The sequence below is a fragment of the Seriola dumerili genome, unplaced genomic scaffold (genome assembly GCF_002260705.1).
Source record: "Seriola dumerili isolate Sdu_G_001 unplaced genomic scaffold, Sdu_1.0 BDQW01000149.1, whole genome shotgun sequence".
Lineage (NCBI taxonomy): Eukaryota > Metazoa > Chordata > Actinopteri > Carangiformes > Carangidae > Seriola > Seriola dumerili.
Window position 1 is genome coordinate 21,801,207 of NW_019174404.1, and position 72,089 is coordinate 21,873,295.

The 72,089-nt window shown below is 41.1% G+C and overlaps 2 protein-coding genes across 2 annotated transcripts; both read left to right on the forward strand.

Moving 5' to 3' along the window:
* Positions 1–5,710: 5,710 nt before the first annotated feature.
* On the forward strand, positions 5,711–30,597 carry daam1 (dishevelled associated activator of morphogenesis 1). The gene is made up of 26 exons (XM_022750227.1): positions 5,711–5,758; positions 14,627–14,841; positions 14,929–15,018; positions 15,172–15,243; positions 15,535–15,629; positions 15,709–15,928; positions 16,716–16,829; positions 17,182–17,292; positions 18,550–18,653; positions 18,803–18,869; positions 19,728–19,845; positions 19,932–20,070; positions 21,687–21,745; positions 21,981–22,183; positions 22,308–22,574; positions 23,157–23,264; positions 23,634–23,731; positions 25,015–25,099; positions 25,481–25,587; positions 26,312–26,400; positions 26,620–26,788; positions 27,010–27,117; positions 28,236–28,296; positions 28,382–28,516; positions 29,758–29,928; positions 30,033–30,597. Exons 2-26 carry the CDS (start codon positions 14,656–14,658, stop codon positions 30,234–30,236), a joined length of 3,180 nt encoding a protein of 1,059 aa, XP_022605948.1. The 5' UTR covers positions 5,711–5,758; positions 14,627–14,655; the 3' UTR covers positions 30,237–30,597.
* Positions 30,598–34,237: 3,640 nt separating this feature from the next.
* Positions 34,238–47,295, forward strand: LOC111226008 (mitogen-activated protein kinase kinase kinase 7-like). Its single transcript, XM_022751082.1, has 14 exons — positions 34,238–34,437; positions 36,614–36,724; positions 38,981–39,046; positions 40,572–40,617; positions 40,912–41,050; positions 41,282–41,406; positions 42,006–42,134; positions 42,346–42,476; positions 43,181–43,265; positions 43,372–43,502; positions 43,622–43,760; positions 44,243–44,298; positions 45,066–45,181; positions 45,485–47,295. The coding sequence occupies exons 1-14, from the start codon at positions 34,372–34,374 to the stop codon at positions 45,654–45,656; spliced, it is 1,512 nt and encodes a 503-aa protein (XP_022606803.1). The 5' UTR covers positions 34,238–34,371; the 3' UTR covers positions 45,657–47,295.
* Positions 47,296–72,089: the final 24,794 nt, after the last annotated feature.

Here is a 72,089-nt window from a genome sequence, read left to right on the forward strand (position 1 = left end):
TGAATGTCTTTTCCATGTCTCATTTTTACCATTGAAAAAAGGTAACACTTTATTTAATTAAGACACAAAAAAAACAGGAAAAAAGGAAAAAAAAGATTTTTGTTTAGTCAGTGCAGCAACATGTAAAATGTAAAAAATTGACTACACACAAACAAACGTATATGAATAAATAGATAACATAATTTTTTTAAAGAGCAGTCCTTTGAAAACAGCTGGATGTAAACTCAAAACTAACTTTGTCTTTATTTTCCTGGTAATTGGTACTAAACTAATTATATAATTCTTATGAAAACAAGGGTGGCCCCCCAAATAAGTAGTAGTTTGAGCTTCAAATTTAAATGGATGACAATCAGTTCACACATATATAATAACAGACCTGCAGTTTTAAGTAATAATGAAAAGGGGACAGTGTTTTTATTTCTTTGTGGTCCTGTGTCATAACGTGTATTTTATAAGCCCACATCCTGGACTGAAGCCTAAAGGTCACCTGTCTTTGAAGAGCGTCACTGTAGAGGGTCTTTAAAGACCAACACAACCAGGACAGGAGATCTGAGAGAGGACAGGAAACACAGCTGGTCCTTTAGCGGAGGGGAACATGTGGGTGTTAAATCCTGTAAATTTATCAGCGCTTAGATGATTTAACTATTTTGATATTTCACCCCTCAGAAATTACCAGAAAATTCAAATTCCTGCCTTATCTGATTTATTTGTTCTTCACATTCATGTTTATTTCTTTTTGTCATTAGAGACTTTAAAAAAAAAAAAACTAAACTAAACTAAAGTTAAACTCTCAGCCTCTTAGTTTTGTAACTATAAGGAACATTTCTTTCATTTAATATAATTTATATAATACAATGTAAAAACACTTTGTCACAAGTAAAAGTCCTGCACTGAAAATGGCACTTAAGTAGAAACATACATGTCTGTACATGTACAGACCATAAATATGGAGGTGTGTTTGCTGGGCAGACTGACCACTGGGAACCTCTGAGCTCTCCTGGTCCACTCTGTGGAGGAACCATGAAGAATGAGTTCACATTATGTCTGTCCACACAGAGACAGAGACGGACACAAGCTAAAGGTCCACGAAGTGATGTTTGGATGTGACCAGTGAATCAGACGACTCCCTCTAGTGGTAAAGGTTATTGGTCCTGCTGATCCCACTGAGAATCAACAGCTCAGTCTGCAGCTGTTTGTAGCTTTCAGCTCAATGTTTGGCTTCATCAGTCAGTTTGGTTTAGTCCCAACAGCTCTCATCAACCCTTCACATAGCTCTCCCTCCCTCACTGAACACTGCTGAAGTGCCCTGAAGCAAGGCACCTGGAACCTCCAGCTGCTCCAGTGGAGCTGCTCACTGTCTGCCTCAATCAGACTGGTTGTACTGGACAGCTCCCAGTATGAACAATGAACCAGTTAAGTTTCACTGAGTAAATGACAGTTCAAACATGAATCAGGAACATTTTCATTTCACTCCATCAGAGGTGTTTGTCAGATGGTTGAATGGCATCTGAAACACCCACCTCCATCTGTGATTGGTCAGCTGTGTGCAGCTGAGAAAGTGGGCGGGGTTTGAAATTCTCTCTCAGCTCTTTTTTCATTCTTCACACAAACTATTACTGTCTCTTTCAACTACTGGGGTCAACTCAATGAACGTCTTCCAGGAGAGACTGTCTGAACATGGGAGACGTTGTCTCCATATTTAAGCCACATCACAACCATTCAGTCTGGTCTGGTCTCTGCTGCTGGATCCTGAAACAAAAACAGAACTGATAAATGTGCATGTTGGATGAAAACTCATGAAAAACTTGTTCAACCTTGTAATAAACACAACAATTAACTTAGTTAGATCCTCATCTTACCTCTGAGCTCTGGTCTGGCTCTCATGTTCCCCACACAGAGTGGTTTTAGAGGGAGGGGCTCCCTCCTCTCTGTCCTCACACTGATCCATGCTGCTGAGTTCACAACAGCTCACACGTTCTACCTTCATGTGGAGAGAAACACAAATCATTCATCTGCACATCAACTGATAATTTCTCCTGTTAAAATATCAGCTTGCTCCTCCACTGATTCTTCTTCTCTGTTTCATATCAGTATCAGTTAAATGCAGTCAGACAGCAGTGTGAGGCAGAGGAAGCGGCCATCAGCTGCTGTACTTCCACTATTAGTCCACTAGATGGCGACATGAAGCTGCTGTGAAGTGAAGAGCAGCCCAGCACACACACACACGAAAGCACTTGTTGAATTCAAGAGGAATATCCTTGCTGCATTAACTGCTGCATTTAAAACCAAAAAATATACCTTCAATCATAACTTTCATATTTCTGTCTTCTTTAGGCAGTGATGAAGTTTGGTCATGATCAACACAAGGAATCTTTCTTTATTTCTAAAATTTCTAAACATTGCTAGTAGACAAAAATGCAAATGCTAGAAATGTAGTTGAGTCAAAATAAAATATTTGTCTTTTAAGTGTAGAGAGTAAAAGTCGTAAGTAAAAAAAAAATACTCCAGTAAAATGATTATATGATTATTAATAATATCACTATTATCTATCTATCTATCTATCGTGTCTGCTCTGTCTGTCTGTCTGTCTGTCGTGTCTGTCTGTCTGTCTGTCTGTCTGTCTGTCTGTCTGTCTGTTCTGCAGATGCATGTTCTGCAGAATTTTTGCTCTTTTAAGAATCTAGCCCATCAGCCCCGGACAGTGTAACCTACTGCCTGCAGTGTATTATCTGCATGGCTGCACATGAAGCTAACTGTTGATGTGACAGGTGCAGAGATAATGGTTTATCCAAGGTAAGCTAACATTAAGACAAAGGGACACCTGACTCTGCTCAGGAGCAGCCAGGTGAGTGTTGGAATGTTCCCTGGCTTCATAACACACACACGCACATGCACGCGCACACGCACACGCACAGAGACATCAACTCTCACTCTGATGATGTAAGGGTGAGATAACAGGAACACGTTCTCCATGGTTCCCAGGCCGATGGTTCTTACAGGATGAAGATTTTCCTCTGTCTGCCTCAGCACCAACATCTAATAATGCGTTGATCCCAACAGTGGAGGAGGAAGTGTTCAGAGAGACATTTTACAGGAAGTAAAAATACTCATTATGCAGAATAGCCCAATTATATTATATATGTATAATATTATTACTGACACATAAATGTCAGTAATTTCTAACTCCTTTACAGTGTTTAATCTATAACTGTGCATTTTATCAGCTGATCCTCATGTCTTATATTATGATCTTCAAACCAAATCAGATCAATAAGATCATATAACAAAGTCGTCAAATATCAATATCCAAAACTTGTGAAACTCACTTGAGACAAAAATGCGAGTCATGATTCAGTCAGAGCTGAACACAGACATGAGAACACCACTGCAAATAAACATGGCTAAACCCGCTAATAACACTGCCAGTCCAGTTTGTCTCTCTGTTCGGACTGAGGACACACAACCATAAGGAGTGATGTCATCACATGCAGTAACAGAGCACACACAAAGACACAGGAGAGAGAGAGTGAGCTGTTCGCTGCCGTGATTCAGTTTTATCTGGAGCAGATTTAATGAGTGAAGTTGTGTTGCTTAAAGTTTAATCTATACATCCATGGTTTGTACAGACTCTATTCTCTGGACCTTTGGGTGACCTCCACCTGTGGGAGACCGCTGATCTAGAACGAGTCTAAACTCTGCAGTTTGACTGACTGGTAAAAGTCCACGTGGATGAAGGAACGCCACCTTCGACTCAACCTCTCTAAAACTGAATCTCAGTCATTCTGTCAGTCAGACCTTACCTGAACCAACCACCCAGCTGCTAGTCCAGGTTATGATGATCTCTCTCATCTCCTTACACCTCTAACACCCGGACATGTCTAACGAGCACTCGTGTGTAATCAGAATAATGAACGAATCATAAACTTTGGCTACTTTTTATTGCTCCTCGAGTCGATCATGTTCTGTCAGTCACACATTACACTATCTATCTGTCTAATGGTGTAATTACCATCAGTCATCAGGCGTTATGTGTTTCTCTTTAAACTTGTTACTTAATTATGCCTACACGTTATGGAACACTATGCATCTTCAGTAATTGCTGTCTTCTTCAAAATGTTGAGGATGTTAGTCACGTGTGAGCCGGGCTCGTTAGCCTAATGGAAAGCTAAGTCTCTATGGGAAGAAGAATAATTAGCAGAATGTAAAGCAGCCATCGTTGTTCCTGCTGGAGCCTGGAGGGTGGAGGTGAGGTTTCTCCTCTCTGTTTTTCTGGTGTTGCCTTACTGAATTACTGAATTAGCTCATTGTAGATCACCTTTAAAGTAGCTTGTAAAATTGTTTACTTCTGTTTTTGTCTATGTCCCTCTTTCTGTAGACTCTGCACCCACACTGTGTCAACATCTGCTGCAACCTTTGCCCTCAGAATACAGCAGTACATCTCTATGTATGTGTGTTTGTTGCACTGTGGAATTTTATAGTAATAAAGAAACATCAAAGACATTTTTTAACTGATACAATTTCATAAAAATGCTACTATCTGTAATCCAAAAGAAATCAATCATCCCACCGTTTAGACTCACAGTCTGTAACTTCTGCCTCTGGTTTCTCTGGTTGGAGAATTGATGGAAACATTTGGGATAATGTAGGAACATAAGTAGAACATAGGTCTAGGTGTTTTAAGACATTTTAATGTGGGAAAGTTACAGATTATAACTTTAAAAACTGCCCCCACACGGTTCGGATCCAAAAGCAAAGTTGATCATTTCCTCACTGATCCTCTGTCGTGGCTCAGATCTCCTGCATGTGTCTGATGATTACAGAGTGTGATTCTGTGAGAGCAGGCTGAGGTAACAGCACTAATGATCGAGGTTCAAGTCAGTCAAACTGGTTCTGAAGAACCGAAAAAAATTTAAATGTGTTATTGTCTATAATCTGTTGATCTACACCCTGATGGTCAGATGTGAAGAGGAGCTGCACGGATGTTTATTCCATTTTAACTAATTAGATATTTTCTCATTTTTTTTAATTTCAAATTATATTTTCTTTAACACTTTGTTCCCCTGACACAAGCTTCCTATATTGACTGTTACCTGCCTCTCTCTCTTTCTCTCTCTCTGTCTCTCTCTCTCTATCTCTCTCTCACTCACTACACACACACACACACACACAAACACACACACACACACACACACACACAATGCAGTGGGTGAGGTCTGGGCGTGACCGCCTCCACCAAGAATGCAGTAGTGTGTGTTTTGCAGACTGATCTGTCAGTGTCTCTGTCAGAGACACAGGGACAGACGTTGCGTGGACGTGTGAAACAAACGTTAAGAGGATTTATATTTTCACGGACACCTGCAGGTGTCCTCCAGACTTTGAGGAACTCTTGGTGACGTTTCTCTGTCTGGCGGATTCTGTATTTAACTCAACAAACGTCCTGTGGATTATGACTGTGGAACATTTTGATTCGACAGGCTGATTTCACTTTCCGACTTTTATCTCTTTCATTTTAAAAAGTGAAATCGTGTCTCTTTCCTTGGCTTCTATAAAACACGTGCACAGGTCTTCTCAGCAGGAACTCAGAGTGACCGCCAGCTGCTGGAAGTGTCGGAGTCGTTGGGAGTTTGAGCCGCAGTGACAACAGCAGAGTGAACGCTCTCTGTTTTCGAGATGTTCGTCTGACACCTGACTGATGCTACACCCGCAGCTGGAGCCGAACATGGCGCCTCACTGCACCACATAGACCAGGATCCCACAGGTAAGAAGCCCACACACTGCATGTAGAGCAGGGGTCTCCAACACGTGGCTTGTGAGCTACCAGGAGCCCACCTAAGCCCCCCACCCCCGCCCACTTCAGTCAGGTATCAGTCAAATAAGTTACTGTCAGTTTGTTCACATCAGATCTGCTGTATAGGTGGTGACATGACAGTGATAGCAACTCTTCTGATAACTTTTCTAATAAACAGGAACTATGTTGCCATGGATACAGTGAGTTTAGCTGTGGGCTTCAATGAAGTGAAGTGAATGATCTATGTTAACTTCCTGTTTGTTATGTACCATTGAACTGACAACGATCACTGATCACTGACTTCCTCTCTGGTTTCTAATCAGATTTATGGAGGTTTATTTATAGTGGTGTTATGACTGTGTGTTCAGGTCTGATTGAATCATGACTCAGATTTTTTGTCTGATGTGACTTTCAACTGTTTTTTGGTACAAAATGTGAGTTGTGGATATTGATATTAAGAACTTATTCTTCATCTACCTGTCAGTCATCTGATGTGGTTTGGAGATCAGTTTGAGTGTGTCGATACGACGTGTATAAATGTAACTAGTAATATAAGACATGACGAGCTCTCAGCCCCTTTTATTTTGACAAAGTAGCTCTCAGTGAAAAAGGTTGGAGACTCCAAACAGAGTCATGTGATGTGTGATGTAACCAGGTATCAATAACATAGTTTCCCGTTCCTGTTCATGCAGTGGAGGAAAACAAGACTATAGAGTATCATTGCACATTTATTAAGTACAGTTGTGTAAGTTTGGAGAAATGGTGTCAACATCAGTGGTGCAGTGGCATAGCACGCACAGAGCCACCTGTCTGCTTGTAGACTACGTTTAGGTTTCCCACGCACGCACATACAGTATGTCCACTCAACGAGTCAAACGAGTGAGTGAGCAAGAGAGAAAGAGAGGGATTGATTCAGTTACAACGCCACCATAACACTCTGATTAGGCTGAAAAACAACAGCAGCAGCTGAATAACATGATACAATATACTATTACATTATATTGAATATCCCAGAGAAACGTGCAGTGAAAGTAAAAGTCGACATTAAGCAACAGATTCCCTCATTAGCATCATCATCATCATGAGAGCAACTGTCTAACTAACTACTAATGATAGTAATAACAACATGCAACATCAAGACCAAACCAAGCTGCTACAATAAACCACGAGACAATAAAATAAAATAGTATTCCTGCATAATCGAATTTTATTCTGCCTCTGAACGTTACATCAAACTGTTGCAGAACGACCTCAGCGTCAATTCCAATATCATGATGGATCAAAGCACCAAACTCCACCTTTATCTCCTGCTCTCCTCTTCAATCTAGACTCAAAATAAGACGGGACATCCTGTTGTCGCAATTCTATTTTCAAGATAGGATGTTAAAAAAACAAACAAAATCATTTTCTAAAAAAAAAAAGTACACACAGTACGTACAGTATTACGGCTGCCGGCGCCACTGGTCAACATCACTGATATTCTGCTAATAAGGAACAGAGGCTGTGAGGCTGAATCAGCTCCTGTATGTGTAGGGGGTCTGGTCTTCAGTCCCCTGTACTGTAAGTTAGTCATTGTCTCCATAAATTAACACTGCTGTGCTCCAGCAGAGGTGATTGAGCCATATTTTATATGTAATATATTTTATATATTCTTTAACAGGCTTCCATCTGAGTTTTCTCCAAAGCCTGTGTTATTACCTGACTGCATCCCCACAGGTTTGATACGTCATAACCATGAAACACATTAAACCGTCATGGCTTTAGAATATCAGTGTTGTCAGCTTTTTGTTGCGTGTGTTTGTTTTCCAGTCCGGTATCTCCAGCGCCGTACAGGACTCAGTATTTACACTGAGAGAACAGTTTATTTCTCCTTCAGTTTCCCTCTGCTTCCTCACAGTCTTGTTTTCTTCCACTGTGCCTGAACTACCCAGGAGGAATCACAGTCACTTTTCTATTGGTTCCTGATTCATAACAAAAACGCACAGTAAGTCACAGAATGTATCACAAGGTGTGGAGAAACAATGTTAAAAATCACGACAGTAAGTGAGTGCTGCCTTTGTAAATCCCTGGTGAACCGATGTCACAGGAACTAAATGGACTCTGCTCGACCTTGATGCTGATGTTTTTCTGGCCTTTGTGTGAGGAAACTATGTGGCGTTCAAATGTACACAGGCAGTTTCAGTTTGTAGTGTGACTGTTTGGTCACTGGCTGCAGGTTGGTTATTATTGATCTGATTCAGTAGAAAGGATTAAATTCATTTTACTTTTTCTTATTTTATCAAAGACAAGAAGGTGATATGACATAACAGCATGATGGCATACACTACTAGTGTGACAAAACAAGTTTTTGTTATTATTATATTTTGAGGTACTGAGAGGGAGAGAGAAAAGAAGAAGAAAAACAAGGAAAAGAAAAAAGAGAAAAAACAAACAAAAAAATAAAACATATATTTTCTTTTTTCTCTCCTGCCCTTCTTAGTGTCTAGGTAGAAAAGAGAAAACAGGTACTTGGGATAGGGGATGAGGGAGTTGGGCACAAGCGATGCAGATTATCTGAACTGCGTGTTACTCACGACTCAAAATCGTTTCTAGTGACAGTATCTCGTTATATCAGGATAATGAGCTTTGTTATCTTGAGAGAATGGGATAAAACTAATTTGTGAGACTGGCCTCTGAAAAAAAAACTTTTCCTCTTAAAAATATGAGATGAAAAGCAGTAAATTATTATATATTAATACTAATCAACACAGCTGACTGACACTGTGCAGCTGACTGAAAGATAGTGTGTCAACATTTTATTTGTATAATGATTTCGTTACAGTTTTCTCAGTGATGGTCAGTTATTACTATTTCAGTCATGATCAGTCCGTGATCGACAAACGGTTTTAACAGTTCCATTTGACGATGAATTATTTACCATCACGTCAGTCCTTATAGAAAACAATGATTACAGCCTAAACTATCAGGATTATAAGTAACTGGAGACAAAACTTTTATTTTTACTCCACATAGATCATAAACCTTCAATATAAAAATAACTCATTGAGAAATAGAAATGTTATGGTCCAATATGGTCGCGACGTTAATGTATCAGTGGGCTGATGCGACCAATAAGGTGTCTTATGTATGTATGTGTATGGATTATGCACCACATGGTGATGTACATGGTGATGTGCCCCTGTTAGAACTAAACCAGATTCATGATACCAGACAACCTCAGATAAGCCCAAAGGTATCTGGTTAACCCACTAACCTCACTTCTGATGACCAGCTTCGCGTTAGTGGTTATTCAGGACGACCCATGTCAGGCTACCTGAAGGTAACCCATTGGCCCGCCCCTGGTCAGACTAGTTTTCAGGTGCAGATTCACCTCAGGCTGAACTGGTGTAAAAATCTGACATATTCTCCAAGGTTCCTCCCTGCTGCAGTGTGGACATCAGTCTGTCTGAAGTAAATGTGTCACACTTTACTGTGGGCTGCTCTTATTGTAAAGTACCTGCACAATATTCCAGTCACATATGTGCTTTTAAAGGCACTGGGAATAAGACAAACCTGTGGAACCAAAGTAAGAAACATTCTCCACATTTGTTCTCTTTTTAAATGTAAATTAAATAAGAAAAAAACAGGTTGACAGCCAAACCAAGGTCTGATGGTCTGAGGTGTTTAAAACCAAGGAGCCAGAGTTTTCATGTCAAAGTATTGTACACATGTTATCTTTATTGACCCATAAGATATTTAATTTGTTAGCTTAATTGTAACAAACGGGTTTGTTGATATATTTCAGTGTAGAAAAAGAATATGGAATCTTGCATGAGTCCACGCCCTTTTCCCATGTTACCCACTAGTTATAGTGAGTAATCGTGGCTGTTGTGATGGAACATACCTGTGTTTTCATAATAAATATTGTGTATTTCATAAATACCATTGGATCCCTTTGTTTCCTTGGTTGGACTTGGATCAGACCTGGAGCCTCAAAGCAAGTGTGAATCACAGGATTGACTTCACAATAATCCAACTGAGATAAATTTATTTTCTAGAAAATGTTAATTATTTATTTTCTTGCTATAAAAAACTTGGATGCAGTCCTATAGGGAACTTTGAAGTTATTTAAATGTCACTCTTTCATCCCACACATGTTGTAAATTCATTTTCAGCACATACAATATGAAGATTATTCACAGTGCTCACATGTGACTTAAATCCACAATGTATTAGCAGAGCACTGCAGCACAGCAACGAGTTCAGTTAGTTTCTACATGTGATAACTTCTTACAGATAACAGTGAGCGGGGCTTAATATGTGTTGGATCCAGGACCTCCCAGATTGGGATCAGCTTGTATTTGATTGGATCTGGCACTTCCTTAGTTCGGTTTGTTAGCCTGCTGCTTTTCATGGTTGTAAACAGAACTTTTGGCCTTAATTCCATTTCCCCTTGATTGTAGTAATCCCCAGAGAGAGAGCTGTCATAAACAGCTGTTTCCACACCTACCCCTGTTGATTGTGAATGATTATTGTGAATGCTCTGATTAATAAATGTAAGTAAATAATGTTATTCATGATATAACAGCTAGCATCAACATGTTGTTCAATGTTCTCCAGCCAGAGTCGGTCTGGTCATCAGGAGCTACAGGACAAATTCTGGTGGGCTGCTGCATTGGACTGTCAGATAGTTTTAACCAGCCCTGTCAAATCTCTTTAGTGGTCCACTCTGTGTGCCTGTCATTCAGGGTCCACATGAGAGCGTGCTGTGTTTTTGTAGTTTTCGTAGACCGAGAAGTCTGAAATGAGACGGTCTGGTCTACGGAGGATTTCTGCTTTGTGTCATCAACTGTTCCTGCCTTTACTACTGCGTTGCAAAGTGTGGCTCCTGTCACCTAGAAACCTTGACAACATGTAACTTTTTTCCTCCAGAAAACTTGAGGTTTTAACAGTTGTACAGTTAGCTTTTGAACTGAGCTGAAACCCAATATTTACATTTAACAGTGTAATCCTCAGGCTCTGTGTCAATGCTGTTATCTTATATTCATTACCAGCACGCAATGAGTCTTGGGATAGGTTGGACCACGAAAATGATGAAGGGGCCTTAATTGGACAGTCTACAAGAGGACAGATGTTCAGCAGCTGCATCAACAACACAAGCTCTGATAAACATTCACTGACTGAACTGTCCTTGAGTGAGACAGTGAATCCCCTACAGCACTGACCTTTGACCCCTGTGTGAAAGAGGGGCTAGAGAAAACACACTCCAGAGATCAATGAAGTATTGATTAAACCCTGCAAACTCTCATCTGAGTGGTTGATCAGGATGAATTATAACAGTCATCAATACACACACACACACACACACACACACACACACACACACACACACACACACACACACAAACACACACAAACACACACACACACACACTCACACACACAGTGCCAATCATTATTTAGTCCTGCAGCAGCAGCCACTGACATGTTGTTATGTAAAAAACATTTACATGACTGAGACAAGGACACGGCGTCACACACATCAACACACACATGGAGCTCCAGGTCTGTATATGTTGTTTGTAGGGCTGAAGTGTGGCAGTGTGAGCTCCAGACTTTAAGTCATGTGATAAAAACTGAACCAACTTAATAACAATAAGCTAACTCCATCTGCTGATGAAAACAGAGAAATGCTGTTGAAATCTCCAGAAAGAAGTTTGTAGGTGGATGTTAAGTTCTGATTATTTTGTCAAATTACTGTCCCCAAGTTCATGAGTGAACTCTTTACAGCTGTCCTGATCATTTCTCAGGTCACATGGACACCTGTGACTGTCTCAGTGTCACTGTTAGTAATATTAGATGAGAGCTGTGATGCACAAATCTATCACTAAGATTAAATGTCATCTGAGAATTACTAACAATAACTACTGTTGATGCATCATGAATAATGTTAGATCATTTTTTCTTACTTCATGGGCTATTTAAGATTTTTTCTGGAATAGAAATGTAGCATTTGAGCACTGATTTGGATTTCCATTACCATGGCAACAGTCGAAGACTGAGCATTTCCACTGCCAAAACTCATATGAAGTTTTTCAAATTTTTCAAAAGCTAAAATGTAAAATATGACAGTGAACAGTGATCAGCAATCAACACGTAAAGCTGCTATAATCAATATTGTCATATTAGCAATGGATCAAATGACTGATTCTGTAAGTTAAACTGTTTTATGTTATCTTAAATGAGAGCCATAGAATCTAATAATACAAAAGCCCATGATGTATTTAATTTTAAAGGGTGAGTCCTATACCTGCCCACTTACCTATAGAACCTGAGGTGCCTAAAATCAGTGACTGCATCTTAAAGGAACATTTTGACTGTAATGGAAGATTGTTAATGTGTTTGTGCTGCTACTAGGATCTGAATTTCTCTAAACAGGCAGTTCACCATGAAGATTATGATCCACATTCACGGTCCCTAAAAGTCCATTGAAGTTCTGATGTGATCTCTGATATCAACCACAGAGCAAATGATCAACTCTACAGAACATACTGACAGTCCATCAGTCCAACCTGCAACACTGACATTCTCATTTCAAAGTATCGAAACTGCTTCTGGATCTGGATCTGGACCTGGATCCGGACCTGGATAACCTCTCACTGAGCGTCACTGTCCTGATCAGCTGAGCTTCCTCCAGCTGAGGGTGTGTCTCTGCCTACCTGTCTGTCAGCTGTCATGCCTCACATAACCGTTGAGCTACTCCTCACCTGTCGGCCCAGTCTGGCCTCAACCCTGTTATGTAATGTTGGCACTGGTGCCAACTCTGACTTCCTACCAGGGAGCCAATCAGTAATCAGTGTTCTTTCTGTGCGCCTTGAAGGAACGTCTTCAAATTTAGCACAAACTTTCATTTGGACTCAAGGACAAACTGATTCAGAATTTGGGGTCAAAGGTCAAAGGTGAAAGTCATGGTGACCTCACAAAACACTTTTTAGCCATTACTCAAGACTTCACAGCAATTAAAATTTCACACAGATGGTTGATATTTTCTATGACTCTGGATAAACAGGGATGTAAGCTGAAACTAGTCTGAGTGGAGGAGGGATACAACCATGACGAGGTGATTCTAGTTCTGTATTAAACCAGACCAGGATCTTTCCCTGACCTGAACTAAGAGCTGTCAGTTCCCGAATAGAAACATGAAACAGTTTTATAAAGCTGGAGTCATCACAGGTGGAAGTTGTACTGCAAGTCCCTAAAAACTAAATGGCCACTTAGACAGTTTGTCCCGGCGCACAGGAACGTACACAAAGCAACCTTTGTCGTCATGGTAATAATAATAAAAGTAAAAGTCTTGTTTTCTGTCAACCTGTCCATCCGTTACGCTTCCTACAGAACATATTTACTGTTGCAGTTCTGTTGTGTATAAACATCATTTCCAGGATACAGAGTTCAGTGTCGAGTCTCACCACAAACAAACTCACACAACCACAATCTACCACAAAACACACCATGACGTGTAGCAATAACACTATGTGATAACATCATATTCTTTGAATGTGATTTCAGGGCCTGAGTAAGTACCTGCTACCTACAGCTACACTGAAACTACCGTCTTTCTGCAACATACCACAGCTCTGTTTCTATCATAAATCAAACCCTTAAATAAATCACCAGACACATCTGTGATGTAAGAGCGCAGGGCCACACCTCATGACTCAGTCGTTCAGTTGTGGTTTGTTAATCACACCCAGATGAGTCCATTTGTGTCGAGCAACAACTCCTCCAACCTGAACAACCATCAAACCTCTGATACGACCATAGCAGTGTCTCCTGAAATAGTGCCCATACGGTTGTCATGCATACCGGACCTCAGTTGTGATGGTAACCATAATAAACGCGCGCACTTTCGTAGCCGTGGTTACTATCGTAACGGTCATGGCTTGGTTAGGTGTAGGAAAAGATCATGGGTTAAAATAAGTACTTCCTCAACAATAGATTATCTTTGTTGTCATGGTTACAACGTGGATAATAGAAACAAAATAAACTGCTACTGTCACATGGGAATCGAACACTGCTCTCCTATGTCATACAACCTCCTTGTGACGTGGACTTTGTCGCTCTTTATACTACGTCACCACACCTTTCCCTTTGCTCCTGTCATAATTACTACGACCACTAGATGTCGCCTAGCAACCAAACTTAACTATCCGTCATTATAACCTGCGTCTTGAGCTGTGTTGGTTTTGGTTGGAGTTTTAGAGACGTAGATGTGTGTGTGTGTGAGCCGATAAACATTTATGAACATTTTGTAAATTGATTTTTAAAAGATTTATAACAGAGTTTGTGTGTGTGTGTGTGTGTGTGTGTGTGTGTGTGTGTGTGTGTGTGTGTGATTGTTATTATTACTGTTAGCATTAGTTATTTAATCCTGCAGCACCAGCAGTTCTAAAACATTTTAACAGTTTAACTGACAACAACACTGAAATGCACTGTTTATCCTGAAGGTGGCACCAAACATGAGGCCAATCCAGGATCTAAATGCTTGGGGCCCCCAAGGGAAAAAGGGGCCCCTGGTGGCCCCTCATATTGACAAATTTTGCAATGACAACTATAAACCCCTTAAACCTCCATTAAAGACACGGTACAGTGCACTGCTGTGGCCCCAAAACACCCCTATAGGTGGGTCCCCTGATGATGACATGTACTGTAGCTAGTGTCTACTGAGTCTGCATGTGAGGTGTTTAGGGGACATTTGTAAATTGTTGCGTATAGCATGTATTGATACATGATATCCATAAAATGAATATCACCGGGGAATAATTAACAACATTTTTTTTATTTTTAATCTTCATCCAGCCAACACTGGTGAGGTCGCTGCTGTAACCATGGCAGTCCAGGTGAAGCAGCCTGAGGGGCGTGGCCTGTCCTCTCTGTTCTCCTGTTGCTTCAATGGAAGTGACCAACCGGAGATCACCTACTGCCACGACAATATCAACGGTATGGCTGCACTGGAGCCCTCCCTGCCCATGCCGCCCCCTCAGGAGCTGGACTCCATGTTCACTGAGCTGGTGGTGAGTGTTTCTACACACCTTCAAACCAATCATAATAGCTTTCCTCTTGTCCTCTTCATCCTCACTTCCTGTCTCTTTCTATTCCAGGATGAGCTGGACCTCACAGAGGAGCACAGAACCGCCATGTTTTCTTTACCAGCAGAGAAAAAGTGGCAGATCTACTGTAGCAAGAAAATGGTAAGAAACTATAACTTCAGCAGAGTGGATCTCTTGCTGCTTTTTGTGGTAAATAGTTTTCATTTTCTCTGTTGATAAAAAGGCTGATGACACATGGATTTAAGTGCAGTATCTCCATAACCGTGACCTGTGTGTCACATGTGTGTTTTTCAGGAGGCAGAGGAGAATAAAGGAGCGACCAGCTGGCCAGATTTTTATATTGACCAGCTCAGGTCCATGGCTGCTGTGAGTAACACACCAAAGTCTGTTTTCATCCTGATTATTGTCCCAGTTTATTCACAGATTAAAATTTATAGATTTTGCTTTGTTGACAATTTTCTTTACAGAATTAGATTATTAATCAAAAATTTCACTAAATTCCTGACATCCTTGTGTTGTATTAAAAAGCATTTCATCAGAGTAATTTTACACATAGGGCTTTTTCTATTTTTGTAATAATATATATTGTCATGTATATTACATACATTTACTAGGGAGCGTATGTCCAGTCTCTGAGTTTAACCACTCTGTTTCCAGAGGAAGACTCTGCTGGCACTGGAGGATGATGAAGAGCAGGGAGGACATAAGATGGTGGATGGTCTGAAAACAGCACTGAGGACACAGCCCATGAGGTTACACACACATCGCTCTGTCTCTTTTCCTCCTGTGCTCCACTGAGCTGCAGAATAACCTCTGACTGATCTCCCTCAGGTTCGTGACGCGGTTCATTGAGCTGGATGGCCTCTCATGTATCCTGAACTTCCTCAAGTCCATGGACTATGAGACCACTGAGTCTCAGATCCACACTTCCCTGATTGGCTGCATCAAGGCTCTGATGAACAACTCTCAGGGCAGATCTCATGTCCTGGGTCACTGTGAGAGCATCAACATCATCGCTCAGAGTCTCACCACTGAAAACATCAAAACCAAGGTGGGTGCAACCTAAGAGCATGTAGGTTCACTCTGTGGCTTCCTGTCAGTCTGAATTCATAAAGACATATATTTAGAAGCTGAGGGAGCAGGTGAGTGCAGGTACTCCATGGTTATGCTAATTTCTACATCAGGATCACTGACTGGGCCTCTGTTTGAAATGACTATTCACAATATTGGCTGGACCGCAACAGCCAGTCCTATAATCTAGGATGTCCCTGACTCCCTGACTAACTGATTGACTGACTGACTGACTGATGATATTTCCACCACTGGTCAGTCTACTGAGCTGCTCTGGTTTCCTGGCTGCTTGGGAACTGCAGGGAAGGAGAGGAGTGCTTCCAATACACAGAGCCTCGCCTCCATTACAGCAAATAAACTACTTTGATTCCATGTATCATTATTAGTAAGGAGGCAGAGGAATAACTAAACATAAGACTCACTGAGCAGAGTGAGCCAGAGAGATGGAGGGAGAGAGAGAAGTCAACGAACAAGGCTTCGTACTGCTTCAACCGAGTGTGCTTGTGTACATGTATTTGTGCCTTTATACAGGATTCATACAAAACAGGCACACACTCATAAAATACTGGTCCATAGTGCTACTTGTGGTGAAAAACAGGGTTTCCATGTGAAGGGAAGCTGGTGATATATTGTATTCATACAATTGGTACGGTTTGTTTCTGGTCACAGTTTTAAAAAACTGTATACTTCCTGTAAACTCAACATGTACAAGAGTGATCATGAATGTTTCTTCTCCTTTGTAACTGACCGTCGTTCTCTCCTCTTAGGTTGCAGTGTTAGAGATTCTTGGTGCAGTTTGTTTGGTGCCAGGAGGTCATAAGAAAGTCCTTGAAGCCATGCTGCACTACCAGAGATTCGCCTCCGAGAGAACTCGCTTTCAGGTCTGCTTTTATTTTCTAAATTTGTCTGTGCTTCATTTCAATTCCTGCAGAGGAAGATGTGAAAGGACGAAAGAGGTGAATCTGATTTATTGATGAATGATGATGAATCAAAGCTTAAAGGTTCTACCTCTAAGTTTTCTCTGCTGGCTGAATGTGGTTTTTTGTCAGCACCACCTTGTGATGGAGGCAGGTCCATCTCCTTCTGCATATATCTGGAATCTGCAGACAGACCACCAGGGAAATAATGTGAAAGAAAGAATTTTGAAGCCAAACTGGCATCAAACAAAAATATTTACCCGTACAGACATGATTTATGATGGTAAAACCTGAGTATTTCCTGTTTTGTGTGCAGACCCTGGTCACGGACTTGGATCGTTCTACAGGCCGCTACAGAGACGAAGTTAACCTGAAGACGGCCATCATGTCCTTCATCAATGCTGTTCTCAGCCAGGGAGCAGGAGAGGTAAGGAATCATCATCATCATTATTACGTTAAATGTCTTCTAGGAGTTAGTTTGTAATGCAGTGTGACTTCTTTCTTCCCTTCAATTTTCACTTATCAGCTGCTTGAAGTTGATGAACAATATTTTTGATTCACCAGAAACACAGAACTGAAACTACAGTAGATTAGGAGGGGAACATTTCATCTTGGTCTTACTCGATGTAAGCACTGCCTTTGATCATACCATCCTCATTAGTCAACCATAGTCACTGGTTTCTCAGGGGAGAGCGAGAGACTGAATCATATTAGACTAATAGATATTTGTTGGTTTCAGTGGGTCACTATGTGTCCCGTTATCTGGAGTGGGGTTAATCCTCTGTCCCATTCTGTTCTCTGTGTATATGCTTTCCCTGGGCCAGACATTGGTTGTATATCTAATCGCTGTTACGCAGACGACAGTCCGCTCTGTGTTTTAGTAAAACCAGATGGCTTCAGTATCCTTGACACTCTCCACAACTGTTCAGCTGCTTTAAAGGACTGGAAGTCACTTCACTTCTGATAAAACTGAGCTCTCATTCTTGGCCCTGAAAATACTACAAATAGCTGCTCCTTCTCCAGTGTATTGACGTCAAATCATATTCTAGGAATCTTGTCATCATGTTTGACCCTCAAATGAAATTCGAACGAGTCAATAACTTGGCTCAATCCTGTTTTTTTTCATCTGGCAAACATTGTAAAATCATTATTATCTCCTTTGATTTTATAACATATCATTCACACCTCCATTTTTCCTCGTCTTGCAGCCCTTTTCACTTGCCGTAGTCAAACTGCCTTGACACTGCAAACTAACAACTTCGCTGCACTGGCTCCAAGTGCAGTTCAAGATTGACTTCTTTTAATCACTTCTAAAACTCTACATGGATTATCTCCTGCTTTTTCATAGTTAGTAAACCTTTATGTGGCTGTTCCTCGTGCCGAAAGAAAAACCAAAGGCCACTGTTTGTCTGTATTTTTGAGTACTTCTATCTTGTATGCACTTTTCGATTAGCTTTCTGATGTACAGCGCCTTTTTCAACACAGCACTAAACCTGTGTTGAAAAAAGGTGCTATTCAAATAAAGTTTTACTTACTTATCTACCAACAGTAACTACTTTCTCATATTTATTTCATCTTTGATCATTTTTGTCCTGTCTTTTTACATTGTGTAAGAAAAATGATGAAAATAATATGACAATGCTGTGTGCATGTGTGCATGTGTGCATGTGTGTGTCTTCCACAGACCAGTCTGGAGTTCCGTATCCATCTGCGTTATGAGTTTCTGATGCTGGGCATCCAGCCGGTCATCGACAAGCTACGTTCCCATGAAAACGCCACGCTGGACAGGTACATCAGATGCACCATGAGGTGCAAGAATTTTCAAACTTACTGTAACATGGATCTAAAAGATAAGTGACAGGTCAGGGGAAGTTAATGGTGCCTTAACACATGATGAATTTTTCTGAGTTCAGTTGTTGGACGTTGTTGTCTTCCAGACACCTGGACTTCTTTGAGATGTTGAGGAATGAAGATGAGCTGGTGATGTCCAAACGCTTTGATGGTGTAAGTCATTCAGACAAAACTTTGTACTGTTTTGTTCTTCCATGTCAGCAACAGTCAGAGCCGGAAGCATATTGTTTTCTGGTTGTCCATCCATCCGTCAGTCCATACGTACATCTTGTGAATGTACGTCTGTCCATCTCATTCTAGTGGACGTGATATCTCAGTAACGTCTTGAGGGATTTTCTTCAAATTTGGCACAAACATTCACTTAGACTCAAGTCTGAATTGAATAGATTTTGGTGGTCAAAGGGTAAAATTCAAGGTCATCAAATCTCACATTTTTGTGAATGTAATATATCAGGAATGCCCAGAGGGAATTTCATTACTCACACTGTGTGACCTCACAAAACACATTTTTGGCCAAACCTCACAAATTCATTCACTAATTATGACATCATCTACCTCAAATGTCTATAAGGATAAAATGAAGTGATGACATTTTATATCCAAAGGTGAAAGGTAAACTTCACTGTAACTTCACATCATAATGTTCTGGCCATTATTGAATGCTGTAACACAGGAAGGAGAGACTATGACCACACTTCCTGTAACTTGGCTGGTTGGTGGAAGAAACAACCATGAGGCGGTAATTTTAGTCGTTATCCGTTAGGTCCAGTCACCGTCTGAACTTAATTTCTGATTTTTAACACCAAACATAATATCCTTAGTTCTGGTACACACTACACATTTAAGGGGAAATTTGGGGATTTTTGGAAATCAAAATAACGTATTAACACATGCTGCAAGTTTAAAAATTATACACAGCTGAAGGAGGGCGTTACATTTCTTTTTGACGTCAAATAAAATATGAAGATGTAAATCACACGTGTCTGTGATAAATGTCTTTTGATGTGCCAGGTCCATATAGAGACTAAAAGTGCGAGCCAGATGTTTGAGCTGATCAAGAAGAAGCTGAACCACACTGAAGCTTACCCTCACCTGCTGTCTGCACTGCACCACTGCCTCATGATGCCATGTAAGAAAGGCCGTCTCTCTGCTCACCTACAGTTTTACTCGCAGCAGTTTTTCTCTGTGTTGACTCCTTCCTCTGTCTGTTTGCAGACAAGCAGAACAGCACCACCCTACAGTACTGGGTGCTGTTGGACCGGATAGTTCAGCAGCTGGTTCTGCAGACGGACAAAGGTGAAAACCCTGACGTTGCTCCACTGGAAGACTTCAACATTAAAAATGTTATACGCATGTAAGTTTACAGGGTTCCTCACGTTGGGGCATCAGCATCAGTGCTGCAAAGGTTTTAATAATGATGACAGATTAGATTCAAACTGCACCAATGACGGATTTCAGATAATATCAGATTCAGCCAAGATTGTTTAATAATCTGAATAGTAATCTTTACAGGTCTAATATTACTTTCACAAAATCTTGATGAATGAGAGAAATATAGTCTCACATTTGACCAACTCCACATTGATTTAAATAATTAACCATAAACTTACATCAGTCTAACACCGTTCACCTCTGTTGCTATGGTGACATCAAATAACTGCATCAAGGAAACATTTTTACCAACTATTCATTTTGATAAAATGTTACAAAAGTACATGTAACTGAGCGAGCACTTTATTAGAAACACCTGCACACCTGCTCATTCACGGAGTTATCCACTCAGCCAATCATGTGTCAGCAGTGCATAAACTCCTGCAGATCCAGGTGAGGAGATTCAGTTAATGAGGAAACATGTGACCTCAGTGACTTTGAGCTTCATGATTGTTGGTCTGAGTGTTTCTCAAACTGCTGATCTCCTGGAGTTTCACTCACAACAGTCTCTAGAGTTTTTACTCAGAATGGAGCAACAACAAAAGCATCCAGTGAGCAGCAGCTCTGTGTTGATGAGAGAGGTCAGAGGTCAGAGGAGAATGGACAGACTGGTTAGAGCTGACAGAAAGGCTACGGTCACTCAGATAACCACTCTTTACAACTGTGCTGAGCAGAGAAGCTTCAGAGTGAACAACACGTCCAACCTACAACAGCAGAGACCACGTCAGGTTCCACTTCCTGTCACCAAGACCAGAAACTGAGGCTGCAGTGGACACAGACTCATATGTTTTAAAAGCTGTACTGTAACACAACAAGTGTGTGGAGTCCTGCAGGGCCCAACAGATTCCTTCTACAAAGATCACCCAGCTCTTGGTCCGGACCATGGTTCTCTCTCACCTGGACTGCTGCAGTGATCTTCTGGTGGACGTCCCTTCACGCACAGTGAAACTCTTACAGATGGTCCAGAATGCAGCAGATCGTCTGGTCTTTGATCAGTCATTGACCTACACTGGTTACCCATGAATGCCTGAATTAAATTCAAGTCATTAATGCCGCCTTCAGAGTGACTTATCTGCTCCATCTGCTTGAACTCAGTCATTCAGCTTTATGCTCCTTTTCAGCCACTGTGTTTCTCCAAGCAATGTGGTCCAGCACACAAGACAGTCTCAGTCCAGTCTGTTCTGGTCTGTGGTTCCCTGATGGTGGAACAAGCTACTAAAGTCTATCAGAGCAGAGCGTCCCTCTCTGTCTTCAAGAATCTGCTGAAGACTCCTCTCTTCAGAGAGCAACTCCTCTAACACCTCTAACACCCTCACATGTCTAACGAGCTCTTACTGTGAAGCCTCACTGCACCTCTTTACCTCATCTCCTTCACTCATTAAACAGATGAAGCCCTTAGTTCTTACACCAAGGTCTCTACTGCACAGAAGCTTCAGTGATGTCCCTCAGTGGAAGCTGCTTTGGATAAAAACATCTGACAAACGAGTGAACGTAAATATACATATAGTCATGTGTGTGTGTGTGTGTCTTTGCCGACAGGCTCGTCAAGGAGAATGAGGTCAAACAGTGGAAGGAACAAGCTGATAAAATGAGGAAAGGTAAATATACACTCAATACATTCATCATTCCCTTTTTTATTTTAATTAATTCATCTACAAGAAGCACCCAACACAAAACCAAACTCATATATAAATAAGTCAAACCAGTGCTGGATTATTGTCTGTCACTCGTCATCTGTCGCAGCAGCTCTGCCTTCAAGAGTCCCGCTTTGAATAACACGGTTTGCAGAGTGAACATGCTGCTATGAGCTGTCTGACCGTCTCCTCTCTCCAGACCATCACAACCTCCAGCAGCGCTTCGAAAAGAAGGAGAGGGAGTGTGAGGCCAAGAACAAGGAGAAAGAAGAGATGATGGCCATGCTGAACAAGATGAAGGACAAGCTGGAGCGAGAGAGCAACGACCACAAACAAGCTAAACTACAAGTGGCCGAGCTGTCTGCTCAGCTGCAGCAGCTCAGCTCTGTACGTTCACCAACAGCAGAAACATTTCAACATGTATCTGTGATCACTTTCTGTGTATTTACATTTACTGTATGTAATATTGAGATTCACAAGATCCCGTCATCACAACCATCATTTGTGTGTCGGTCCTCTGTCTCAGGCCTCCACTGTTCCAGGAGGACCTCCTGTCACCTCCGGAGGTTTAGCTCCCCCTGGTGTTGTCCCGTCCGTCCCCTCTCCTCCTCCTCCTCCCCCTCCTCCTCCACCGCCTCCTCCTCCAGGAGGCCCACCAGCTTTTGGCACGGCTCCATTTGCTCCACCTCCTCCTCCTCCCCTTCCAGGAGCTCCACTAGGAAGTGTCCAGAAAAAAAACATCCCTCAGCCACCGAACCCAATGAAGTCCTTCAACTGGAGCAAACTGCCTGAGGTACAGTACACTGGTCACTGGTGCTAGTGTCACTGCAGCTAGTCCATCTGCTGCAGCTCCTACCAGGCCTGTTACTGCTGCTGCTCCTCTTCCAGCTGTTACTACTAATGTTCTCCTCACCTACCAGAACAAGGCCTCTAGTTACATCCAAGTAAATGCATTCATACGGAGCAGTGGTCAGGTTTGCAGTGTAATGGCTTCACCACATCATAATGTCACAGACTGTCTTGTTAAGTGTTCTGTACGCGGCGCACATTCTGTAGCATCATCCAACAGCTCCAGATGTTTTAACTGGTCCAGCTGATGTTCAGACACATTCAGTCATCCTCAAACAATCCCAACCAGTCATTACTGAAAGACAATATTTTATTGAACAAAATGAAAAAACTGTAATCAAGAAACAATACACTGATGCTTTCTGGGAAATAGTGTAAATCCAGTTTCCACTGAGGTGCTGCTGTACGTTAAAGTCTGGTGCTCTGTACTTTTCCTCTTGTGCAGAGGGAAACCAGCAACGACTGTGTATTAACTGGAGAGTAACTGACGATGATGTTCACAAAACTACTCTGCTGTTTGTTTCAGAACAAGACAGAAGGAACCATCTGGAAAAACATCGACGATCTCAAGGTCTTCAGAGTCCTGGATCTGGAGGAGTTCCAGAGGACCTTCTCAGCTTACCAGAAGCCACAAGTAAACACACTGCACACAACACACAACAGATTTGAACATTTGATTTCTTCAGTGTCACAGTTCCTGAGTCTCTGATGCTAAATGAAGCCACGCTGCTTACGTTCATTTCTTTTAATTATACCTATTCTAATAAGTCCAGGCAATGCACTGCGATATGAGACTCTCTTCAAAAGATAAAAGCAGATGTAGTTGCCAGTAAATTTTAAGATTTGTTTCTGAAGTTTCTTTTTCTCATTTCTTGGCAATAATCAACCAACCTCATGAATAAACTCGCTGGCTATCTGCATCAGTTTGTTGTATTAATGTTAATCATTTAAATCAGTTATCTTAAGATAATGACATCATCATGACGTTCCTGTGTGTCAACAGAAGGACGCTGAGGACGACCACAGTTTTATTAAGAAAGTGAAGGAGCTGTCAGTGATCGACGGTCGCCGAGCACAGAACTGTAACATCCTGCTCTCACGGTCAGTGTGTGTGTGTGTGTGTGTGTGTGCGTGCGTGCGTGAATCAAAGTGTTATTATGTTAATGATGGAATCGGAGGGTTATTTCTTCACATTATAACCTGGTACATTCTTCATAAACCTGAGTGTCATGAACTCACCACAGGTTACTGTCAGTATTTACCTCTTGCTGGATGTTGTGGTCTGCACCTTTACACGTGGTGTGTGTGAGAGAAACACACATTGGTCTGTGTGTTTTTAGCGTTTTGCTTATTTCATCTAATGGACTTGAGCAAAATACTGATCTACAAAATGATTTTTAGGATTGCGTGTGTAAGTTAGTAAGTTTTCCTAACTACAGCAGCGGATGTTATTCTCATTTAACAAAAAAACAACAACAAAAAACATCCACACCCACAATAAAAAGGGACCTGCTTGATTTATGATTAAGACTTTAGTAAGACTTTATTTGTATTGCACTTTTAAATACAAATGACAAAGTGCTTCACATGAGTCAAATATAAAACATCCAAACAAATCAAAGTAAAATGTAAATGATATTAAAAAGACATATCACAATAAAAGCTTTTTTCATAAAAATGGCGTCATAAGAAGTGATGAAACAAAAACTGATGAATTAAAGTATTGTTGTTGACAAAATGTTATGGTCATATAGGTCAAATAAATCATTATTTATCTGTAGATTTATTAGACTTCTGTTCATGTGGAGACATGGCCATATTTATCAGGATTTATATGAGTCTTGTATTTACAGTCGATTTGTAAAGATTCTGATGCATACAACAAAGTGGAAGCTGCAGGTTTTAGAGGACTAAATATTTTTGATGAAAGGCCAGATTTCGGCCCATGGACCACTATTGTCTGTCTTTATGTGTCATATTCGATACCACCACTGGGAGTCGCCAAAGAATTTCACATCCTACACCGCACAGAGGGGTTTAACTTCTTGTTTCCATATTTCAGTCTGTACATCCTTCAGCAGAAAACAGAGAGGACTTTTGTTTTTCAGCTGGTTATCACAGGTGCTAATGATCTGTCATCGGAACATTATAAAACACCCACATCAGAGAGACCTCAGTCTGTTGCATTAACACAGACTGAACCACTTTCTTAATGTTAAACTAGAGGCCCGGACAAAAGTAGAAACTACATCCTCCGCAGTTTAATGAACCTTTTTCTCTTACAGCCTCAGCAGGAAAAGCTAATTTCACCAAGAGAAAAATGATTAAATGCAGATTAAAATGAAGTATGAAATGTAAAAGTGTAATGTAAATTTGTGTTACAGGCTGAAGCTGACCAATGAGGAGATGCGCCATGCCATCCTGACCATGGATGAACAGGAGGACTTACCTAAAGACATGTTGGAGCAGGTGGCAAAACGCACACACACAAAGAAACACACAACACAGTCTGAAGACACACAAGCTCCATGTTCATTACATCACATAGTGTTGTCAGAAAGACATTAACAGAGTGGGAGGGGTGATGACAGTTGTCCAGAGTTTTAGGTGATGTTTTGGAAGATGCACTACATTCTAATATATAATCGTATTATTAAATAAAACTACGTGTTCAGTAAGAGAAGATTTTACCAGCTTTATTCACTTTTATATTTTGAGATAATTCTTGATCCATGTTTCTAATGGAACCATGGAAACATCTTATTAATATGTTCTACTAATCATATATCGGATAATCTTTTACATGAGGAGCTTTTCAAATTAAGAGTTTGTGCATCTCTGTCTGTGAAGCTGCTGAAGTTTGTTCCTGAGAAGAGCGACATCGAGCTGTTAGAAGAACACAAGCACGAGCTGGACCGTATGGCCAAACCAGACCGCTTCCTGTATGACATGAGCAGGTACACACCACAAAACACACCCTCTGTGGGGGTGACAATCTACTACAGGTCTTACTTTGTCCTGTTCTTACCTCAGATTGTGTTTCATCACTCTCCTCCAATTCAGTTATTCTCTGAACTACAGTGCTGTAATTAGTCTCCTCCTCCTCCTCCTCTCTCAGTGGTCTTCTCCTTGAGCTCCATCAGTGTCTTTACTCTTCCTCTTGGTGGCTTCCTCTTCTCTGTTGTCTCCATGCTAAATTCTTTCTCTGTGCTCTGTCTCCTCCACTTAACCAGATAGCCTGCAGTATACACCCGGTTCTCCGGCCCGAATCTGGCCCATGTACAGCATTGTTGTCAGATGTTACTTCCACATCTGGACCAATTCTGGCACACACAGAGAAAATCTTCCAGCTGTCAGCCAACACTGGAGGATAACTGGGGGATATGAGGAAAAATATGGGCCAGACTCGGGCTGAGGAATCAGGCATATGTTGGGCCAGAAGTTTCATTTTGCTATCCAAAAAAAAAATCAAACTTCTCTTAGGGAGGGCCGGGCACTGTAGATGGTATGGGCGTATGCACAGCATAGGTCTGGTGTAGGTCTGGTGTAGGTACGGCATAGGTACGGCATAGGTACGGCATAGGTACGGAGTTGCTGTGTAACCTGCCGGTCCAGTTGTCAGTGACTCTTTCAGAGATTTTGATTCCACTCAGAATTTTTCTATTTTTTGTGCAAACCCAGAATCAACCACTATCAGCAGAGACTCCAGGCTCTCTACTTTAAGAAGAAGTTTGCTGAGAGAGTGGATGACGTCAAACCTAAAATCAAAGGTACCTGTTCTGTCCCAGAGGGTCGTGAGTTTACACTGAATGAATGAATGAGGGTGAATGTTTGAGAGTTAAATTTGAACCTAAGGTGTGGGTTATTATGAATGAATTTCTCTCTTAAAGTTTCTGTTTTGTGTCCTCTGCTGAAGATATGATATCGAACATTACAGTCTTGACGTGATTGCTGTGTGTGAACTTCCCTCCTCCTCTCTGTGCTCTCAGCTCTGTGTGTTGCGTCCAGGGAGGTGGTTCAGAGCGGGACTCTGCGTCAGCTCCTTGAGGTGGTCCTGGCCTTCGGGAACTACATGAACAAAGGACAACGAGGAAACGCCTACGGATTTAAAGTGTCCAGTCTCAACAAGATCGCTGACACCAAGTCCAGCATAGACAAGTACACTTCTCTACAAAGCTTTTTGACATGTGGGAGTGGGGGCTGAAGTTTGTCTGAGTCCTGGTATTGTTCCTGCTGGTTCTATTCAAAAGAACAGAGCCATTTTCAATGCTATTAGTAACACCTGTGCTTTTGCTGCCTGCCCTGTTCACTAGTTAAACAGTTTCACAGCCACACTAATGGATGATTGATGGTTAAATATATGTGGTGTGTGTTATTAGAAACATCACTCTGCTCCACTACATGATCACTGTCCTGGAGAAGAAGTACCCGAAGGTGGCAGCGTTCAGTGAAGAGCTGCAGAATGTGCCCGAAGCTGCTAAAGTCAAGTAAGAATGAACAAACGCACTGTTGAAGTAACACATGCAGAATCAAGTTTATCTAGATAGCTGTGTTTTAAATGTATTTAGCCAGGTTTAGTCATGTGTGTAAGAGGAAAACCAACACACAGCATCATGTCATTTTAAACGAGTTGGCTACATTTACTTATGTTCGACAAAACATTAATAAAATCATGTCGTTATTGTTTCACACCCATACAAAGAATAATTGTTGTTTTATAATTATGATTCTTTGTTTTATATTTTAATTAATCTTATACAGTACCAGTCAAAAGTTTGACTTTACTACAGGACATGTGTCTAAACTTTTGACTGGTACTATATACGTATACACAGTATATAATGCAGGGCACACATACAGGAAAGCCAGGACTGAGAAGCTACTGAGGGAGTTCAATGGGAAACAGTTTGTGATGTCATTCTCTGCGGGTGAAACAAGAGGAAGTTGAAACATGACACAGTTAGCTATAAAGTCTATTTCAGTCTTTAGCAGCTGGCTTTGTTAATAAAATGTGCGTTCGAGATTGACTTCAGCTGAAAACAAGGGTCACCATGTTGTCAGAAGGTGAAAAGAAATGAAATCTAAAGAATAAAAAATATGACCTATAAGGACTTTACTACTTTTACAGTAAGAAACTAAATTGTTTTACTGCTTTCTGATGGAAATGAAAACCATAGTGTTGGTGTCTATGTGAATAAAAGAGCTGTCAGAAGGAGGAGATCAAATAAACTGTATCCCCATGAGCAGAGAGAAACATAACAGAGGATCTGAAGTTCTTAGAATAAAAAACATCATGCGTGTCAGTGAAGCCTTCAGCCAATCATGACGTCATCATGAAAACTGAAGGCGCCTTGCTCCTGCGAGGTTTGAAAGTCATGTGACATGGTGACGTTGTGCAGCGCCGGTGAAAGTTGGACAAAATGTCTAACCAGTATGCAGTGTGTTAAGTCCAGCATGCATCATATCAAGTTGGCACTGTGCAGCGCCACATAAAGTCAAACGCACCTAAACTTGTCCAAGACTTCAGGTGGAGGTAAACAGTCACTGCACCAAGAAATAGTTCCAGGTCCATCTGAGCCTAACACCCTGGCATGTGTCTCTCCAGTATGACAGAGTTGGAGAAGGACATTGGGAACCTGAGATCTGGTCTGAAGAGCGTTGAGGCGGTGAGTGAGCTCTGCAGAGCGCTTGAAAATCTTTTCGGTATTAATGCCTTGTCTCTTTGTCTGATGTATTGTGGTCCCTCTGCAGGAGCTGAAGCACCAGCAGGCTCAGGCCTCTCACAGTCCTGCGGATAAGTTTGTCCCTGTGGTCAGTCAGTTCATCACCGTGGCCTCATTCAGCTTCTCTGAGGTCGAGGAGTCTCTCACTGAGGCCAAAGAACTGGTAAGAACAGATAACAACAGATGACTTATTCACTCAGTTAGACTCCTTCTCTGATTTCTTCTGCCTTTACAAAAACGTATATCATCATCATTACAACAAACAGTGTGAAGGCGTCGACTACAGACACTGAGGAACCAGAAATCCAACTCAGCATCTGTGGGAGATGTTGGAGCGATGTGTTCTCTTGACCACCTCCATGAGGCTAGCAGTTTCCCACTGCTTCAGGTGTTCATGCTAAGCTAAGCTAGCCATGTCTGTACTTCACACATAGACATAAGACTGATATCTAAACACCTCGTTCTAATGAAATAGCAAAGAGGCATATTTCCCCAAAATGAAAAGATGTGTTAATGAGTTGCTGCCTCCACATACAGACCTGCAGGATGATGTATTTTTACAGACCAACCCTGATGTTAGCATCACCCTGGTTCCCTCCACAAGAAGTGGACTTGTAGTTTGATTTGGCTGTGACCTCTTCTACAAAAGCCTTTCCTCTGACACAGTTAGTGACAGTTTGTATAAACACAACGAGGTTGTAAAGGTGGACTGGTGAGTAGATCTGTTTTCATGTTCAACGTGATGACGTTTAACGTCCCCGACAACCTCTGTAGTCTCATGTAGACGCCAGTTAGCAACCAGCCTTTTTTTAACAGACATGACAGATTAAAGAAATCAGGACTGGGATATTTACTGGTGTATTTTATGTTGTACAATAAAACGTGAAAATGTCTTGAGCTTGTGTTAAACAAGGACCGTATTCCATCCAGCCAAAAACACATTAAATGAACCAGAGACTTCAGGACCAGGGAACAGGAGGTCATAACATGCAACAACTTTCCAGGTTTTGGGACTCATTCACTGTAATACGTTTCCCTCCAGTATGTAGACCAGACCAAGTCATAAGGACTATGGTGGGCGGGCCTATGGATGGCGATATTTCCCTAGCGGCTAAAAGAGTTCCATTGATTTGCTGGTCCAGTCAGAGAGACTGAGGGGAAATGATCCAAACTTGAAGTTTTCTATGAAGTACATGAAGTTTTATATTATTATAAACTTTATAAAAGATTCAGGGCTTATGGGAAAACAAGTGAGGCTTGTTTATCCCCATGTCTAACAAAACAAGCAAACTTTGCAACTTCAATGTGCGTTTTTTTTTTGTTTTTTTTCTCTCCAAAGCTTCAACATACCATAGAAAGTTATTATTAAATTAGCAGCTTGATCCTTTGTGGCTCTTGTTGCAGTTTGTAAAGGCACTGAGACACTTCGGAGAGGACTCATCCAACCTGCAGCCGGACGAGTTCTTTGGGATCTTCGACACTTTCCTCGGATCGTTCTCAGAGGCTAAACAAGACAACCAGAACATGGCCAGACGCAAGGAGGAGGAGGAGAAACGGGCTCTCATGGAGGCACAGGTCAGCAGCGATATCAGATCGTTTTCTCACTAACCTCTGAGAGCCGACATCAGTAACACCGCCTTTCACCTACACTGACTCTGTCTCTCTCTCTTGGTCTGTAGCTGAAGAGAGAGCGGGAGCAGAAGCTGAAGAAGGCCAAAGCAGATGAAGAGGAGGGCGGCGGGGAGTTTGACGACTTGGTGTCCGCTCTGCGCTCTGGGGAGGTGTTCGATAAGGACTTGTCCAAAATGAACCGCAGAAAACAGCGGAGACACAACATGTTCGACAGCAGCAGAGAGAGACCGGCAGCAAAACTCAACCAGTGACAGGAAGCAGCGACACCTCCCTGAGACTGATGGAGGCTTAATCCACTCTGATGGGTCATGGTTGTATATACAGTAGCTATAGATACAGACAGTGTATGTATAGAGTACAAAAACTGAAGTGTTAAAGCAATAAGTTGTGCTTTTACAGGAGGTTATGGACAAGACTAAAGCTGTGTCCCAATTAAGGGGTTCGGAGGAAGTGGTCTACGTAGCTGTTGTAGACCCTGAAGGCCAAACCGGAATGAGACGGTCTGGTCTAAGGAGGATTTTCTCTTGGCATCACCAGCTATGTTCGCCCTTACCGTCGTGCCATAAAGCGCTGCTCCTGTTGCCTAGCAACCTTGACAACATGTAACTTTTTTTTTTTTTGGAGGTTTTTTTTAAAGCCTGTGGTTTTAACAGTAAACGTTAGGTGTTGAAATGAGCTGAAATTCAATACTTACATTTAAAAGTGTAATCCTCAGGCTTTATATTATACACATATTCAATACATTTTCAATACTTCGTGTTCATGTTTTATTTTGCTGCCTTGTGTAAAGCACTTTGTAACGTGGGTTCAGAAGAGTGCTTTATAAATAAGATTATGTTGGGTTAGGTTGGGCCTACGTACTCACATTTCAACAGCCTTTCGACTAGCCTGTTGAAATGTGACAGCCTAATCGCGCCGCTGAATTGCGACACAGCTTATCCTTTTGCCGACCTCAGTGACTCATTGGTTGGTTGCCTGGCAATGTCATCGTGATGATTGTCCACTTGCTCACTCACTCACCCACAATATAGAGTTTTCTACACAGAAGACTGACTAGGGGATACGTGCAGACAGCAGCTGACACATTTCAGACTCTGCTTAAATTGCTAAATAATTATTATCTCTACACGTAAAGACACACTAGAGCATCTGCATCACGAGGTGAAATACATTCAAATACATGCATCTTACAAGACGTGCAATCTTTACACATCTTTCATGTATTATGTTTGTTTTAGTGTGTCTACACAGCAACCTGAAGTCTGTTTTGGTCAGTTTTTACTGCTGTTATCAGTTTGTGTTATTGTAAGTGTTTCATACTGTATTAATTACACTACTGTCCAAAGCAAATTTTAAGTATAGTATACATTTATCTTATTTTTTTTTTTAATGACATTGTTTTTAAAGCAACAGTAGGCCCCCTGTTGTTAGAGCTCACAAGTATTGTTATTTAGAGATGTTATTTATTTATCGCTAATATACATTTATAAGAATATGAAATCACTTTTAACTAGCAGCTAACATTAGCACCTAGCATGTTAGTGAGATGGCTTCTGCTGCACTTTCACAAGACAGGCTGCAATGCATGATGGTTTAACTGGAGCAATAAAGTGTACAGCTTCTGTACACTGCATTTGATGTGCCTCGTGACACGTGACAGCGTGTAGTTGACAGAAACCACAAAGTAGTTTCAAATTCAACTTACACTGACTCTAGTTTTAATGTAAAAAAAAAAAGAGAGAGAGTGTGTGTTGTGTGTGTGTGTGTGTGTGTGTGTGTGTGTGTGTGTGTGTGTGTGTGTGTGTGTGTGTGTGTGTGTGTGCTATAAGTGTGAGTCTGGGGATGAACTGATGTATCTGTACAGGATGTTTTGTACAATGTAACATAATATATAAGGGACCATGAGTGATATAGAGTTATAATATTGGATTGACTGGATGTGGATGATTGTGTTTGGAGTCTCACAGTGTCTTCAAAGACAGTTTAGTTTAGTTGAGTTTCTGTAACTTCATGTATGTGCCTGAATGTAGTGACGTGAAGCAGAAGTCTGGCTTGTGTTATTAGTTATAATTGAAATAACACCTTAGAGTGTTTTTATGTTTTTTTAATGGCACATTTTTGTAAGAGAGAAAGTAACAAAAACACACATTCATCCTGAGATCAAATATATTTTACCTACATTGTTTATGAATTTGCACAGCTCTGGTTTATTGCAGTTCTGAAAGAAAAACATCTGTCTGTTCATCCTCTAAAACATTTATTGATCAATGTGAAATTTATAAAAAAAACCCAAAATGCATCATTTAGTAACTGTCAATATTGTTGTTCTGTTTTGTTTTTGTAAAGTGTTCAGGTGTTTGTTGCTGGTTGTAACACCTCCCCATTTATTCATTCCGTCATTTTACACAACAGTATGTGAATATCTGCACAGGTAATATTTGTATTCATGAAGTTGTTGTTTCATTTTAATATTTACAATATGAACAAATTATGAACACAACACTTCAGTTTCATTCCTTACAGATAGATAATTAAAATGGTACTTAATTGAGAATCAGTATTATCAGTTAATGTGGGTATATGTTGTGATATAAGTGTGATATAGATGAAATCACAGGTGTTATTATTTAAAAGAATCACAGTCCAGTAACAAAGATTATTGATCAGCTGCTCCTGTAACTCGTCTTCGTGTCCTCTGATGGCTTTAAATGGGTTTGGTAGAAAAACTGAGGAAAGATTGTTCCTGGTTGATTTGGATCAAAAGTCTCCTGTGTCAGTTATTGTACTTTAGTGCCAGGTGTATCTGTTGGACTCAGCAGCCTTTACTTATGTATAGAGAATCTAAAAAAATGAACAGGGTCTTTAGAACTGACACTTAGCAAAATGTTCACTGATCTGGAACCATTTACAACATCACATTTCTATTCAAAAACCTCAGAGGATCAAGATGTATCCCTCTGATTAGTGAAAATTTGTCACATCTATTCAAAATCTTATTTCCTGTGTGGAGGGTTTCCAGCTCTGTGGGATATCTGGACTCTTTAATTTACTGTAAATCACATATAGTGATCTTCTGTCTGTTGAAGAGGTTGTTCTGTGCTGCCACAATGTATGTCAAGCTCACTAAATGTCACTAAGTAAAAGTGGGAATAACAATATTGTGTTTTTGTTTCAGTTTCTTTTATTTTTTAAGAACTGAAGAATGAGCTGAATTGGAGTGGTAATTTACAGAAAATAATACTGAACAATAACGCAATTTAATCTCTCAGTTGAAATGTGGAAGGCCCCTATCACTGTGGAACTGGGTTCTTGAAAGTTATTCATAAATGTACTGAATCTCATTTTTCCAGAAACCCTTTGATGGGAAAGTCACAGCAACAAACTGTGTCCACCTGTATGAACTGTGTGTACACATGAACTGTGGTTTATTTGTTTATTTATCACATGAGAGGGAGTGATGTACTATATCGTATTGATATCGCCATATTAGTTAACAGCAACAACAGATTATTTGTTACATACTTCAATTCAAACGTTATTTCTGGAAATATATACATCTTTGCTATTCAAAATTTGTTACACTCTAAGACAGATAACGACCGTTAATGTAACGCTAATTAACAGTTAATAGAACACCTGTAAAGCGGAGTGATACATTTAGTTAAAAGTCCCAGTGCTGTTATACTCTATATCCGCAGAATGACTCTCGCCTAATCACTTTGTCGCAACTAACTCTTGTATAAAACGGTCTAACTAAAGCGAGACTTTCAGCTGTAAAAATGAAGCTGCTACGATTCAACAGAATTTAAATGACGCAGGACACAGAATAATGCAGCTGCTGTATGTTGATACGAAAATGTTAATTTGTGTGTATGTGTGTCAGTACAGTGTATTAGCTATGGAAACGGTGTATCGCCCCTTGTGGAGAGTCTGCAGAAACAAAACAAAGCTGCATTCAAGACCGTCGATCAGTCGGCAGAACCACTGTATGATAAGGTCATTCACCTCACGGTAAAATGAAGACTAGATTTCCCCACCGGTCACATGTTTCAGATGAGACCTGCTAGGTACAGTTCAGACACCGCGCCAGAAACACTCTGTGTCGTCTCCTGGGACCACAGACTGTACATACGGAGGGTGGGACGTTCAAGAGCGCACAGCCCACACTGCGTAATTAGACAACAGTGCTGCTGCTGCTGCGGCTGCTGCTGGTGGTGGTGCTGCTGGTTCCTACTTCCTGAATTCACAGCAACAGATGAAAAACGGTGTTTGGAGCCCACAAACATCGAAGCGGACCGTTCGCCCCGATAACCACAGGCTAAACTTTGGCTTTCAGAACCTGCATCTTCAGCCCTTCGCGTTGAGGAGAGTCGCCGCTCCGCTGCGATGGTGGAGGCTCCAGCTGGCTGTCTGTTTGAAGACATCCAGTACGAGGACATTCAAGTTGAAGCGGTAAACTTACTGACCAACAACAGAGGCTCTAACGTTAGCTCTGTGTTTTCTGGGGGAACATGTTCCTGTGGGAGTTTAAATGCTGCTGCGTTTTCTCTGTTGAGGAGCGACTCTCAGATAGAAGGTATAAGTGAGCAGTTTACTGTCCTGTGACGAGAAACACAGGGAGAGTTTAATACACCGAGGCCTGAACAAACCATTAAACATGACAGCGTTTACTATTGAAAACCCTGAAGGCATTTTAACAAGCAGAACAAGGCCCCAGTTTTTAAAAGGGCAGACTGGTCGTTAAACGTACACTAGTAAAACTCAGTTGTGGGATTGTGATTGTAAACTCTTTTTAAGGGCATAGTAAATATACAGTTTGCATTTTAAACCCCTCTTCTGATACTGAGGGGGGTATGTACTGTTTACCATGGCCACATTAAACTACTTGGGGGGTCGTGGGCTAAAATGAGTGGGTGGACCCCTGTTAACTCCCAGTTCCCCCTCTCTGTGCACTGTGTCCTGTGCAGGAGAGTTGTGTTTCTCTTCTGTGTCAGCGACACTTAACAAAGTGGATCTGTCCCCTCACGCTGTGCAAAGGTTGAGATATGAACAAAGGCACGTGTGTGATGTGTAGGCTACCGGCTGTGAATACCACATGCAGCCCACCTGTGGCCTTTTTGATCTTCTCGCGGTAAGCATGACGTTCTTCAAAGTTAATTGCCCTGTAGACCCATGTTTCATATTGTGCTCTCACAATCTGTCACTCACCAACTAGACCAACTGTCTTAAACAGTTTGTTGTGGTTTTCCTAGCCTAGCCTGATAAGTTACATGTATATATATAGATATACCCGAGGCTAAAGACAAGTTGTAAAGAGAAGAAAATGAGAAGAAAAGAGAGAAAATGCAGAAGTTAATGGAACAACAGCTGCTAGCAAAGACAACAAGGTCAGTAACACCGCTGGTAGTCAAGGTTGATAAGACCCAATCAGGGAGCGACTGTGGGTGTCTACGTCATTGTTTCTAAAGGTCTCCGTTCATGTCTGAGTTTTCAAACTAAAACAGGGTCAGCAGCGCTTCCAAAAGTCCCAATTTTTGGGACTTGAAAACTCTGGATTAGTGTGGACGGCAGGAGGAAACGTAGGAAAAGAGGTGAGTTTTAAAACGTGTGGACGTAGCCTGTTTGTTTGTCTGGTTGCATTTACATATAAGTCTGGTGGAAGTTCCAGTAGTGTTCTGTGGCCAGCCGCAGTTCTCGCTTGGATTACCTACTATGGACCCCAATTATGCTACAAGCATAATGAAGGGGAACAGGCTAGCAGCGGGTTGGATTAGCCTGACTGGCTAGCTACTACATTTAAGTTTTAAACCCATCTCTTTTGCTACATGTATGGCTGCTGTCCACACTACTCCGAAGTTTCCAGGCTTCTGATAGGGACATTTTTGGAAACGCTGCTGGGCCCATTGGCTGTTAGTTTGAAAACTGCATTGTAGTCTCGACGGGGAAAAACATAACTTAACTGTAAATAAAGATGGACGTAGCCTCCATGACATCACCCACAGGTTTCTGAAGAGCGGTTTTGAATCTCAGAGTGAGCTGCTCACCATCTTGCCAGTACCTGACTCCGCCCCTAAGTCGCAGCTAATACAAAAATGGTCAAAGAGGAGGGGCATCTGTGGAGCTTAGAGGTTCATGACAGTTTGTGGCAAGCATACGTTCACCCACCTGCCATTCAAAGAGGCCATGCCCTCAATTATACATAACTTTAAGTGGTGAATACAACAAGATAATGAATTACAAGTGTTACTGACTGTTGTCTTTGCTGACTGTTCTAGGGTTAATATCTGCATTTGAACACTACAGCTTTCTTTGCTGTTGCACATTTATTGGAGGTTCTGTCGCCCCAATGTGGATTCTGGATCCACGCTAGCATTGGCAATTCTGCCATTGACTTCTACAAGTTGACCAGTAGGTGGATATCGGTTCTGCGTGACACTATGTTTCACTTTGTTTACTGCGTGGTATTTGTTCCTGGGACGTGCAGGTAGCCTACACGTCACATATATCACTTTGTATAAGACTTTGATCTACTTGGAGACAAATCCACTTTGTTTCATCCAGGAGATGATGATTTACAAAACCATAATCACCTCCGTAACGTCCATTATGTTGTCTTGTCTTTCTTCAGGCTGTCGGCAGAGGGACATTTGGAGTTGTCTTCAAGGCCATATGGAAAGGAAAGGATGTAGCAATCAAGACCATTGAGAGTGAAAATGAAAGGAATGCTTTCCTTGTTGAGGTACGGTGATCACCTTCTGTTGTTCTGCTGAGAGTGTTCCTGCAGCTTACTGGGTTTCAGGTGTAGCCATTTAACAGGGACTGTTTAGATGGCACTGTTTAGATCTGCAATAATAATAAATGTAACCAGCTTAATATTTATATTTATATTATTATATTACCTTATATTCTTACTAAAGCTGTGTATCATTACCAATAGCAAAACAATACTTTATTTGCAATTGCTGAATTCACAAGCAGCTGGACAAGAAGTTTGTCTTTACAAAATATAGTTAGAATAAACTCATTTTGGGTTTAACTCAGGAACTGATCAAAGATTCAGTAAAAGAGATAATGAATCTGAACAAACATTCAACGACACACCTGGACAAACTACATAATACGCACTTATTTTTAAAGTGAAAAACAGTAAATACCACCTCTTCAGCAAACAGACATTAAAACTTAGGCTAAGTTCAAATGTTAATGCACTGATAATGTTCATTTCATGAATGTAAAAAAAAAATTGAAAAAAACGAAACAGTGGTTGTGGCACCTGTAAAGGTTTGTGCACCCTTCTCAGTCAGGACTCCGTGTGGCAGATATCACCTTTGTTGATTCAGGAATCTTCAGCCTCTCTTCCTGCAGGTCACTTCAGGTTCTGACAGACACTTATAAGCCGCCCAGCACACAGCATGTTTAATTATCTTAATATTTATATGGGAATCCAACCAAAGATGTTCAGTGTTGTTCAGGTCAGGAGGCTGTAAAAGATTCAGCTGGTGTTTCTTGAAGAGGTTCATGGTGGATTTTGAGATTTGCTTCACTGTCCTGTTGTAGAAGCCAGCCTCTTTTCACTTTCACTTTCCTGACTGATCCAGAATCTGTTGATATTTAATGGAATCCACTAAAGTAACTGTTGTCAAGGCGTTCAAGTTTTTTTTTCTCCAGACAAACCTTCAGTGATTGTGGCCGAAGAGCTCAAACTTCAACCGTCCACAGAACTTGTTTCCAAAATGACTCTGGCTGATCCAGATGTTGCTTTACAGACTGCACATGTTGACTTTGTGATAAGGTCATAGGTCAGGTTTCCCTCTGATGACTGTGCACCAGCTCTCCTGTGTCAGGTGAACCTTCATGCGGGGGTTTTGCTTTGTCTCTCTGACCAGCAGACGAACAGTTTTATCTGAATGTTTTCTTGGTCTTCCAGATGTGGTTTCGACTTCAGTTCCTCTTCTGCCAGCTCTTAATGACACTTCAGACAGTGGGAGTTTCAAGCTGAGGTGCTTTGATATCTTTTTATAGCCTCTCCTGGATTTTAGGCCTCAATTTGCTTCATGTTCAGATCCTCAGTCAGTTGCTCAGAGGAGACTGTGGTTGTTCAGTGTTACAACAAGGTTTGAAGAGTCAGAGAAAAGGACAGATCTGAATGGCAGTTCCTGACCTGCCTGACAAGTCCTAATGAGTCAATTAAGTTACTGAAGTTCTGGGAGGAGAAGGATGGCCAGACTTTTGCAGATGCCACAATTACTGTTGAATTGCTTCTATGTTTGAAGCTGATGAATTAAAAAGTAACGGAGCATTCACGGTTTTAACATTTATTTTTAATGTCATGTTTGCTGCAGGGTTGTATTTTGTTCTTTTCACTTCAAACATCACTGTTTACCTTTCAAACGCTTTGAAACTGTTAAAGACTGTGGTTGTATTATCACGATGAGCAAGTTTATGAGTCAGAAACAATCATCTTTTATATTAGTTTTGAATCAACCTGACCTTGAAGTATTTTCTGGAGCAGACAAAAACATGACTGACAGAGTCATTTTCATCAGCTTGGACAATCAGGAAACACAGTTGTGATTGGTGGCTGGAAGCATCAAAAACAAAGAAGAAAAAAAAGAGAGGAGGGTCTAGCCAAAGACGGGGTGGTCCAAGACGCGACCAGGGAGGAATTGTCCTTGGGGAGTGGATGACGTGCTGATCCGCCCTGACAGACAAAGGAAAAGACTCCACCATGATTAAACAGTGAAACACGATATAACAGGCTGTGGCCTGAAAACTGTCGCAGAGAAATTCCTGCAACTTTAACATTTCTCAATATTCCCAGGTGGAGGATTTTATGCATATAGCTCATCTCTAGGTCAGGAATGTTGTGATGTGAATCAGCTGACATTGTTGTCTTGAGTTTTTGTCCTGAGTGCCTGAAACCTTTGCACAGACACAGACAGATTAATGTATGAATTTGTAGTAAAGTGTATTTTGTCTCTGTGTCTGTGCTCAGCTCCGCCAGCTCTCCCGGGTGAATCACCCCAACATCGTGAAGCTTTATGGCTCCTGTGACAATCCAGTAAGTAAACAGAGAGTAACAGCTCAGCGTGGTCAGACAGACGAGTGTCTGTTGGGATGTGTGTAAAGGGCAGAAACCTTCCTGAATGAATTCACAAGCTCATTCACCAGGATCATGGAGAAGGGTTTTTTTTTTCAGAGCCCTCCTGAAGTAGAACTGCTGTGGATCAGTTTTATTTATTTAATTATTCCATCAGAGCGTCTGTCCCTCAATTCTGCCAGGCAGTACCTCATCTGACAGCCAGGTCAGAAGTGAGAGAGGAACTGAACTACATGTTGAGAGAGGAGGTGGTATCTGTTTCTATGTGCTATAACCACAGCAGTAAGATTCAGTGTATGTCACAGACTGGAAATCAGCCAGTTTAACAGACACATCACTTTTTCATACAGGTACAGAAAATATTCAGACGCAGATGGACAAATATCAACATGAAAACATGTTTTAGAAATTTTTGCACATTTATTAAAAAATCAAAAAGTGAAATCTCTCATGTATAGAAGTCTTCAGAGCCGTTTGTAGAAGCGTCTTCAGCAGCAGTCACAGCATCACTCTTCTTGGTCAGGTCTCTACAGGCTCTGAACACCTGGATCTTTGACGTAGTGATGTCATATCCTCCCTCTCACTGAGATAAAGTTGACGTGATGTGAGGACTCAGTGGGTGTGTGAGAGCTGTGGGGGTTTATCTGGGTTTTTGATTGCTGGATATGATGATACTGACTTTAATATCAGCAGAATATACAGTGGGCTCCAACAGTCTGACACCACTGTGGTCTCAGTGTTGGACTCCATCATTTCAGCCCATCATGTTATTTTCAGTCTAAACATGTAGTGAGGTGGTTGGTCGGTGGTGGTAGTGTGTTCAGAGGAAGTTACAGATCTCTTACAGCTACAGATCTTTCTCCCACCACACTGAAACCTCGTGACTCCGTGTATCACAGTGCACTTTTCCTCTTCACTTTTCTCACTCAGCGCTGCGTCCTATAGGTGAAGGTGGGATGGTCCTCCTTAACAAACAGAAAAGAGCAGCATTGTATGGTGTTTATTTATAAGGCTCTGATACAGAAACTGCCAGGTTATGCCTGCTCTCTGGTAACATTTAAACACAGCACTTACAACATGAGGTCACTGGACATTTTAACTTTAGCTGAACCTCTTGTTCATACTGAACTTCAAATGCTTTGCTGCATACAGATGGAATGAGCTCAAGTTACACTCTCTTATTTCACTGGAACATTTTAAAAGACTGTACTTATGTATTTATCTATCTATTTGTCTATCACACTTGCACATGCTTTTCTTACATGTGTAATGAATGAATGAATGAATGTGTGTGTCCATTTTAATGCCCATGAATTTATGTGAGTCTGTCTATTTATATAAACTGTGTATGTTTATTTTTGTACAGAAGTCTGTCTTGAAAAAGATCCTTATCTCAATGACACTGCCTGTTGAAGTAAAAGGATTTAATAATAATACAGATGAGCAGGTTGACTGCTGAGGTCAGTAACATGGTTTGTGTTCTCAGGTGTGTCTGGTGATGGAGTACGCAGAGTGTGGCTCTTTATACAACCGTAAGTCATTTATTAGTGTCATGATCAACAGCATCAGCTGCTTTTTATTATTAAAGGAATTCTGGTAATTAAACATTAACAGTTAACACACACACACACACACACACACACACACACACACACACACACACACACACACACAACACATTTTATTGCACATGCACTGAGTGAGTGACATCATCAGTGTGTTTCAGCTCTTGTGTTCATACTATTACTCAGAACTATTCTGCTCTGTTTGACAAGATTACTACTAAAGAGTGTGTGTGTGTTGTCTCTCTCTGCTGGTCTCTCCAGTCCTGCACAGTGCAGACCCTCAGCCCCACTACACAGCAGCCCACGCCATGAGCTGGTGTCTGCAGTGCGCCCAGGGAGTCGCCTACCTGCACTCCATGAAGCCAAAGGCCTTAATCCACCGAGACCTCAAACCACCAAAGTAAGACTCTGCAGACACGGGGGGACAAGGTTCAGGTTCAGGTTTCTATTAGCTTTCTATTAGATATGTGTTTCCTAAACTATTGCTATCCATTCACTCAGGATGTGTGGCTCTATTCTGAACCACGTCATCGTGACAGAAATATTCCTATCAGTCTCTTATCATTGATACTCCACCCTTCAGATGAGACCCAGCTTGTGTTCAGTCTCTGATCCCTGTCCACTGTTTCAGTCTGCTGCTCGTGGCTCGGGGCACGGTGCTGAAGATATGTGACTTTGGCACAGCTTGTGATATTCAGACCTACATGACCAACAATAAAGGCAGCGCAGCGTGGATGGCTCCAGAGGTGTTTGAAGGTGAGTCATGAAACATTGCTCTCACTCCTCCCTCTGATTTAACATCACGCCTCTGATTGCCTCCACCCTCCACAGAGTGGATTTCACCCGACAGAGAGGAGGTGGAGTTTTGAGCTGTGTTTAAGTTCCTCTCCAGCAGACATGTTCATCTCCAGACAAAAATCCTCTGCTATCATTCATATTTAGCTTTCACACATAAAACATCTTTTATTTGTTTATGTTGTTTGTTAGCTTGTAACTGGCAGTGGCTGACACAGTGTTAGTGGTTGTGCTAATGCTAATTTTCTCTCTCTTTGTACTGACAAGGCTTCAGGTTTATTTAGCCCCGCCCCCCGTACCCACAAGTTGACAGGGTTTGGTTCCTTAGGTTTGTGACGTATGAAACCCTGAGTCTGTTTTTATGAGACTGTCTGTATTATTTAAAAACATCATGGATGTTAACAAGGTTAAATACTGGGTTTTCATCAGAGGACATCTTTAATTTTGAAGTTTATGACTTCACAGCGTTACTAGCTGTGCTTTACTCTCACATTCGTGTGTCAGGTTGATAAACTGAGTCCTCGGACACACTGAGTGTAATGCTGCTGTGTGTTCCTCAGGCAGTAACTACAGTGAGAAGTGTGACGTGTTCAGCTGGGGCATCATCCTGTGGGAGGTCATCACACGCAAGAAACCCTTCGATGAGATTGGTGGTTCGGCATTCTGTATCATGTGGGCCGTCCACAGAGGTGAGGACCCCCCACTATGACTATGACATCAACTGTCTGTTAGTAATAAAGGGAGACTCCAACAGTTTGACACGTCAGAGTGTGTCTCTGGGCTCACTGACTGGACTCCAGGTCTAATAACTCCTGAATCCAGTTAGCAGCTAGCTTCATTACGTGTAGACGTTCCAGGTCTCTGACTGACTGACTGACTGGGTGTTTCCTGTTGACGAAGGTACGAGGCCCCCCCTGATCAAAGACCTCCCAGAACCCATAGAGACTCTGATGACCCGCTGCTGGGACAAGGAGCCCAGCCAGAGACCGTCCATGGAGGAGGTGAAGAACACCATGAACCACCTCATGAAGGTACAGTAGCTGTGTGTGTTTGTGTCCAGACAGAGCTAATGGAATATAACATTAACGTCACATTCATTAGCCTCAGAGTTTGGTAGGTGTGTTTTTGAATTTTTGACAGTGTCAAGCTTTTGTCCCTGCTAAGTTAGGCTAACCACATCATGTCCTACCAAGACTGGTCTTTACTGCAGGAACATGCAGAGTCAGACACTCCTGCGTTTATTTAAACAGTGTTTCCACCATCATCACTAGTGTAAACACTGTTTAAATACCTTCACACTGACTGTCTACCACTTCTGTATTTTTACAGATTTAGAGTTTAAACTATCACTACTGACCATGGGGCTTCAGCTGTGGGTCAGAGATTAGTGGATTTAAACACACATCTGTTCACTGGAACATTGTGTAGATATGAAGTGTTGTGCTGGAAGCAGACTGATGGTTCAGTTTGTGGCGGGGTGATTGTAATCCTGGTTCAAGATTAACCTGAAAACTAGTCTGACTAGGTTTAGTCTCGAGGGAAAGGGCTCCATGGTAACTGAGGTCAAATTTATCTAAACCTCAAATCTGAAACAGAATTTCCTGCCTGAGGGGAAAGAAATAGAAAAGCACTTTTAGTTTGTTAACACCAATAAAATAATGAGATACCAGGTTTTGTGTATCAAGTGCAGTGAGTGGTTTTTGTGCATGATGGTTGGTGTGTTTGGGTCTTCCAGTACTTCCCAGGCTCTGATGAACCGCTCAAGCTCCCTCACCAGTCCTCAGCCAACAGGAGTGGCTCTTCATCAGCCACGAGCACCGGTAACAATCAGCTCTGCAGCTTTCATTGTTCATGCATGGTTGTTGTTTTCAACAGATGGGTCAGTGTGTGAGTGTGTGTGTGTGTATATGTCTTTGCCGGCTGAAGGGTCGTACGCTGACTACACCATCAACAGTAACAAAAGCGATGACAACACAGAATGCAGGAACTCAATGGGCAGAGAGGAAACGCTGAAGAGCTTCGAGGCCAAGTTTCCTCTACAGTTCAAACCATTAAAGGTAAATACACTGAAGTGTGAGTCTGATCACACTGTCTGAGTCTGATCACACTGTCTGAGTCTGATCACACTGAGTCTGATCACACTGTCTACTTCATGATTTAACCTCTCTCCCCTCAGACAGCCACACTGCGGACTGGTCTGTCCAGGGTGTCAAGCATGGACAGTCAACCAGGACGCTCCCAAAGCCCCACCTACTGCACCAGCCCTGTGACCACCACTGGCCAATCAGAACTGAGGATGACCTTTAGTCCTCCAGGTAGGCAGCGAAATGTACATGCATGGTTTGGCCCAGAGCAGGAGGGTGTTTTAGGTTTAACAGAGCTGCAGGAGTGTGTGAATGACAGGGGAATAGTGTTGGGTACCAGGGGGCCAGGGGGGCCAAAAACTCAGAAGAGTTTTAGTTGAAAACACAGGAGACAGTCTGAAAACGTTTCATTGGATGAAGAACCAAATTTGCCTTTAAACAAATTCAGGAAATCATCACATGTTGTTGCAGAAGAGATGACAGGATTTAACACTCAACAAGAACCTGGGGATTATGACGTTTATTGGAGATGGGATGTTATCATCCTATTCATCACAGTGTGACCACACACACCAACAACACACACAGTCAGAGCTCTGAATCCTCTTGCACTGTCCACGTTAAACCACTGCAGGGCGCTAGACTGCAACCTACCACTGTGTTACACTGACAGTGACGTGTGTGTGTGTGTGTGTGTGTGTGTGTGTCCTCAGCCACCAATGGTTTAGACAGCTCCATGGCCTACCTGAAACTGGATCATCAGTTACAGGTGAGTTGAAAATAAACGTTAGTCTTGATTGGATGAAAACCTTTAATTGATTTAATTATACTGTACTTGTTGTTATTAATTTTATTATTATTATTATTATTACAACTTTTTTTGACTATTATGTGTATCACTGGGTCACTTTATGTGAGTCTAGTCCTCCTCCTCAGTACATACTGTCCCTGTAGAGCAGCTCTGTGCAGCGAGTACAGTACAACAGTAGAATTAGATGTTTATACTTATCACAGTCTGTAATGGATTCATGTTTATGTCAAAGTACACACAGTATGAAAGAATAAAATGTATTGAGTTAAATGGTCATGTTTATTGATAAATAAGAAAAGGGTGAGTATGCTAATTAGGGCGATGTTCAATAATATCGAATATCATGATATGATCTCATAGTATATGGGTGTTATATATACACATTTGTACACATACATTGAACTTCCTGTGTTTGTAAAGTTGAGCTCTTTTACTTCTCACATTCATAGCTTCAGAATTATCATTGATCACGCTCAGTCAGAAAGGGACAGGGATTGATAGATGATTTATTAATTGATTTGATCTCATTCTGTCAGAAATACTTAGTTTGAACTAATCAGTTTCCTGAGGTTGTGTCCATGTGCAGGTGTTTGAACTCCACATAAATACTGGTTTTGTTTGATACCATTATCTTTTCACAGTATTGCTCTGTGTTGATCTGAAACCTGTGTTACACCTTGTTATTGATTGGTGTATTGATTACTGATCTGTCCCTATGCATTCAGCCTCTGGCTCCATGTCCAAACTCCAAAGAGTCCATGGCTGTGTTTGAGCAGCACATCAGGATGGCACAGGAGTACCTGAAGGTCCAGTCTGAGATTGCTCACTTTGTCCGGAGGAAGTAAGTCAACTCGAATATTGTGTGTAAATATCTTTAATAGAACTATATACTTCTGTAGGCATGTTGTAACTTAACTGCTTTTAAATCTGTCTGCTGACAGTTGGTAGTCATGGTGACATGTATGTGCGTGGGTGCAGTGAGGAGTTCAAACAGAGGTGTGTGTTTCAACGTGGTTGTCAGGTCCTAACCATGTTAGCAAAATGAAGTAAAAATATTGAAGAATGAAGTAACGACTCGCTCCTGTTTGTTCAAAGTGTCCGTATTGTCCTGACAGTAACAGGAGGTCTGTCCCTCTCTGTCCAGACAGGAACTGATGTCTGAGCTGGAGCAGGACCAGAGGGAGCAGCAGACCTCGTCTCGAGTCATCCAGGAGCACAGCAAGCTGCTGGAGGACAACAGCCACCTGTCGGCCTACCACCAGGGCCTGAAGAGCAAACTGAGCCTGATCAAGAGTCAGAACCAGCACCACAGCTAGGACAGGAGGCCGGGCCACAGCAAACCAGTCTGTGTCTCCTCTGTTGGTTTTACTCTGTTTTACTGCCTGTTTCTCTGAAGGGAGGGGGGAAACACTCCAGCTCAGCGTATCGTAGGCTAAGTCATCATCATCAGAAAATAAGACATTTAATTCACAACCAAACTATGTATCAAGACAACATTAGAATTAAATTACTAGTTTGGACTACAAGTGTTAAAGTGCGACTGAAATATAAATGCTCATTTAGTTATTTTCTGTAGAATGAAATCTAAGCTACAATGAGGCCGCTGTCACAGCCATGTTTGACATCTGAGTGGGTTGAGTGTGAGCTGGTATTGAAAGGACCTGTCATGTTGTAAAATGAAAATGCTTATTCTTATAATTGTGGCCTTTCTGACCATACGTCACCTGCACTGTAGAGATTTGTTCAGTCCAACTTCTGGGCAAAAAAACCTTGTGTGCCTCCTAAAGTTTATCAAATAAGCTTCACTTTTACATAAATAATTTCAGACATTTGTCAGTACTTCCCTAGATTAGCTCCTCTAAATAACTGAGGTCAACTGAGCTAGCTTGCGAAGTTTGCCCTGATATACAGTACGTTGTTTCGTGAAGGTGATGAATACAAAGGTAGCTTGACCCACAGTCAGAAAGGCCGCAGTTCTGAGAGTAAGAGCGAGGATGGATGGAAGCTAGTTAGCTCTGCTTGCTAACATTATCACCAATCACATCTCGCTAGCGTGAGCTCTCTTTCTTTCATGGATCCAGATGTAGTAATGACAAATGACTGGACTGTAGGATGACCTTTGACCTTTGACCTCAGCGCTCAGAACTTGACTGTGATTTGAGTTACGGATCGACGTACAGAGCGCTGAGGTCACCGAAGGTGGTGGGGCTAACTGGAAACAGCAGTTGACCCCCACCCTGGTTCAAACATATTTCCAGTTTAGGTTGTTGGAAAATAAGCAATAAAACAAACACTTTTTTTAGAGCCTGCACCAATCAAATTACAGTATGAGCATCGTATGTCAGTGCCAAAAATTCACACTATAAAACACAAGAACAATAACTAGAATATACATTTCTTAGTTTTGGTGATTCAATTTTTAATATTTATGAAACACATTTCCTAAAAAGCAGAATTTCAGTTTGAATCTTAAGTTGTGAGATAATGAACTTAAAAAGATTGTAGCTACCATGTCCTCTCTCGGCCCCTGCACATTTGGTGATGGAGTTGGCCATAAAATTATTTAGTCCCATTCATTCCAGTCTTTACCACTGGAGTGGACAGGGTGGGACCGAGGAGACTTAACATGAACTTTTATTCTGAAAGGGACTTGTATTCATATAAAAACAGAACCTTGAGGCGTCATTTATAAGACAGCTTGCCTTTTAGCCAGTGAGTTTCATTTTTGTTGTGTTTTCTTTTTTGAATTGTTAAAAAGTAATTTCAGTTGTGATTTGTAAATGACTTTTATATCTTTAGTTTATCCCTTTTTATTGTGTTTTATGAAAAGAGAAGCAGCAGGGTGGGCTGTACCGTTTTAAACCAGTTTTACTGTGAATACATGTTACCAAAGGAGTTCTGCTGCAGAGACACGCTGCCTCAGAGCAAAAGAAAAGCTTTGTTTGAAATGGAAATAACTGTAGAATAATGAACTTGACCGAGTTTTTTTATGTTTTTTTTTTTTTATCTGTTTAATTTCTATTTTCTCGAGTTACTTTTTGCACACAGCCACGTTTCACAGAATTATATTAACATTCTTCTGCACTGCACTTATTTGGGTCAAATGAAATCTTCAGCATGTGTTGTAGTCTCACTTTACTTTGGGATGGGTTGTTGTTTCAATGCGTTCAAACGTTGCCTTAGGATTGTTCCTGTACAGCTCATTTTCTCAGTTTATTTCATGGATACTTTTAATTGAAGCCTTAGAATTCCTGTGATTTCAAAATGTACAGACTGTAATTATATACTTTTAGAAAGTAAAAAAAAAACGTGTAGTATTTTCTCTGTTGTTTTAATTTACAAAACTGCTTTTAGTGTAGGTGTCTTACCTGCCAAGAATTGGATAACAGGAGGATAAATTCTGCTGCTCTGGTGAAACCATGGTGTGACAGATTATTTGAGGATTTGCACAAAGTAACACTGCTGGTCAACAATACAATGCATGTATTCAGTTTGCTGAGTAACACTTACCCCCTCAAACTATTCCAGTATATCAAGAGTGGTATTCATTTTACGTAAGGGATGGGTATCGTTAAGAATTTAACGGTACTACTACTTTTATTGATACCATTTATCAATCCGGTACTTTAACGGTACTGTTATCGGTACTTTTTTGTCATTTTATAAGAAAAAAACAAAACAAATGAAGAACAGAATTAAAATTGCTTATTTTCTCATAGCATTGCTTAACAAACCAACAAACAACGTGCCCATAACAATCAGATGGCTATTGGTTACTTTTCATCATAAACCCATGTTTGTATAATTTAATTTACTGTGTGTGGCTCCAGGCTACAGCATACAGAGCACACATGACACAACGATGGAAGCTTGTCGGTCGAAAACTGTGACTTGTACATTTTTCCATCCTTGTGTAACTGATTTTCACTGGATGTTTCCAGAGATTCGCTCGTGTTTCCGCTCTTACATGCAACAGACTGAACCCCACTTTAAAACGTTGAGCGCTCTATGCCATTGACACTAAGAGCAGGGCCTGTGTCTCTGTGCTGCACTGTGCTCCGGCGTATGACACAAAGCTGCCCCCGCCCCTCACACAGGAAGGAAAGAGAGAGAGAAAGAGAAAGAGGCCTCTCACAGTGAAAATGCGTCATTCATAGATGAATGTCTTAATCAGAAACAGAGTTGGTGAGATAAAATGCACAAGAGAATTTATGTTGCAATAATAAACAGGAAATCTATTTTCTTAATTTCTCAAGTACCAAGAGCAGAACCGATAACGCTGGAGCTTATCGATACTCTGGTCTTTAAAACTTTAGCCCCGGGGCCTCTTTAATACTAGGTTTCGGTACCCATCCCTAGTAGCAGGTATGAATTTTTACATAATATTATGCTGGTATGATTTGTAGCTGTAAACTGCAAAAAGCTGTTGACACCGATGAGTTCAAGTCCCCCTGTTGTCAAGTCTGACAACAGGGGGGTAGTAATGTCTGGTCTTCTGAGTAAGAGAAGAAGAACTTCAACTAATCATAGCGTTGGGTTCAGACCCCCAAATGTCAAGAGGGGATAACCGACAGATGTCATTCATCTCAACACAGCAACAGAAACAGGTGTTACAGTCGCAATAGTCTGTGGAAGCATTTGAACTAAGCATTAGACTATTATGGTACGCCAAATACTTCTCCCAAAGGTTGGCAGCTCTGCCTGTCATTCAGGGTGCAGGCTGGTCCCAACGGATAAATCCAGGACTGAATTTCTTTCCTTGTACAGCTGTGCTGTCTCCACCGTTGTAAAGCCTCACAGATGCTAATGTGGGTTTGCACCCTTACCTGATCATAGCACTCATTTTAAAAAGTTTTAGTCTTATGACCTCATCTTTCAGCTGTTCCTCGACCATCTTTCCTTCTAGACAGTGCAATTATGTTGTGGAGTATATTCCGCCGTCACACCACCGCTTCTTTGATTGGGCCCCAGAGTCCAGGATCACCCCTGCCGCTTGTCAACACCAGGTTTGGATGTCTGTTTTGATTATTTTTGGGAAACAACTGACGTGCCAGTCTTTCTTACCTGGTTCATGCATGTGAGAAACATAGATGATCACACAAAAATAACACAGTCGAACATTTTCATGCCAAAAGAACAGTGAATACACAGAAGAAAAAAAAATGCATGAAATAATGAAAGAAACCCAAGTCTTAAATGAATCTTTCTGAAGTGCTGTGATTTCCCATCATGCAGTTTTTCAACACTGTGTTCACAGAACACAGTATCTGGAGAAAAGAGGGAGTGTGGCTGTTGTTGATGTTGCAGTTGCAGGTTGGTCCTATCAAGTAGGAAGCACATGAGTAGTGACAGCGCAGCAGAGCTCAGTGTGTTCTGACAAACAGCTTTGTCTGCAGGACGGTGGCTCAACCTCCCACTCATACACCCAGCCTGTCCACGTCCTGTCTGTGAGCACTGTCAGTCACTCTCTCTCCTGCTCTTTCTGCTCGGTGTGTCTTGTTTAGTTATTCCTCTGCCTCCTTTAGTAATAATGATACATGTTATGAAAGTAGTTTATTTGCTGTAATGGAGGCGAGGCTCAGTCTATTGGAAGTGTTCCTTCTCTTCCTTGCAGTTCCCTAGCAGCTGGAAAACCAGAGCGCCTTGCTGGACTGCTGCTCAGCACTCCACTGACCACTGCTGGAAATATCATCAGACAGTCAGTCAGTCAGTCAGTCAAGGACATTCGCATTCATAAGGCTGGCCCTGCTCTTGTGGTCCAACCAAAAGTGCAGAGATCTGTGGAAAGAAGAAAGACTGAAGAAAAGACATCAGAGACAAACACAGGACATGTTGCTCTTTTTCTACCCAGATGTGTGTCGTGAAGTACCACCACCTAACCGACAGATTCAGTCACTGTAACTTTTCATTTTCTCATCAACAATCTCACAGTCACACAAAGAAGAAAGACACGTCCTCGTCTTCGTCCATTGTTTACTTGTATGCCTGTTTCACACTGAATCAGCAAACCCTTGGCAAAGCACTATTAATTGTTGAAATAAATTTGCATGATGTACAGTGCATACATTTGTATATACATGTGATTTATCTGAAATACTCTAATCTTTGTAAGCACTTAAACAATCTCTAAAAATGCAGCACTTAGACAGTAAGATGTTTTTAAATATTTATTTCAGTTACCTGCAAACCTATCATCCATTTATTCACAGAAATATATATATTGTCTTTTTCTAATTTCATGCTTAGTTTAATTTACATCTTTAATTGGCCCATTGAAGAAGCTGAGGATGAGTTGAGAGTAAGACTTTGATTTGTGGGTATAAAGGTTTATTATCAGCAGGAGGATACTGATGTCATTTCTGCTTTAAGGAGAGGACTGGATTCACTTGAATGCGACGCTGCAGTTTCCATAGCGATGCATGGTTTTTATAAATCCCAGTACTCCCTTCAACAATAATTTGACATGCTCTGGCAACACGCACACACACACACACACACACACACACACACACACACACACACACACAGAGAAAACTCCTGGATGACAGGTTGGGCGGAATTTGAACCCACCTCGCTCCCTGATGATCAGACATCAGCAGCTTCACCTGAGGAAGGTGTGTGAATGTGAATTCACGGGGTTTGTCACCTCCTGCTATAGTTAGACCTTATTATTGAGTTAGACAAGTCCCCCAACACTATTCTAATGTGAGTTACAGAGATACACTGCAATAAAAACTTACTTTTTTTTTTTTTTAAGACAGGAGCTGTTTCTGTAGGAACAAACCCTTCACTTTATTTTGTTATAAATTTAATTTTGAATGGATCAAATATCCATTTTTACCATCAGTCTAGATTCAGTAACAAGTGAAACATGTTTGTAGAAATCACTCATTACTACAGTGTTCAGACTCTTTGCTGTGACTCCAGTTTGTGGTCAGGTTCATCCTCTAATGCTTTTATTATCACTGGGATGAGTCTAGAACTTGACTGGAGTCCACCTGTGGTGAACTGAATTGACACACCTGTGTACATAAGATCCCACAATTCACTGCAGCCCCATACACAAATGTAATATACATATATAAATAATAATAAATATATATGTATATAAAATGAAAACATATATGTAAAATTGTATATAAATTCTATTAGAAATTGGAACTATTTTCTTGTATTAACATATACCGTATGTCTTGCCCATACAAATATGTATGCTATATATATATCATAGACATGTTACATAAAAATCCATCTCAAAGTCTGTCAATACATGACAGTATATATATGATTTTGATATTATATACAGAAGGGTCCAAAAGTCTGAGATTAATAAGACATTATTAATATACAACATTTTCTATATGTATGTTGTTTTAATTAACTTGCATATATAAATTAAATATATATTGTTAACATATATTCTCATAGCATGTAATACCACATAAAAGATATTCATATATTTTAAATATAGCTTACAGTATGTACATATACAAATTTTACTTTGGGTATTTCAACTTATATCAACTTATGTCTTTATATATCCAGACTCTGGATATATAAAGACATAAGTGGATGTATCCAGAGTCCAGAGGATGTATATACGTGATAATAATATATCACCTTACATGTGTATATGGCAACATCACTCTTGATATAGGGACATATATATCATAGCCTATATTACATTTCTGTGCGGGAGGTCAGGACAGAAACCAAACCATGAGTTCAAGTGTAGACTGATGGGGAAAAAATGTTAGTTTTATCAAATTAAAATTAAACCTGGTGTTGGGGAGGATTGCTGCATATGGAGGAGAAGTTGTATATAAAAGTCTTCTGTGTTTCCAAAGACACATACTGTGGTGATGTCTCTTGATTCAGCATTGGTTCACTCTGAGTTTGAAATTAAAAAAAATCTGGGTGTGTGGAGTAAGAGAGACGGGAGTTTACCAGACTCTGCAGCACACCACTAATCTAATGCTTAAGGCTAGCTGCTCCAGGCTACATTAGCTGCTATGAGCATAACACACCTGAATCTCCACCCAAACTGTTGGAAGTCAAGTTGTATTGTAGGTAATGTCTCTGCTTTCTGCTGCATTGATTTAAAGCTCCCTATTTTCCTCTTCTTCTGTGTTTTATTTGAAGTGTTGATCCATAAGAAGATATATTTGTGGTTTTAAGAACCAAAAACCATCTCAATGTAGTTTTACATCTCCTCTCTCAGGCTTCTCTCTGGAGCTCTAGTAACAACAGGTTGGTGACAGTATTAATGTAGAACCTAGACTTGCTTTATAATCACATGGACATCTACATTTATACTATATGGACCTTTAAAAAAATATTTTTATGTTTTGGTCTCCCCCTATCTTAGCATTAATTCATCAAAATACTTGGTTCTCCATCATACAGCCAATCAAATCACTTAATTTAATCCATATTTGTATGAAGCAGTAACATACAGTACTAACAGCCTCCTACATAACAGTGCATATTGTTGTGCTGGAATAGGTGACCGGTCAACATACTGCTAATAACTGTACTGTGTGACCGACTGAGGTGTGTATGTACCCTCAGCAGGTCACTACCAGCCAGCTTGTCTTTTCTTTTTCATTCCAGCGCTATCAGACAATCCACGGATCCGTCCCTGAGAACATCACGTCCCCCCTGCTTAGCTGATCGTAGCTGCCAGAGGAGCTGTACAAATCAGTACTAGCTATTTATAACATCTTGACATTGAGAATGTGGGCTGATCTGAATCCAGCCGCTCAGAACGAGGCCCAAGAGGTGGCTGGCTGTGGCAAACTGATAAAATGAAACGGCTCTGCCAGTTCCCGCAGGATTATACTCTGTATTAGAAACTGTACTGTATCTACTGTCCTGCTCATAACGCCCTCAGTACACTGCAAACACACTGTCGCATACATGAGATTTGATTTATTCAAGCAGGAATTACATCTGACTGGATTCTATTCATTCTATTTCTGTGTGTTGTAGTCAGATTATAATGTGATGTAAGTGTTTTGTGTGCTCAGTAGCTACCAGATGATGGAGGCCTGTTTTCTTAGTGCTATCAATTAGTTCGATTTGATTATTAATTATGTATTTTATTATTTAATTAATAATAATTAATAGATTACTTCATCACCAGCAGGTTTTCTCAATGACGATGTTCACACATCCACGATGTCAGTCCCTACTGACCGCTAATGAAGGTCTAGAGAGAAAGAAACGTGGGGGTGATCAATAAATTGTGATGCTGAGCGAGAGCAGTGTGTGGGATATTCTTCTTTTCAAGATCAAATCCATTTTAACCAAAAGAAAATTATAATACACATTACAGGACAAATTTTTGTTTCACTTTATTTACATTTTTAGCTCGGTCTCTTCAGAACATCACCAGCATTATTAGATCTTGGTCCAAGCATGCTGCATGCTGATTGGATCACTGATGCTGAAATTTGGTATCCAATGATGAGAAATTTTTTGATCCTCGATAGTATCAAAACTATTCGGTCGGTCCATAAAAGTATGGTAAGTAGTAAGTTCGGAACCCAGCCCCGCCAAAGTCCATGATATCAGTACAGGGTGTATGTCAGTCTGGACCAAAGTGCTGGTGTAACCAACAGAATGAATAACAGACCAACTCAACAGCGCACTGTTAGCTCATTCATGATGGAAAATGAAGTCTATTAATGTCTGCTATGAAGAGTGTCCCCGCTTTTTTTCTTTAGTAGGCTCCTCACAAACTGAACCTGGAGGTACACATTACACACATGCATTACTACACAACTAAGACTGAGACTGAGCAGGATATGTGACACCACAATAAATACATGGTAAATAGACTTTTTCATTGGCCATAGCAGGAAACGTACAGGTGTTTCTAATAACACGAATGCGTTTGATTCAAGCATCCTAGTAAGCCATCGTTAGTTTTATTATTATATTATACCTGTGTAAATTTTATTATGGAATAAAAATGTCTGAGCTTACAGGACGCTTATCTTCGTGGACAATGTGGCCACAGGCTGCCCAGGTGTTAAGCTTTATCCACTTCATTAAGAAGTGTTAATTCAAGGAAAATTTGTCATTAATCCTCTTCTAAAGGGTGTGAATAGATGCACTGTGTATCTGGCTTTGAGAATAAAAGACAAATGAATAAAGATCTACTCATCCTTAGTTTCACTGCACATTTTTCACAGCCCTGCCCCCGGTTGGTGAAGCTACAGCTTACAAACTGCTTACAGTCTTATTCTGAATTCAATAGCAACATGGGTTTCAGGGTCCAGGGTCCTTGAGGGAGTTCAGAGGTTTTGAGGTTACCTTGAGCAGGTTTCAAGTTTCTAATTCAGGGTTTCCGACCAGGTATCCATGGGGGAATTTCACAGGTCAAAATATATTAATTTTACCACTTTAATTAAGGAAATCTTGCTGAATTGTATTTATGTGCTTTAAAGGTAATTAAATTGATTGGTCAGTGGACAGAAAATTAATCAGCATTTTAATAATTTCATTTTGTTTCAGTCAAACATCACGCGATCTGTAATAAATACACAGGCCTGTCTTTTTTAGACTGGTGTTGTTGTTGACATCCGGGACTCTGGGAAACTGTAATCTGCATTTTAAACATGTTTCTATCATTTTAAACTAAGTCAATAATCAAATCGTTGATTGGTGATTTTAGACTCTTTTTAAAGGTGCTCAAGCACGGCTAAATTTCATCTCAGCTAAAAGCTAAAAAGTGATTATTATCTGAAATCATTTTTAGTGACTGGGGACAGGTTCAATTACCTTTGTTTAAACAGGTTTAACATCCAGTGTGAAGTCACACACACTCTGGTACAGTACATGAACCTTTAGTGTTGGCTGGAATACCAAAGAAGAAGAAGTTGTTAACGATTGTGAATTTCATGGTGTAGATTAAAAATACAAGTTGAAACTGAATGTTTTGACAGAGACTGTCTGCTAACACTGTGTGCACAGTTACCGGCTAACGAGCTAACTGATGCACTTTATTATTTCAGTTAAATTAATCACAGTGTTGCTTATTCTGAGAGAATTGCTCTTTATGGTACATTTACAGCACATTTATGGACAGTGAACTGTGGCGTCACAACAAACTGTTTTACCATGGATGGATTTACAGCAACACAATATTCAGTTGCAATAATCTTATACATTGATTTATACCTCTTATTAGATTATAAAATGCACATTTGCTTGTTATACAAAGAGAGAGTGAGAGAGAGAGAGAGAGAGAGAACCAGGTGAGAGAGTGGACACATGCTGTAGTTATAATGGTAGGTGGTGGACAGTGATCTCACATAACTAAGCAGTGTACAGTATTAATAGACTAGTATCAAATGTGGATTCTCCCCCACCCTCCTCTCATATTCATTTACACCATAAATAGTCTGTGTTGGTTTTAATTATCATCAGATTACAGGTCATTCTCTTGCTGAATACAGTGTGTGATTGTCAGAGCAAAGGTGAAGCGAGAGAGAGAGAGAGAGAAAGAAAGAGAGAGAGCAAGAGGAACCAGGTGAGCGAGTAGACAGGTTAATATGTCTGTCATTGTTTGATGATGATGATGATGATGATGATGGTTGAGAGGTTGATCATTCAGAGATTGAAACTATGTTTTGTACATTTCTCCGCATTTCTGCTTTACTGTAACTTGATCTTTTACATTGGAAGGTTCTGCTCATTATGATTGACACATGCAGAAATGTAATATATATACTGTACATCCCTATATCAAGAGTGGTGTTACCATATACTGTATGTCCTCTATTACATATTACATCTGAGGACTGCCAAAGTGAAAGGGGTTGAATACTTCCATCCATTTTTCGTTTTCTTGAAAAAAAAAAGTTGTGGTATCAAATTCATGTTATTCATTAGTGTGATTAAAAAAAATATTTATAGATAAATATTAATGCATAAATTGTTATATCTATATAAAAAATATCTACATTATGAAATTTTGTATTTTTAACATGATGCGACCATATATGTTGATGATATACATTAAATTTCTCAATGCAAGTTTATTAAAACAACATACATATAAAAATGTTTTTTTCTAATTCATTTGTCCTTCATTGTGAACATGTCTATCTTCCCATTCTGGGAAAGTGGTCTCAGACCTTTGGATGCATATATTGGCAGGCTGTGGGATGGATATATGTTACATTATACATATACCATTTGTAACATATTTCTACAATATAAGCATACATACATAAACATACATATTTTTATGGGTTAGACATATGTCAATATATGACATTATTCCAATTAGTAATATGTTTCTTGTATAATTTTTACAGATGTGTTTTTATTTTATATGTACACATTATGTCATATTTGGAAATTCAGTGTACGTACATACATTACATTTGCGTATAAAAATCTGATCTCTCTTCCTTAGCCTATTCTAAATCCTTATCCGGTAAAATGGTGAAATCTGATAAAATACATTAATCTGTGTAGTAGTAAATCAGTAGTAAAGATACAAACATCTCCACTGCATCGTCGTCAGGGCATGGAGGGGGGCGGGGGGCTCGGCCGTTGTTGTGAATGAGGGCCAGCATGACGTCAGGAAGCCAATGTCAACAATGCAGCTCCTGGAGGAGAAAAGGCGTTTCATCCTAACACACACACACACACACACACACACACACACACACACACACACACACACACACACACACACACACACACAGAAGGACCTATCCAGCACCACACACCGACTGATGCGTACGGTCCATGAGAAGCAGCGGTTCGTGGCTGTCGGAGGGCTGCGGAGATAAAAGACACAATGTGGACTCACTCTTATTTCTGAAGACCTCAGCAGACGAGCAGGAAGAGCGGGTGAGTCGGTGCCTCGGTTACCGGGATAATAAGCAACTATCGCTCGTTACTACGCTTGAATAAACTAGACTACGGGAGCCGCTTGTCAGCCGTGGATTTACCACTAATCTGTCTGCTCGCAGTGGCGGCTCTCCGCACTTGTTTGTGTTGCAGTCACACTGGTTGTTGTGGTCACAGGAGTTGGTTTAAAGCACAATGTCTCTGTTAGTCAGGCTGGTTTGCGGTTATTGTCGAGCTGTGCGGTTTGACGCAGGTTAACGGTTACGCTGCATTAGCTGAGTGAATCTGTTTCGATAGCACGTCGAGAAAGTACCGTAACAAAGTGTGTGTCCTCTCGCTGTTTGTTTCTACAACGCTAACTTTAATTAAACACTGAAAAACACATAAACACAATCTCGCGTCATCACAATGACACTACACAGACTGCATACTGAGAGTGAACCGTGGTTGTGGAGCCGTGTGTCAACACACGAGCAACCCCGTTCTGTACGACGGACCAACACGCGTCCATTAATTGTACTTGGAAGTTTAGTGTCTTTGTATCAGTCCGTCATTTGTTCGTTAACCTTACATTACATCACACTCCTCCAGCTGTGGTGGACTAAAACCGACGGGGGGGGGGGGGGGGGGGCACATGTTTTGCAACGCTGCCACAACCGGGGCACACGCTCCGCTGTCACGCTGGAGAGGGGGAGGAAGGAAGGGGGCTGCAGAGGGACAAAGGACCCAGCCTCCCACCCCCCCTTATTCCCGCCCTCAGTCGCTGAACAATCGGTTCAGTAAACACCCACCTCGGAATACAGCGAGGATGCGTTTATTGACTAAGTGTCTGAATTAGCTGCCGTTCACCTGCATCACAACGCTCGAGCTCAGAGATGTGAAACATGAATAACTGAGCTCCTCTGTGCAGCAGAGCCTGATACATGTAGCACCTAGAAATGTGTTGTTATTCAGTAAGCCTTTGGGTGAATCAGTGTCTGCTTGTATCACTTGTTTAATCCTTTGTGACAACGGCTTGTTGTGAACACATCAGCTCTTTGTTACCCTCCTATCCTCCAGGCCTTGAAGCCACTCTCCCCTCTTCCACTTCCATCTTCCACTGCTCCTCTAATGGGGGAAACGGCAGCATCAAGCTGAGAGTGTTTGCAGCACTTGGTTGTGATGGGGTGGGAGGACCTCCGCTCTCAGGGTTTTACACACAGCTCAGCTGAACGGAGCAGATGAGAGTTGACTGAGGCCAATGAAATATTTACCACCAGCACTTTGGTTTGCAGACAGCTCTTGAGCAAAGACCACTGAAATATTTCTGAAATATTTGTAGAGATATGACTAATTTCAGACCATAAAGAGATAACACACTGAAAATACACAAAACACTTATGTAATTATATAACGCAAAATTATATAACGTGTGAAGCTTTGTCAAGTCTGAGAAAATAACTCCATGATGTTAGATCAGCTAGGGCTTGGATTGCAAACAAAAGAAAAACAGACATTTACCTGGCTGGATGGCTCAGACCAAAGCTGCTCTTCAGGTGAATCATGGGAAGTGTCGCATACAGCATTTTGGCTAAAAGTCAGAAGGTGTTGGCCACTGCTCCTTGTTTTAATCTGTCTCTTGTAAATCAATCCAGATGTGAATATGGGAGCAAAATAAAAGCACTATCTCACTGTCGTTCTTGATGCTGCCACTTGATGGCGCCAAAGTAAGAATTAAGAAACAAAATGGTGGCTTTAAATAGATGATTCTAATTTATTATTGTTATTAATAATTATGTGTTACACTGTGTGCTTTGTAGGTAGGATATGTGAAAGTCGTCTCAGATATACAGGGTCAATGACCTGTACTACCAGTCTAGACCATGACTACCTGGAGCTGATTAAATCTGGCTTTAGGTTGATTTAAATACGGTTTGCAAACAGGACAAACAGTGAATATGTGTTGATGTGTTTGGCGAGCACAGAGCAGGTAGTGCCAGGTATTTATTCTGTATGTCTGTCTATGGAGCAGTGTTGCTGAATGGAAGGATGGCTGGTGGTTTTCAGTGTGTGAGGGGAGTGAGAAGCGTTCAGTCCTGAAAATAACTGCGTGTCAGTCGCTGTTCTCTCTACACTGTGTAACACATGGTGAGGGAACCAGCTTTAGTCTGTAATAACTGTCCTGTTGGTGAACTGAGACATTAAATATTAAACATAAACAAACACTTGAACCCAGACTTGGCACTGTTTAAATTAGAGCCGCAGCTGATTATTCTATTGATTAATCAATAATTGTCCAGTGTCAGAAAGTCAGAAAGCAGTTAAAAATATCAGTCACAGTTTCCCGCCGCTCAGGGTCACGTGCTCAGACGTCTTGTTCTATATGAAGACATTCAGAAGCTGCAAATATTTAAAGAGTCTAAAATAATTAACTGAAGATCTGATCATCATTTCACTCATCATTTTAGCACTGGTTCCAATTAATATACAGTATTTAGCAAATAAAAAATAAAATATCAGTTTTCACTGGCTCCTTAGAATTTTCCACTCCACTGGGAAACAGGTAGTATTTTACTTTGACTGGTTCAAAACCAGTCTATCTTTGTGTATTTTGTGTGACTTGAAATGAACTTTAGTTTCCCACATTTCCACAACAGATGGGATCAGAGGAATATTAAGGATTCAGGAGGTGTGCAGTTTGACACAACAGCCTTTGACTGCTAGGAGTTAATGCACAGTAGTAATAATGAGACTCCCTCCCATGCCAGACACCTGGTATGCAGCCATATTAATATTGTTAATTGTGTTAAACCTGTGCTGTTCTTGCTGTGACATGTCAAAATGTCTGCAATAATGGTCCTGTAGCATCGCTCAGCTTCTCCTGAGCTTCAGCAGGTGGACAGACACCCTGACATTATCCTGGAAGAGACCGTCATGAACTTGGGAATTCATTTTCCCCTCGATGATGTGGAGCTGTCCAGGTCCAGAGGCAGCAGAGACCCAGATGATGATCCTCCCTCCCCCCCCTGCTCCACCTATGGGAGGATGTTTTCATGTTGGTTTGCAGAGCCCTCTGTATACCATACATAGTAGGGGTGAGACTAAATATTGATGAAGTAATATACTGTGTTACTTGTGATACGTTATTGATACACTGGTGCCAAAAATCAATATTTTTATTAAAATATGCAGGCGCTCTAAACAAATTCATCTCACAGGAGTCACTACTTCATGACTCCTCGTGGTGGCGCCGGTCAAATGACTGAGAGTGAAGAAGGAACTCACAGGGGCAATATGGCCGACAGCAGAGGGGTACCGTCATCTATGAGGTCACAGCTTTCACACAGTTCAACCTCAGTCTCATCAGTCCAGCAAATGTGTGTGTGTGTGTGTGTGTGTGTGTGTGTATGTGTGTGTGTGTGTGTGTGTGTGTGTGTATGTGTGTGTGTGTGTGTGTGTGTGTGTGTATGTGTGTGTGTGTGTGTGTGTGTGTGTGTATGTGTGTGTGTGTGTGTGTGTGTGTGTGTGGTCGACTCATGAACAGAGATGTGAACCAGCTCCAATGATTCCTTGAAGCCTTTAGCCGTGACGCGAGGGTCCGAGGGTCTTTGTTACCTCAACTCTTCTTCATCCTCAGTCTCTGAGATCATTGGTTATCATAAAGTGAAATGTAAACAATATGACCACATGACTAGAATAAAAAAAAGAAACTCTAGAAATAGTTTCTAATTATTAAAGTCAGACTAAAGATACAGTGTAAATAAGTGTGGGAATTACAATTAAGTTTCTCACTGAGGACTTTTGTTCTTTTGTCTGATGATGAACAAACTGTTATGAACATGTGATGCAGATAAAACAGTGAAAGTTAATGTCAGACTGTTTCTGCTGCAGAGAGGAGAGAAAGAAAAGAGGAGAGAAGCCGTTGATGTTTGATGAGTCAGTCTGACTGAAACGTTCCTTGTGTTATTCTGAGCTGCAGTGATGAAGAGGAGAGTAAAGGCTTCATCACTGTCAGGAATCCTGTTGGATTAAAGAATCTGTGTTTAGTTCAAATTAAGCTACAATACTTATTATGTCGCTTTTTAGTGATAAACTCTCCTGTTTGTTAAATATCTTCTGCTCATTATTATTGATCGCTTTATTGTAAACTCTTTTGTTCCTGTCAGGATCCTGTAGGAATGATTCCTACCAGGAAAGGAAGTGATTGTGTTCTGGAAATGTCTATGATACTGTATTTATCAAGACAAGAGGTCAACATAGAAGAAGAGTTAAATCAGGGAAAATAAGGACATGGACGTACAGCACGCTCCTCAATAAAGCAGAATGAGTTCAGTGTGTGGAGACACTGTGGTGCCGTACCATGACCACTAGGGAGCAGATGGATTAACTTTGGCTGACTGAGTGAATGAAGAGATGCAGACCTGAGCTTCTCTGTGGATCAAAATGAACATTGATACTGAGCCAGCGCGTCAAACGATGGATTCTAGCTGATGCAGGATGAACGTCATTCTGCAAACACCAGTCGTTTGATTTTCAAAAGCGAACAATCACAGCTCCGCGAGGTGAAGAGAGCTGGTTTCCTTCTTCTCTGCCTCTGTCTGTGTAGGAGGCTGTTTGAAGACAAACTGCTACATAATTCACACTCACAGCTTTGTTATATCTGTGTGCAGGGGAGGGGAACTGATAAAGGGCGGCCTGACCGTGTGTGTGAGCACAGGTGATGAGGACAGACGGTCCCAGGAGACACAGCACAGCTCCTCTGCAGACGGAGACACTGAGCTCAGTGTGTCTGGTGGAGCTCCTTCTCTGTCTGTCTATCTGTTGTCCACGCCTCCCTCTGTCTCCGTCTTCTTCTGAAACTCTGTCTACTCTCCACACTCATCTATTTTTATCAGCTGTGCCTCAGTCAGTCTGTCATCCTGCAGGAATGGGTGTGTGGTTTGATGTGAAGCAGAGGTTTCTGTCTCATCCTCCGTCGTTTGTCTTTAGTTTGATTTATTTATCACCTGAGAAAGACTCTGATCTCTTTCTGTTTTATCTACCAGGCTCTGAAATATTAACTTATGGATTTGTAAGTAAATTCAGTAAGTAAATGTTCTGCACACCGTGTGATTTCGACGCTACACTTTGATAGTCTACAGTGCAGTAGATAATAATTTGTGTATTCAGTTTTAATTAAAAAACCAAAATATAAAAAGAAATTTGAAATGGAATGCAGTTCCATTTAAATGAATGACATTATCTTGTTCTTTTCTTTCATTTTCAAGGTTTTATATTTGAGAGTTTTTACCAGCTCCATCAGTGTCATTTGTGAGGCCAGTCCCAGTGGATAAGAATCTGACTGTGGGGTTATTATTGGTCTGGTTTTATTTAGAGGAAAACCCTATGGAGGGGTTGTGGCCCACAAAGCATTTGTTTTGGTCTGAGACGCTGGTGCTCTAGTGTGGCATCTAGTGGTAGTGACGATGGTTTACAGAACCTTTAATTTTGTCATATGTATATATCGTTGGAGAGTCTTTTGGTCCCAGCACTGCACCTGAGGACATCCTTTGATTTGTGTATTTTAGGGACAGTGGTGAACAACTAAATAACCAGCAGTGACAATGATAATAATGACCACAGTGACCAGTGTATTGCTGTGAACAAGGTCCATATTTGAATGTGATCAGTGAAAGAATAAGAAATGTTTGTAACCACTCAAACATATTTTAGTTTTACCATGATCGGTGGCAGAATCCCTCTGCTGGTACAGACCTGGGAAATGGGTTGTCAGACAGATACTATGTAATGACCTGTACATATGTACTGTATTGGGCCTCAGCTAGATCTTTCTTCTTATCAGTCAGTCAACCTATGTGCAGCAACATATTCCACAGCATTTCTTTTGGTTTGAAATAGACCTGGCCTACATGTTGAAAACAATGCCACCGCTCATTCAATATTTGATGGAACCATCTGTTTGCACCTTGAAACAAGGAAAAGTGTCACCAGCAGCAAATTTGTCATGGCAGAAAACCATCTTCTAATCCCAGTGCGAAAGATGGCGTTCCTGACATGAAAGCACTGAGCTACTGACGCATATTTGTGTCTTTGAACAGATTTGAGCAGCTATTGTTTGGACTTGTGAGAGACACACTGAGAATCCCTGATGAGATAAGACCGTGTGTGAACGCTCACACTGTGGATGATGTTGCTGTAGAAATGAGAGGATTTTGTAAGGAGTTGTAACAGCATATCAGTATTTAACAAGTGCCATTTTCTAAAAAAAAAAAAAAAAAAAATCCAAACCAAATTACCAACAACAAAACCCAGACACTTCTCCTCCCGGCGCTCACTGCTCAGAGCATTGTTGGCATTCCTGGTTTATCTGGTTCATAATCTTGCCACAGATCTGGCGACCCATCTGGCATGGCTGGCGGTCATTGGTCCAGACAGGCAGGGGGGCAGATGGTGAGATGATGGTCAGCTGTTTTGGGCATTGCTTAAATCAACATATTCCATGTAGGGGTTGCCAAGCTAAAGCTAAATCTGTTGTTTAGCTCACAGAGCTTCAGAGCGTCTGAGGGACCCAGCTGATGCAGAATGAGACGAGCAGACGTCCTGCTGAGAGGACAGTAACAGATACATGCTCTGATCCATGACTGCTTGGTATTTCCCTACGTCGTCACACTGTGTAATAATTAATGCTGGCCCCACACTAGAGGAGAATTTGGAAGGTTTTTAGGTCTGACTGATGACAATTGCTGGATGCTTCCTGATTCGAGGCTGGTTTTGTCATGGTTTGCCATGGAGGACATTTTATGTTTGAATTTATGCTTGGATTTTGTCACTTCCTGTTTTGTAGTTGGTTTCCTTGTGTATCTCTTGATGTTTGTTCTTCCTGTCTTTGTTCTGTTCCCTGTTTGGTGATTGTCTGCCCCGCCCTGATGTGTTTCACCTGTGTTCAATCACCCTTGCCTTCCTTGTGTCTATTGAGTCTCTGTGCTCCGGTTCGTCTGTTGTCATCCCCTGTGGTTCCTTGTGTTTTGGCCTGCTGTTTAAGTACCTTGTGTAACCCTCGTGCTTCAGTTTCCTTTTCAGTTGGTTCGCCAGTTTTTACCTGTTCGGATTTTGAGTTTTTGTAAGTAGTTACTTTTTGTTTTTAAAATCATTTCTTTCCACCAACTCTCTTGTGTTTTCGGCTGCATTTGGGTCCAGCTTAGCACAAACCTTGACAGGTCTGAACCGATTATCTGACCAAGTGATCAAATGATCCTGTAGTCTGAGGGTTTACATGCATAATCTCAATATTACGGGCTGGATGGGAATCGCCCCGATTGAAAATAACAACCTGAAATCCTGCAGTGTGAAAGGACCAGTGATGGAATATTGAACAGAAACCTGCTGTAGCCAACGAGCGAGCTGATCGGGAAACGTCATGATGTTTTTCTACCCAGCTGTTGACAGTAACCTTTGTTCAAGCCCAGACCAAGCCTGGTGACAGGTGTGTTTGTATTATCTGTGCTCTAAAAGACGTCACAGCAGGAAAAGGGGCGGAAATTACTGAGTTCACCCAGGTGTCATGTTTACATCACTGCTGATTGAAGCTTGAACTGATACATGCTGCAGAGCCATTTTGACCTGGGAGTGAATGCTGATAATTATGACGGAGTATTGGGGCCAAAAAAGAAATCTGAAATTGCAAGAAAAAAGTCATAATGTAAAAAAATTGTAAAATGTAAAATTTTGAGAGAAGAAATAATTTTTAGGAATGTTACATCAGTGTCAGCCTGAGCTGCTTCTGGCAGCTGCTGTTTCTCTAACAACAGAATAGACTCAGTTTTTTCACAATCTTTTCAGTGTCCTTCTGCTGAAGATGATGATGATGATGATGATGATGATGAGCCAAAACATGAAGTATCTCCTTATTTGTGAAACCTTCCTCATTCTGAAGCTTCTGACATTTCCCTATAAAACAACACACAATCTAAAATTACAACTTTATTTTCATTATATTATGAGTTTTTTCTTGTGAAATTACGACTTTATCCTTGAAATTTCAGATTTGTTTTCCTCAATGTGGCCCTAATACTTGGTCGTAGATTATACCCTTTTACATAAACGACAAAAGCCATTTGTTAGCAGGCATTAGTGGGTTTTTTGTCCAGTGTGAAAGGGGCTCTTGAAAGGAGATCAGCAGTGTCTCTACTGATACTCTCAGACCCCATGCTGAATGATAGTGAGGCTGGCTAAACTATTCATGAAACAGATTCTGGCACAACCTCCATTAACACTGGCCGGTGTGATCCAGCCAATCAGGAGAGAGAAAGTATTGAAGTATTGGACAAATTACATTTTGACCTGATGATCGCTCTAGATGAAAAGTTTATGGATCACCATATTGACTACATTTCATGCTGAGGAACGTCTGCAGGATCCACAAGGTATTTATTAATGTTGAGACTCTGCTGAGACCCCCCCCCCCCCACCACCACCAAAACCAGCAGCCCAAACCAGCAAATCAAAGTCCACTTGGATATTTACCCTCATATACTCCCACCTCCTTCACGAAGTAGTATTAGTGCAAATTGTTTCCTGTTAACTCCAGCTACTTGATGGCAGACAGTGTGCCTCCTGGTGAGTGTGTTCCGGTCAGGGGCCACTGGAGCTGTTTGTGGGCTGATGTAACAATGCCAATGAAGCTGCAAAGGCTGCTCGATGTTGTGGAGGTTCCACCTGTCGAGACAGATTAACACGCTCTCACATTCATCTCCATGTCTGCTGCCGAGGGAAGGCACGGCTGTGGCTTTGATGTGATGCAATTAGGGTTTGTTTGCTATGAAGGATTACAGCAGTAGAGGTGATAAACCCAATATAGAAGCAGAACAGTGCAGGGGGCTGTGGTAGTGTCATGTCCCTACACTGGCTTCTGATTACATTTAGGATTCGATTCAGGATCCTCATCTATAAGACCGTGAATAATCTTACCACAGAGTTCATCAGTGAACCACTAATGCCTTGCACCTCTGCTAGGCCCCCGGGTCCTCTCAGTGGGGCTCAAGACTGAAAACACAAGGGGACTCTGCCTGGGTCTCAGGCTGTGGAGGTCTTCTTCTGTAAAGCATGTTGTAACCTAGGTTTGAAAGGTGCTGTATGAATAAAATTCTATTTACTGACTTGTTACAGGATACTAGTGAGAGGATGAAATATAGAATACAACGGGAGGTCCAGTTGTTGTAGTCCAAGGCATCACATGGCTGTTTATTCTCTGGGTTCCCTCTCATGACATGCATGAATTTAATTGGCCAAGATAATTCAGTGCCAGATGTTGCACAGTGGCAAAACTAGAAAAACAAAGTAAATCTGTGCAAATTTCTTGTCAGGTTCACGTTTCAGTGAACTTGTTTTTCACTCGTAGGTGGCGATTGTCAGGGGAATTAGCTTATTAGCTGTGTTGCACCGTCCACTGCAATATAAACCGCTCCACAAAAGACAGTTAAGAGTTATGAGGAGTCAAGAGAGCAAATGCGTTTTGGATGAATTGTGTGAATTTATTGTCCTATTGGGAACCAAACTAACTCCCCTTCAATAACTCTTTATTAATGAAAGGAACACGCCTGGCAACAAAATGCTAGCAGTTAGCAAGCTGTTCAGTACACAGAAAATTGAAAGAAGGTCAGAAAGTTGTTGTGAGAGCTGGCATGTTCACGACTCACTAGTGTGTTAGTGGTTAGCTTTCCAGATGGCAGCTGACTCCCAGCCAGAGCTGTCTCCAATCCGGCCCATACTTGGGCCACATGCTTCTTTTCTTCTGGTCCAGTATATGCCCAGTTCCACAGCCCAAATCTGGCCCATATACCGAATGATTGTCAGATGCTACGTCCACATCTGAACCGGTTTTGGTGCACTCAAAGAAAATCTTCTGGCTGTCAGTCAGTACCGGAGGATAAAAAATATAACAGCTAGAATCTGCCCAGATGTGGAAGTATGTGGGCCAGACTTGGGCCGAGCACCCAGGCATATGTTGGACCAGAAGTTTTATTTTGCTGTCTGGGTTGCACATGTTAAAGCAGTTTAACAACCATCCCTTTGAGTAGCTTCTGGAGCTATTCATTTCACTGTGCCACTTTCTAGTGTGACCCGCTTTTGAATGAGGAAGCTGCGACTTATTCTATCAATCAGCTTGTCCGTTTTGTCCTTCGCACTCAGTAAATGAGGAAACTGTCATAGCTAATTCAGTTCTGTCCCTCCCATGTGTGTGGACGGGAAGGGCAAAATATTAGGAACACCTCTCAGTATAAAGCAGTCCAGTACCACGCCACCTCTGACCTCAGTAATAAACATAGAATTGAATTTATACATTTCTGATGATATCACTAACATTATTAACTTTACAAACATAGAATTTATGGCACAGCTGTTGTATTGTTGTATTTGTATTACATCATTTCAGTCCTTTTTAATATTTATACATAGTAATGACACTAGACAAACCCAACTAATATTGGCTGAAAAGGTGTCAGCTGAAGCCATAGCTTATTACAGCTCCCCTCTCTACATAATGTTGCATGAAATGGCAAACCACTCACTACAGGCCAATGTGCAGTCACAGAAAATAGGAACGAGGAGAAGCAAAAACAGAAAAACTTTTCACCACTAAGATTAGACACCAAACTATTTACAAAGAAAAACTGAACAAGAGGCAAGACGAAGCTCCAGTGAGTCGTACATACGGAGACCAAAAGAACGAAAATATGAAAAAGTCAATAAAAAAGACTTTCACTGCTGCATTTATGTGATGATATCCATTATATGTCCGTTTTGTACTTATTCATCACCATATTTTTAAACCTTTTTTTTAAATTTACCAAGTGAACTACACATTCTTATTTTATCACCACAACTCATCCACAGGTTTTACCCCTTTGACGGATATGCATCTTCTTTTTATATTGGTCCTTACTCTTTTTTTATGCTGGCTCTGAATACAGTTTGGGAGTAAATGATTTTGTGCTTTATACATTATCTGTGCAGATTATGACATTTTAAAGCACATGAATGAATAAATAGTGGAATCTGATTGCTTGATGATTCTCAGAGCTTTCTTCTGCAGCATGAGTGTTTCCCCATATCTGCACACAATAAGTAATGTACTGTATGTTAATACGAGAGAGCAGTATAATATATGTAGTGATTTCTGTCTTTGCTTTATGAAACACCGCAACAGACATTTTTTTTCTCTACATTATTTATGTGCGGCTTCCAACATAATTTATAGTCAGTAATGTCACCCAGAAATTCATTTTCATACACTTTCTATTTCAAAGTCATTAATCCTGATTTTAACTAGTTTTGTTGCCAATGTCCAAATATTATATACTTAGTCTGACTTAAATGGTAACTTGTTAGTATCAAACCATGTCTTTATCATTTTCAATTCTCCCTCCACTGAATTCAGAGGCTGAACTCTTCCCAGTATAAATTTGTGTCATCAGGAAATAAGTCAAATTTGAATAATTTGGACACTTTACAAATATAATTTATGTAGAATATAAACGACTTAGGTCCCAACACTGAAACATGAATCATGGGTATCATTGCCTAGATGGAGGTGTTTACATTTGACATGCAAACCCCCCCCCCCCACTCCCCCCCCCCCCCCCCCCCCAACCCCTGAAATTTAACCATCAAACAAAACAGTCTAGACCCCACCCTGCTTCTTTTCCATCTGTGTTTTCAGTTCCTCCAGCCTCTAAAACACTGGTACCATGGGTCATAGTTTGGTGAGTTCACATCTCTTACACCTCACAGCAGTTCTAAATGAGGCTCTGTGAGAATGAGGCTGTGTGATCTCTTTGACAGAGACACTTCATTAAAAACAAAACAAACAAACCCGTCTTTAGTTCAGTATTTGGATGAAAAAGCTTGCTCCTAATTGCTAAATGACTGTTGGCTGTATCGTGTTTAAACCCAGTAGTAAACACTGAGAGGTTAAAGTGTGTTTTTCTTTTTGTTCTGATCCTATTGCTTCAGTTTGATTTGGCTGCGTTCCCAGTGTAGTGCATTTTAATTTCTGCAGTATTCCATCCTGGCCATGACTCACACTGCAAAACCCAGCTTCACTTTCCCTGAAACCCGACAAGCCTGATCCAATTTACGCTTCAATGGCAGCCTAAGGCAAAGTGATGTCAGCCCAGCCTCCCAGCTGAAAGGAGGGAGTGGAAGTGTCAGGAAACACAGATGACCACGGAGGAGCTCCCTCGGGGAGGGAAGGTCCGTATCTGCTACATCCGTAACTGTCAACCAGGTGAAATAAAATCCAGTGGACCGGGTCTGACTTCTCAATGGTTTCTGGGTTAATCAGGACAGTGGCGTCACTACAGTGTCGTCAGGAGAGTGATATACCGATATGCTGCAGAGGAACATGGGAGGGAGTATTCAGGACAGCCCCGAGTCTTATGGATGAAATCAACATCTGAGTCACTGAAGACTTTTCGCTGCTGTGTGACTGCACGTTGTGGTGGTGTAATTCCAACAGCAGAAATCTGCTCCTGGTTTTCCAGCAATGCAAAACATTTGAAAGGCTGAAAGAATTTCAGCGGGGTGATGTTAATCTGTCAGTCGTCCTCTGTGGAAACTTTGTGGGCGTTTAGCAGCCCACATGTGTACTTTCATTTTCATGCCTACACTGCGATGCCTTGTGAAGGAGATGAAATAATCCTGTGCTCAACGTCTCTGCCTTTATGACTCATTTGGCATCTGAGAGCTTTTGCACCCTCTCAAAAATGATTCATTTAATGCACAGTTTTCAGCCCTGCACCAGGTATGAACATACTGTATAACTGATACTGTATATTTACACTAGCCCCTGTTTAAGATCTAAAGCACCGTGATCTTTGTGTGATTGGGCCAATGAGTGACTGATGCTGGTTATTTTCATGTGGAAAAGGAAGTGGAAAGATAAGTTCATAACATGAAGTGTTGACTTGTGCTGAAGGCTACCAAATAGTGGAGTTCCCTCTTTCTGCAACAGTGCTCACCTCTGTTCTTTTCCAGAGTAACTGCCTTGTAAAAAAATCTACATATGGTCCAGGAAGAAACACAACAGTGTGATAACAAGATCAAACCTCCTGTTATTTCCCTTTATACAAAAATGTTCGACAAAAACCTTACCAGTAGAAGGACAAAATGTAAAAGGTTGAGGTCGGTGCTGCCGGACATGCCATGAGGAAAAACAAGATAATTAAGGTTCATGCTATGGGGAACATGGATGTGCTTATCACATTTTATTGCAATCTGCCTGTTGTATTTAGATGTGTCTTGTGTCCAACAGGAAGATTTGAATAATAAATTACAAGTGTTACTGACCTTGTTGTCTTTGCTAGCAGCTGTGTTTCAGGTTCATGTCATGAAAATGAATGACATGATAACATCTGTGTGTTGGGATTCAGTGCTTGGGGTACCCAGTGTAGAGTTAGTACTGATACTTCTACTACTTTCACTACTGCTACTACTACTACCAGTCGTAACAACAATATAAACTAATAATAATGGTAATAATGACAACAAATACTCCACTAAACCAAACTCAATTGCTACAAACTCTCCTACACTGATGATGCACAAACCAAACTACCACCAACAACAATCCACGAAGTGCTGGATGTTTACAGTGCTTTTATTCTGAAACTAACACTCAACATGCAACACAAGGCCTCGTTTGTCAGATGTTGGTGCTTCATCTGGCCCTTCATACCCAGTGCAGTCTCAGCTTCATACGTCCCATCAGTAGTAATAATTCTTGATTCAATGAAGAGAACGGGGGGGCATCATATTCAGATGATGATGATGGCGATGATGGTGATAATGTACAAAAGTCAGTTTTTGGAATGGATGAAAGGGAATTTGGATGATTCAGATTTGCAGGACTACTACTTTTGTATGACCAGAATCTGACAACCCCTGCTCCCAACCTGACTCTACAATTTAAAGTCCAGCGATGCTCCCGAAAGGAAACCTTAGCCTGCAAACAGACCATTAAGAGCTGTTTATCTGTCCACTGCACTGAGGCAGCAGCCCCCTTTTATACAGAGATTCCACTATGTTGCTGTTAAGATGACCCCTTGTTATGCCGCCTTTGCTTTACTGAACCAAACAAAGCCGGCATATTGTGTGTGATTTTAGGTAGCGGAATCAGAGGTGTGAAAAAAAGATTATATAGCGAAGCACAATTTTGTACAATTGTACTACAGATTATTCAAGGATTTTCCCAGTTACTTTAATGTTTGAGTTGTCTTGCTGCCTTCATGGCCATGAGAGGAACTTAAGACACCTCCACACTGACTGAAACATTTAGTCATGGTGGTTTCAGCACTTCAATAACACAGTCTATATTGTGTTCTGAAAAACACAGTTGAACATAGCATATACATATGAATACCCATAGCAAATGAGTGCATGTTAATTTACAGTGTGGGCACATGAAGCTTTCAGAGGTAAATGTAATCCAGACAAACTAAAAGCAGCAGTGTCAAAAGAGAACAATAACTGTGGCTGAGGAGGTCTAAGAATTGACAAACTGTTTGATCCTTATAAAGCTGCAGAAATCCTGCTCAGCAAGCTGCACCTCCAGTTGTTCATTTAAAGGTACGACATGTATTAATTGCTTTTTCATTGCAACCGTGTGAGCGGATTGTAGCGTAACTGCCCAGCGTTCTCAGTTGATTTTTAAACAACCCGTGGACTCATTTCTTAAGGACTCAAGACGAATCTAATGGGAAAATCCAAAAGACATGATGTTTACGCTCCTGAGTGCCTCGACTCAGCTTCCCTACAGCTCCAACAGTAGCTAACGTTAGCTTAGAAATGGAGTCAATGATGGCTCCAACACAAACTCCATGTTAGGCAAACTATAGTCT

Coding starts and splice junctions, on each gene's coding strand:
- daam1 (XM_022750227.1), top strand. CDS start 14,656: ATGGCAGTCCAGGTGAAGCAGCCTGAGGGGCGTGGCCTGTCCTCTCTG. Junction 18,654..18,802: donor GAAAACGCCACGCTGGACAG/GTACATCAGATG, acceptor GTTGTCTTCCAG/ACACCTGGACTTCTTTGAGA. Junction 29,929..30,032: donor GGGCTCTCATGGAGGCACAG/GTCAGCAGCGAT, acceptor CTTGGTCTGTAG/CTGAAGAGAGAGCGGGAGCA.
- LOC111226008 (XM_022751082.1), top strand. CDS start 34,372: ATGGTGGAGGCTCCAGCTGGCTGTCTGTTTGAAGACATCCAGTACGAG. Junction 43,761..44,242: donor GATGACCTTTAGTCCTCCAG/GTAGGCAGCGAA, acceptor GTGTGTCCTCAG/CCACCAATGGTTTAGACAGC. Junction 44,299..45,065: donor AACTGGATCATCAGTTACAG/GTGAGTTGAAAA, acceptor CTATGCATTCAG/CCTCTGGCTCCATGTCCAAA.